General features: G+C 43.5%; 5 protein-coding genes across 9 annotated transcripts in view; 3 read left to right on the top strand and 2 right to left on the bottom strand.

The window, feature by feature from the left end:
* Pak2 (p21 (RAC1) activated kinase 2) overlaps window positions 1-2,597 on the top strand; it is a 66,683-nt gene extending 64,086 nt beyond the window's left edge. For both annotated transcript variants that reach the window (XM_090344327.1, XM_090344335.1), the window contains exon 15: window positions 66-2,597. In XM_090344327.1, the coding sequence (XP_090200453.1) occupies window positions 66-152 (87 nt within the window). In that variant the 3' untranslated portion in view covers window positions 153-2,597. The remainder of the gene's footprint in view (window positions 1-65) is intronic.
* A 15,371-nt stretch (window positions 2,598-17,968) lies between these two features.
* On the top strand, window positions 17,969-46,610 carry Senp5 (SUMO specific peptidase 5). The gene is made up of 10 exons (XM_090344314.1): window positions 17,969-18,138; window positions 23,815-25,337; window positions 31,154-31,259; window positions 31,597-31,735; window positions 32,290-32,337; window positions 36,132-36,209; window positions 38,245-38,382; window positions 40,345-40,428; window positions 41,806-41,856; window positions 43,062-46,610. The coding sequence occupies exons 2-10, from the start codon at window positions 23,843-23,845 to the stop codon at window positions 43,170-43,172; spliced, it is 2,250 nt and encodes a 749-aa protein (XP_090200440.1). The 5' UTR covers window positions 17,969-18,138; window positions 23,815-23,842; the 3' UTR covers window positions 43,173-46,610.
* Window positions 46,611-48,124: 1,514 nt separating this feature from the next.
* Window positions 48,125-57,373, bottom strand: Ncbp2 (nuclear cap binding protein subunit 2). The gene is made up of 4 exons (XM_090344274.1): window positions 57,219-57,373; window positions 53,206-53,387; window positions 51,798-51,936; window positions 48,125-50,031 (listed from the first exon to the last, which is right to left on the bottom strand). Exons 1-4 carry the CDS (start codon window positions 57,294-57,296, stop codon window positions 49,960-49,962), a joined length of 471 nt encoding a protein of 156 aa, XP_090200400.1. The 5' UTR covers window positions 57,297-57,373; the 3' UTR covers window positions 48,125-49,959.
* A 93-nt stretch (window positions 57,374-57,466) lies between these two features.
* On the top strand, window positions 57,467-67,500 carry Ncbp2as2 (NCBP2 antisense 2 (head to head)). Of its 4 annotated transcripts, XR_016537558.1 has the most exons (3): window positions 57,467-58,148; window positions 66,819-66,882; window positions 67,414-67,461. XR_016537558.1 is itself a non-coding variant. In XM_090344289.1 (1 exon), exon 1 carries the CDS (start codon window positions 57,526-57,528, stop codon window positions 57,823-57,825), a length of 300 nt encoding a protein of 99 aa, XP_090200415.1. In that variant the 5' UTR covers window positions 57,467-57,525; the 3' UTR covers window positions 57,826-58,205. The 4 variants fall into 4 exon arrangements, 1 of the variants encoding a protein (XP_090200415.1); XR_016537557.1 differs by lacking the exon at window positions 66,819-66,882 and having other exon boundaries at window positions 67,414-67,500; XR_016537560.1 differs by lacking the exon at window positions 66,819-66,882 and having other exon boundaries at window positions 67,418-67,492.
* Window positions 60,205-67,573, bottom strand: Pigz (phosphatidylinositol glycan anchor biosynthesis class Z (Gwada blood group)). The gene is made up of 2 exons (XM_090344262.1): window positions 67,456-67,573; window positions 60,205-61,985 (listed from the first exon to the last, which is right to left on the bottom strand). The coding sequence occupies exons 1-2, from the start codon at window positions 67,571-67,573 to the stop codon at window positions 60,427-60,429; spliced, it is 1,677 nt and encodes a 558-aa protein (XP_090200388.1). The 3' UTR covers window positions 60,205-60,426.
* Window positions 67,574-69,654: the final 2,081 nt, after the last annotated feature.

Here is a 69,654-nt window from a genome sequence, read left to right as displayed (position 1 = left end):
AGCTTAGTTGAAATAAATTGTTTTATTTCTAAACTGACATACACATTTCCCCTTCCTCCTGACAGCATCCCTTCCTGAAACTGGCCAAACCATTATCCAGCTTGACACCGCTGATCATGGCAGCTAAAGAAGCAATGAAGAGCAACCGTTAACATCATTGCTGTGGCCTCTTATTTTTTCCATTTTCTAAGAGAAGTCTTTTAATATATGAAAACTACTATTTTTTTGAGGGGAGGGGTTAAGGAGATCACCTGTATAACATGGAGGAAAGAAAAAACAAAAACTACTATTCCCTGAAGACAACCAAGAAAAGAGAAAAATGCATAAGATATTTATAACTTTCAAATGAGCCCCTTTTTTAGGGTCCAAAAGGAATTGTGGACTAAATCACTAGCCTTACATCTTTCAGCAGACAGCCTATTAAGGCCATTTCTTAGGTGTGAGATTTGTGTCTCATTTTGCTGACTATTACAGATCGTGTTCATTTCTCTTGGGATATTTCAGTACTTGAATGTCAAATTCAAGTGTTTCACAGGTATTTGTTTAATTGAGTCTTCTTTTCTTTCCTCTGTAGTTTTCCTTTTCTTTGACTTGCTCCTTTTGAATTGCTTTGAGAAATTTTTCTCATGCCTAAATTCAAGGCAAGTATGATCGAAATGATGTAGCTCTTTAAATTGGCAAAGGAGTTTAATATGGTTTAACTTTTTATAGAAGTTAGGACCAGCTGTTGTTCAGTTCAGGACTTGAACTGAAAAAAAGAGGAAGAAAAGTATGTGATTTTTACCTTTTTTAAAACAAATGTGAAAGTCAGTTTTAGAAATTTCATGGTAGTTTGACATTTGTTATGTGTATAGAAAGAGGACTAATAATCTATATTTATAACTAAATCATTGAGAGAGAAAAAGAATCCCACTGACTGTTAATCCTTACAGTTTCATCTTCCTTTCTACCTGTTTCTCCTTCAGATTTGGCTTTAGGTACCAGAATGCTTTATTGTTCCCACTTGGGCTTTTTGATATTGGTTGTTGCCACTGCCATCTCCTTATGGCTTCATTCCCCTTCATTTTAGAAATAAGTTTCTGTATATTTTAGGTTTAACTGTTTTTCACAAACGCCTCCACGCACCCAATGGAACAAGTAATATAATAACCATTGAATTTTCAGAATTTAAAAGCTAACTTTTGTTTATTTAAAAGGAAGAATATTTGAGGCTTAACAAAAATTTGAGTGAGAAACTTGAACTTTGGTGGGTTCTAAAATAAAATCATGAACAAGAAATGTCACTATTATAATAGAGATGCAGCTTATGACCAGTAAACTGTAAAGATTTGTCGTGAGTTACCAGGTTCTCAGCCCATTACCTTACTATGATAATTTAAATAACAAAGTACTTGTTGGTGGAAGTATTTGACTTTATTTTTTTTTTTCAAATAAGTAGAATATTCGTGTAAAAACTGGAGAAAGGAAGAAAAGTGAAATGTTCTTATTGATAGTGATGCTTTTTTTTTATTTCAAAGATTTAATAAAAAAAAAAGAAGAAAAGAAAAGGGTCTGTGACCTGTAGCATTAATTACTAGAGTGCCCTCGCTTTTTCCATTGTCTGTATTTCCTATCCTGTGTTTCTGCTGTTGTTCTGCTCTTTGCTTTTAGATGAGGTATTGTCAATTCTGACATGCCTGGGAAAGGATCTATGGTTAGTTTTGGCATTTTGCTCACATCATCTCTTCCCAAGGAACTTCATACCCATTTGCCATCCTGCAATAATACAGATCTTGAGTAAAGATAATTTTGCTGTTTTGGAATATTTTGGGAAAATTAGTGGAGTTTTATTTCCTATTGGCCCATCATATCTGCTAAGATGCAGGTATAAGGAGAAAGGATTTTTTTTTGTATTGATGACAGGAAAGTTTTGGGGTGAAAATGAGGAAAACAATATAATGAAACTTGGAGCTGGAGCACTTAATAGCCTCTGTTTTTATTGAGATTCTTGATTTCATTTTTTTAAAACTGTTATTTGGCCTTCTACAGTTATCACTAAATTACTTTACCAACTCAAGCTGGTTATTTCTAGTGGAAAGCTGCAGTGCCTCTTGAGATCCAGATTTGAACATTGTGAATAGTTGTCTGGATGAATTATGATAAAGAAGATGCTACAAATGAAATAGAAAACCCACTAGGTGAGACGACTGAGCCTCATGACCACTTTGCAGAAGGCACTTTGATTCTGAGACAGAGACCACATTCATGGGGTATGTCCCAGGACCTTGGTTTTATGCTGTGACTCAACAAAGGGCTTTTCCATTGATAGAAGCAATTTGGAATTTATATTTGCATATTTGATGGTTATCTGCATGTCCATTGCTGGCAACGGACTTTGTCATTGCAACCTGACTCCTAGGTTAAGGGAGCTGCACTGTGGTATATTCTTTACTTACTTGGGTAAACTAATCTGTATTAGAGATATGCTTTGGTTAATCCTGAAATGTGTCCCTTTTAAACAAAATAATCTTAGAAGGAATACAGAATTGTGATTTTATTAGTTAATTTAAAATTAAAGTTTTCACATCTTGCTGAAAGAACAATTATATATAAATCAAGACTCATGTTGTGTTATAATTGTCTTTTGTATTCACTCGTTTTTAGTGTCTCCCTAGAACTGGAATTCCCATTTAAATCTAAAAGTTATTAGTCTTTTGTTTTTGTTTTTGTTTTGGTGGGTCGGGGCTTGAACTTGGCTTGGGTGTTGTCCCTGCACTCTTCAGCTTAAGCTAACACCCTGGAGCCAAGCCCCACTTCTCCTTTTCTAGAGGTTAATTGGAGATAAGAGTCTCATGTCCTTCTGTGTCAGGATAGGCTTTGAACCTTGATCATCAGATCTCAGTCTCCTGAGTAGCTAGGATGAGCCACTGTGCCTGGCTCTTAGTCCTCTTATGTTATTAGAAGAATATTACTGTAAGTATGTGTTATACTGTAGGGTTTCTGGTGGTCCTAATGTTATCTTTTACTGCTTTTAGAGACAAGTAAAACTGCAAAACCACAAAAATAATGGGACATTTTATCCTATTAAGTTTCTTAGAATTCATCTAATAACCACCAGTCCTAAAAAAGCCTGTGCCATTAACAAGTGTTTTTTGTTGTTGTTGTTTGTTTTTGCCAGTCCTGGGCTTGAGCTCAGGGTCTGAGCACTGTCCTTGGACTTTCTCAAGGCTAGAGCTCTACCACTTGAGCCTCAGCACCACTTCCGGCTTTTTTTTTCTATATATGTGGTACCGAGGAATTGAACCCAGGTCTTCGTACATGCTAGGCAAGCACTCTACCACTAGGCCGAACTTCTGGCCCCAACAAGTGTTTTTGAACTACCTATTAGTAGTTCTCTCTATAGGTCTCACTTAAATACACATTTCTTTTTTTGTTGTTTTTTTTTTGCCAGTCCTGGGCTTGGGCTCAGGGCCTGAGCACTGTCCTTGGACTTTCTCAAGGCTAGAGCTCTACCACTTGAGCCTCAGCACCACTTCCGGCTTTTTTCTATGTATGTGGTACCGAGGAATCGAACCTGGGTCTTCATGCATGCTAGACAAGCACTTTAACCACTAGGCCAAACTCCCGGCCCTTACATACACATTTCTATACACAGTATTCTTTCCCGGATAATTTTAGATTTCTTCAAACAGTTGCTATAGTTAGAACAAAATAAATTATTAAAGAATTTTTATCTGGGGCCAGGAGTTTGGCCTATTGGTAGATTGCTTGCCTAGCATGCACAAAGCCCTGAGCTCAATTCCTTGGTACCACATACATAGAGAAAGCTGGAAGTGATGCTGTGACTCAAGTGGTAGAACTCTAGCCTTGAGAAAGCCCAAGGACAGTGCTCAGGCCCTGAGTGCAAGGCCTAGGACTGGCAAAATAAAAAAAGCAATTTTTATCTAGCTTAAGCCTTGCCTGGGGAAAAGCTTGTGATGACTCTGTCTCAAAAAAAATAGACTTAAGTTTGCCAGGCCGGTGGCTTACGCATGTAATTCTAGCTACTCAGGAAGATGAGATCTGAGGATCAAGGTTCAAAGCCAGCCTGTGCACAAAAGGACCTGAGACTCTTATCTCCAATTAACCTCTAGAAAATGGGAAGTGGAGCTTGGTTCAAAGGTAGGGCGGTAGCCTTGAGCTGAAGATCTCAGGGACAGCACTCAGGCCCAGTTCAAGACCCATGACCTACAAAAAAAAAAATGGACTAAGTGTGGTGGTACACATCTATTATTTCAGCTATTCTGGAGGCAGAGATAGTAGAGTCACCATCTGAGGCTGACACAAAGTAAAACAACAGACTGAAAATCAAAGAGTTGAGATATAGCTCAAGTGGTAGACTTTATCAAGTACGAGTCCCTAAGTTTAAATCCCAGTTATCAATCATCACTCTCTCCCTCCTTCTATCCCCTTGCCCACCCCTGGACTCCAAGAATGAATTTGCACCGTTTGAAACTCAAGTTTCTTAAATATACTAATTTCTACATCTGGTGAAATATGAAAATGTTGTTATAAATAATAGCTTAATTCTGGCTAAATACTCATTTTGTGTTTATTGTATAGTAAATATAAAAGGCAAATCTCATTACTTCCCCTCCCAGAAAAAAAGTAGATTGATAGGCAAGGAGTGTGGACTATTGGTAGAGTGTCTGCCTATTACGTATGAAGCCCTGGGTTCAATTCCTCGGTACCACATACACAGAAAAGGCCAGAAGTGGTGCTGTGGCTCAAGTGGTAGAGCGCTAGCCATGAGTAAGCCCAGGGACAGTGCCCAGGTCCTGATTTGAAGCCAAAATAAAGAATGTAGATTGTCTTGTCATTACTTTTCCCACAGTAGATATTTAAACAGTTAAAATCAGTTTTCCTACAGTATGTATACATATGGATGTGAGAAAAATATGCACACCTTTTGTTTTTATACATTTTATACTTATTTTTTTGTGGGTCATGGGACTTGAATTCTTTAGCTCAAGGCTATGCCCTAATCTTAAGAATGGGGTACACCTCAGTGTAGAGTGCTTTTCTAGCACATGCTGGGTCCTGAGTCTGGTCTATTATCCATTTTTCTGCCTTTTTAGAAATTTTGTTCTGGAGGCAACAGTGCTCAGACCCTGAGCTCAAGCCCAGGATTAGCAAAAAAAAAAAAATAATTTTATTCTGAACTTTTTCTGGGAAGTACTTTGGCAAAGAGTAGTTGTATTTTCATTGATGTGGGACAGATTGTCAGAATCTCCTGGACTTTTCTAGTGTCTGACTCATTTCTTTCAGTTCTAGCAAATTATTTGCATTTCTTTGAAAATTACTTTTTTTCTACCTGTTAATTTGTGAGTTCTAACATTATTGTTCTGTTTTTCTTTTTCCTTTCTTCCTTTCATTCTTTTTTGTGCCAATACTGGGGCTTGAACTCAGGGCCTGAGCCCTGTTCTTTAGCAATTTTTTTATTTAAAGAATTTATTAACATTGATTTTTACATCATATTTGAAATGTGTTTAACAAACAAGTATTCAAGAAGGGAATCCCTATATCTTTAGCATTATTTGTTAAATACTAGTACTCTATCACTTGATCCACATCTCCAGTCCTGGATTTTTGCTGATTAATTAGAGGTAAGATTTCCATGGATTGTGTGATCTGATCCCAGCATTCTGAATAGCTTCTGTTAGAGATGTGAGCTACTACGGCCTGGCTTAATATTTATTTTTCTTGCTTTCTATCTCTTTGCCTTTTTTTATTTTTCTGAGTGAATTTCCAGAAACTTTAATCTGATCCTTTGTGAACATATTTTGAATATCTTTTTTTTTTAAATCTGGGACTTGAATTCTGGACCTGAGTGCTGTCCCTGAGTTCTTCAGCTTAAGGCTGTTTCTTATCCACAGCACCACCACCAGTTTTCTGGTGGTTAATTGGATATAAGAGTCTCAAGTGCCTGGGCTGGCTTTGAACTTTGATCCTCAAATCTCACCTTCTGAGTAGCTAGGATCACAGGTGTGAGCCACCGTGCCCAGCTAAATGTCTTATTTTTAATTGCCCCAGAACTCCTTAGTTATCCTTTTTATAAATTTGTTTTTATTTCATAAATTCAACATTTTCTGGGATATTAATTATAAGGTATTGTCTTAGTTCAGGTTGCTATAACAAAATGTTATGGACTGATTTAAACAACCTATTTCACCTCATGTTAGAGAAACAAGCTTGACCACTCTGCTGTCATCATGTTCTCCCTGACCACAGAGTCAGCCATGAAGAAGATAGAAGATAATGCACTTGCGTTCATTGTGGATGTCAAGGCCAAACATTAGAGCAGTCTGTGAAGAAGCTGTATTACATTGATATGGCTAAGGTCAATACCCTGACCAGACTGATGGAGAGAAGAAGGCATGTGTTCAACTGCCTCCTGATTATGATGCTTTAGATGTTGCACAAAATTGGAATCATCTAAACTGTGTTCAGCTGGTTAATCATAAATGTACATTTTTCCCACTAAAAAATGTACAGGTTATGGGGCTGGAAGTTTGGCCTATTGGTAGAGTGCTTGCCTAGCATGCACAAAGACCCAGGTTCGATTCCTCAGTACCACATACATAGAAAAAAGCTGGAAGTGGTGCTGAGGCTCAAGTGGTAGAGCTCTAGCCTTGAGAAAGTCCAAGGACAGAGCTCAGGCCCTGACCTCAAGCCCTGGACTGGCAAAAAGTAAAAAATTTAAAAATGTACTGGTTGTGCTTTTCATCAGTCTTGCTCAATCTCTGGGTCTTACATCATTTCTTATTTTGCTGGAGTTTTTTGTTTTTTTAATTTTTATTTTTACTGAAGAATGAATCAAAACTGCACATATGCTGGGGAGTAACTGCACCATTGAGATGTATTCCCAGCCCATTTGTGTTTTTCTTTCTTGGGTTGGTCATAGGGCTTGGACTTGGGACCTGGGCTCTGTCCTTGAGTTACCACCCTACCCCTTGAGCCACAACACCACTTCCATTTTCTAGTGGTTAACTGGAGCTAAGAGTCTCACGGTCTTTAGTGCGCTGGCTGGTGCCATGATCCTCATATCCAGCCTCCTGAGTAGCTAGGATCACAGGTGTGAGCCACCACACCCGGCTTTTTTTTTTTTTTTTAAGCTCCAAAACAGGCACTCAAACTTGCTACTTAAGTGTGTGTGTGTGTGTGTGTGTGTGTGTGTGTGGCTTTAATGGGGCTTGACCTCAAGGCTTCATACTTCTGCCTTCATAGGTAACACTTAGGACCTGAGCACTGCCCTTGAGCTTCTTTGTACTCAAGGCTATCACTATACTACTTTTTCTGAGTGGTTTACTAGACAGAGATCTCACAGACTTTTCTGCCTGTGCTAGCTTTAAATCATGATCCTCACAGCTTCCTGAGTAGTTAGGATTATAGACATGTGCCACCAGTGCCCAGCTGCTCTACCTTCTTGAAATAAGCCCTCTATCTCTCCACCATCCTTGTTGCTCTTACCTCCTGTCCCTCTGGCTACTCCTCAGCCACTTTGGGTATTCCCTTATTGGCTGTCCCCAGGTAAATTTCACAGGCATCAGCTTTATTCTCTTAGCACACTTCAGTCTCTCCACACTTCTATTGTAATACAGACCTTTCTAAAGTTAAAAATCAGGCCACTCCTGCCAAGAACTCTGAGCATAGCTGAAAAATCCTCTATCTGGGTTTTCTTTGATCCTGGTTGGTTGGTTGGTCTTTTTTTTTTTTTTGGTCAGGGTAATGTATAGTGGGGTTACAGTTAGGTTCACCAGGTAGTAGGTGCATTACTTCTCATATATTGATACTCCCTTGCATGTTTTTGTTTCTGTTTTCCTCTTCCTGCCCCTTGTTGGTTATTCTTTTTAAAAAAAAAAGCTGGGCTAGGTGGCTCACTGTAATACTGGCTATTCAAGACGCTGAGATCTGAGGATCATGCTTCAAAGCTAGTCCAGGCACTAAAGAACTTGAGATTCTCAACTCCAATTAATCACTAGGAAATGGTAAGTGGGGCTGTGGCTCAGGGGTAGGGTGGCAGCCTTGAGCTGAAGAGCTCATGGACAATGTCCAAGCACTGACACATTAATAAAAAGAAAGAAAGCAAGCAAAAAAAAAAAATAGCTTGCTACCATTGGCTCATGCCAGAAGATGGTGTCAGTGTAAGTTTGATAGATTTAGGCAGTTCTGTGCTCACCTTTGAATACATAACACACAGCTCTTGGTGAAGTCAGCAGGAAGCAATGCAAGGGTAAAAGCAAATTCTTGTCAGGCACTGGTGGCTCACACCTGCAATTCTAGCTACTCAGAAGGCAGATCTGAGGATCATGGTTCAAAGCCAGTCCATGAGACTTTTTTTTTGGGGGGGGGGCAGTTCTGGGTCTTGAGCTCAGGACCTGAGCACTGTCCTTGTACTTTCTCAAGGCTAGAACTCAGTGTCACTTCCAGCTTTTTGCTATGTATGAGGTACCAAGGAATCGAGCCTGGGTCTTCATGCATGCTAGGCAGATACTCTACCACTAGGCCAAACTTCCAGCCTGCCATGAGACTCATCTCAACCACCAGAAAACCGGAAGTGGCACTATGGCTTAAAGTGGTAGAGCACTAGCTTTGAGTTGAAGAGCTCAGGGACACCGCCCAGAGTTTAAGCCCAATGGCCTACCAAACAACAAAAAAAGGCAAATTTTCTTTCTTTCCTTCTTTCTTTTCTTCTAGTTTTAGGGCTTGAACTCAGGACCCCACTTCTGTTCCTGAGCCTCTCTGTGCTCAAGACTGTGTCTCTACCACTTGAGACACAGTACCACTTTCAAAAAAAGGCAAATTCTTAAAAATTCACAATTTTAGCTGGGCGTGATAGATCACACCTGTAATCCTAGCTTCTCAGGAGACTGAGCTCTGAGGATTGTAGTTCAAAGCCAGTTTGGGTACTAAAGACTGAGATTCCTTGTTGGTAGTGGTGGTAGTGGTTGTTGTGGGGCTAGAACTCTAGGCCTGGGCATTGTCCCTGAGCTCTTCAGCTCAAGGCTCCCACTCTACCCTTGAGCCACAGCCCCATTTCCCATTTTCTATTGATTATTTGGAGATAAGACTCTCATGGACTTTAGTTCCCAGGTTGGCTTTGAACCGAGATCCTCAGATCTTGGCCTCCTGAGTAGCTAGGATTATGTTGGGGACATTCTCCCCCTCCCTGAATTCTTAGTGTAAGAACGTGCCAGCATCTTGTAATTAGGTCTCTAAGCAACACATGCCTGCTTGCACTGATATACAAACATCCTACCACCTGGCCTCTACCCCTAGCAAGCATCCTACTACCGGACCCCCTACCCCCTCCTGCCTCTCCTGAAGAGGCATATAAACCCCTATGTGAAAAATAAAATTTGCAGCTTGATCAGAACACTTGTCTTGCTGCCTTCTTCGTGTCTCCTGTCCCTTTCATTCCTCCCTCTAGGTTCTTGGCCCTAGTTGACGTCCTGCTGGACGGTCCCTTTCAGTCTTCCCTCTAGATTCTTGGCCCTAGTTGACGTCCCGCTAGACGGGACAGAATTACAGGCATGAGCTACCACGCCAGGCTGACCCAAAGATTCTTATCTCCAAGTAATCAACAGAAAACTGGAAGTGGCGCTGTAGCTCAAGAGGTAGGGAGGTAGCTTTGAGCTGAAGAGCTCAGAGACAAATTCCAGTCCAGAGTTCAAATCCTATGAGCGACAAAAAATGAAAATATATATTACTTGAGTAACAGGTTCGTCTTCCATATAATTTTGTTTTTGTGTGTGGAGTCGGGGGCTGCTAGTCCTCAGGCTCAAACTCAGGGCCAGAGCACTTGGGCTTTCCTCAAGGTTATTGCTCTGCCACTTGAGCCACAGCACCACTTTCAGCTTTTTTATGTATGTGATACTGTAATGCCCAGAAATTGAAGCCCCCCCGGAAGGATCACCAGAGACTGAAGATCAATGCAAATTGCAATGAGTCGTTTATTGACGAGCTCGAGCACGGGTCTCTGTGCACTGATAGTCCAGGGCAGACCAGAGACCCCGAGCACAAAACCACATTCTTTGGTAGGGGGCAGGTCCCAGCAAGCATTGGCAGCAAATCAATACGCCACAAGGGAAATTCATACCATGATTCCATTAAATGATTGGCACAATACAAAGCGGGAAGAGGGTCGTGACTAATCATTGGTCGGTTTAGCGAGGTCGGTCTTTGAACTGATTGGCTAATGGGTGAAGGGAAAGACCCAATATGGGGTCAGTGGAGAAAGACCCGACAAGGGGCCAGACGTGGACAGGCTAACAGGCTTGTGCCTAGTTCGCTGGCCCTTGCAAGTCCGGCCTTGCAACTCATGCTCCAGATCTGGGAGTGTCCTGGGGCGAGTGTGTGGTTGTAGATTAGCCACGAGAACAGCAGTTACATTCCTCCGGGTTCTAGCAAGCAGGTATACAGAAGCAGAAAGGCAAGTTAAGAAAATACAAGTATAAAAATACAAATGAAGAGCTGGGAGTTTGGCCTAGTGGAAGAGTGCTTGCCTAGCATGCACGAAGACCCGGGTTCGATTCCTTGGTACCACATACTTAAAAAAAGCCAGAAGTGGTGCTGAGACTCAAGTGGTAGAGCTCTAGCCTTGAGAAAAAGCCAAGGACAGTGCTCAGGCCCTGAGCTTAAGCCCAGGACTGGCAAAAAAAAAAAAAAAAAAGAAAAGAAAAATACAAATGAATACAAGTATAAAAATACAAATGGCTAGGGGCCGGCAGTTTGGCCTAGTGGTAGAGTGCTTGCCTAGCATGCACGAAGACCCAAGTTCGATTCCTTGGTACCACGTACTTAGAAAAAGCCAGAAGTGGTGCTGAGGCTCAAGTGGTAGAGCTCTAGCCTTGAGAAAAATCCAAGGACAGTGCTCAGGCCCTGAGCTCAAGCCCAGGACAGCAAAAAAAAAAAAAAAAAAAAAATACAAATGGCTAACCTAGGTTTATTGAAAATACATAGATATTTTCTACGCTCCTCAATACCAGGGAATCGCACCCTGGTCCTCCTGCATGCTTGGCAAACATTCTGCTGTTTCCCTTGTTTCTCCCCATTTTGTGAAGCTCATTCCGCAGAGGCAATTTAAAACAAATCTTAGGTAATTTTATCAGCTAGTTGTAAAATATGCGAAGTAATTCCAGCCCTCCACAAACTATTCCAGAATTGAGAATTCACTTCCCAAATGCTATCCAAATGGTATTATGAAGAAAGCATAATCATAAACCTGAATCAATATGCACAAAAGAGAATTTAGAGATCTTACAAATAAAGATATTATGGTACATGGGACAGGAATTTGGCCTAGTGGTAGAGTGTTTGCCTAGCATGCATGAAGACCCAGGCTCAACTCCTTGGTACCACAAACATAGAAAAAAGCCAGAACTGGTCCTGTGGTTCAAGTGGTAGCACTCTAGCCTTGAGAAAGTCCAAAGACATTGCTCAGGCCCTAGCCCCAGGACTGGCAAAAAAAGAAAATCACTTTAAGTAACAGCATCTTGACAAATAAAAATGTTTAATAAACATGACTTCATAATTTTTTTTTTTGCCAGTCCTGGGCTTGGGCTCAGGGCCTGAGCACTGTCCTTGGACTTTCTCAAGGCTTAGCACTCTACTACTTGAGCCTCAGCACCACTTCCAGCTTTTTTTTTTCTATGTATGTGGTGCCGAGGAATCAAACCCAGGTCTTCGTGCATGCTAGGCAAGCACTCTACCACTAGGCCAAACTCCTGGCCTGAACAGGAAATTTAGAAATGATTTGGGGCATAGAATGTAGCTGAAAGGCAGAACACTTGTTTAACATGTGTAAGACCTGTCTTTGATCTTAGGCACCACAAGGATAGACGGGTAGACAGAATCGGAAACAAGATTTGCACCCCTGTGCTTTGAGAGAGAAGGAGGTGCATTTTCTTACCACTATCCTATTATACTAAAATTCTTGCTTAAAAAAAAAACAAAACAGGATGAACAATTTGATTCCTTTTAACATACATTTATGAAGCACTTTTTTGAAGCCAGAAATTATAGGCCTTTGAAACCCTGGAGTTGCCAAGAAGCTCTCTAGTAGTAGTCTGCGAACTAGTATGTTCCTCCCCTTTTTGTCACTCATGGAACTTCAACTCAGGGCCTGGGAGCTGCCCCTGAGCTTTTGTTTTACCTGCTTTTCAAGTTAGCTTAAGTAGGACCTTGGCATCAGTAGTATCCAAAAATCAAAATATGTTGAAGGAATGTAAAATCAGCTAGCCTAATTATGACTTATAGTGTTTCTTGGAGGAAAAGAAAAACAAAAAGGTATCAAGAGGAGAGGACAATATGTACCCTTCTTGATCTTGTTCATGACATGCCGTGCCAACTTTAGTGTTTTCATGAGGTGTTGAGGGTTGTAAGAATGAATCTAATAGATAGGAAAGGCAAAAATGGTTTTGAAGACTAGTTGGTTCAGAATTGCAGAGTAATGTAACGAACATTCGAACATTCATAAAGCAGAAAGAAATAGAAAGGAAAAAGGTGGAACCTGTCCCCCACAACATAGAGCAGGAGCATGTGGCTCCAAGTAATGACCCCATTCACAGGGTGTATGCGTATTCCAGCCTGAAGGGGGAATCCAGCATAAATTTTTCCTAGACAACTGCTTGTGTCACCAGGGAAACCTTCCAGAATTTGGCTAAGTGAATAGAATGAAGTATATATGTGTGTGTGTGTGTGTGTGTGTATGAGTGTGAATAAGAAAGTGAGGCTAAGATCTGAGGATTACAGTTTGAAGCCATCTGGAGGTAGGAAATTCTTATCTCTAATAAAGTACTCAAAAAAGCTGGAAGTGACACTAGCTCAGGTGGTAGAGCATAGAAGCTCCAAATTAAGCAAAAAGAAGCTCAGGGTGGGGCCAGGAGTGTGGCCTAGTGGTAGAGTGCTTGCCCAGCATGCACAAAGACCTGGCATTGATTCCTCAGTACCACATACATAGAAAAAAAAAAAAAAGCTGGAAGTGGTGCTATGGCTCAGATGGCAGACCACTAGCCTCAAGAAAAAAAAAAAAAAAGACATCACCCAGGCCCAGAGTTCAAGCCCCAAGACTAACCCTCCTTTCCCTCCCCCCAAATGAATTTACCTGGTAAACCTTCTGTGCTGGATACAAACACTTTCTTAAAAAGATTAAACTTGGGGGCCAGGAGTTTGGCCTAGTGGTAGAGTGCTTGCCTAGCAAGCACAAAGACCCAGGTTCAATTCCTCAGTACCACATATATAGAAAAAGCCAGAAGTATGGGCCGGGAGTTTGGTGTAGTGGTTGAAGTGCTTGCCTAGCATGCATGAAGACCCGGGTTCGATTCCTTGGGACCACATACATAGAAAAAAGCCGGAAGTGGTGCTGGGGCTCAAGTGGTAGAGCTCTAGCCTTGAGAAAGTCCAAGAACAGTGCTCAGGCCCTGAGCTCAAGCCCAGGACTGGCAAAAAAAAAAAAAAAAGAAAAAGCCAGAAGTGGTGCTGTGGCTCAAGTGATAGAGTGGTAGCCTTGAGAAAACCCAAGGACAGTGCTCAGGCCCTGAGTATAAGCCCCAGGACTGCCCCCTTCCCCCCCCAAAAATAGATTCAATTTGCTGCAATAAAAGATTCTTTAGCCATCAATATCTTTTTTTCTCTATTATTGTAAAGGTGATGTACAATGGGATTATAGTTTTGTAAGTCAGGTTAAAAAGTAGATTTCTTCAACATAGGGTCCAGTGAATACCATTGCTACATCTATTCATTCTTTGTCCCCTCCATTTCTGTGCCTCCTCTTATACTCCCAAAGACATAAACAGACCAAAAGGAAAGAAAACAGTAAAATAACAACAACCAAAAGAGCCATCAATATCTTAATCACTTGGATGTAACGTCTCTAGCATTCCCAGCAAAAGGAGGAGAAACAAAATTCATTTTGTAATTGGTGATGATGGCTCCAGGCTTCAAATCTTAGCTACCCCGAGGCTGGGATTTGAGTGGATTGAAGCTAGCCTGGACAGACAATCTGTATCTTCAATTAAAATCAGGGCAGGGGACCAGGAGTTTGGCCTAGTGGTAGAGTGCTTGCCTAGCATGCATGAAGACCCAGGTTTGAGTCCACATATATAGAAAAAAGCTGGAAGTGGTGCTGAGGCTCAAGTGGTAGGGCTCTAGCCTTGAGAAAGTCCAAGGACAGTGCTCAGACCCTGAGCTCAAGCCCAGGACTGACAAAAAAAAAAAAATTCAGGGCAGGGCCAGGAATTTGGCCTAGTGGTAGAGTACTAGCTTAGCATGCACGTAGGCCCAGGTTTGATTCCTCGGTACCACATACATAGAAAAAAGCCAGTGTGGTGCTATGGCTCAAGTGGTAGAGCACTGACCTCAAGAAAAGCCCAAGGACAGTGGTTAGGCCTTGAGTCCAAGCCCCAGGACTGGTTAAAAAAAAGAGAGAGAGAGAGAGAGAAAAAAAAAAAAAAAACGAAGGTCAAAAGTGGAGCCATGATCCAAGTGTTAGCCTTGAGTATAAAAAACTCAAAGACATCACTCAGGCCCCAATTTCCAAAAAAGAAAAAAAAAAACCTCCCAATGGCATTGTCACTGGTATAGTGAGATAGTGTAGTCTTATTTAAAATATTGCAGTGATTTCCTTCAGTCTTAGTTTATGGCTTTGACTTTTTTTCAAATGCTTTCTGATGTCTCCATATCTAGTCTCATTTGCTGCTCAAATAACTTTGGTCCTCCCCCCACCACATCTGTTTTGTTTTGGTGCTAGTGGGGACTGAACTCAAGATCTTGTGCTTGTTAGCTAGGTGCCCTACTTAGCCTAGTCTTCAACCATTTTTAGCAATAGTTATCTTTGAAATAAGGTCTTGCTTCCTGCCCAAGTATGTGCCTGGACAGGGATTCTATTTCTTTCTGCTTTCCTACAATGTCTAGGATGGCAAGCAGGCACCATCATACATAGCTTCTTCTATTGAATTTGGAGTCTCTCAGACTTGTTTTTTACCCTGACTGACCTTGAGGCAGAAAAGCTTTGGGACAGCACCAATACTCTAAGTTCAAGCCCCAGGACTGGCACAAAAAGAAAGACAGAAACCCATCTATGGTTGTTTCTGTTGAAAATGGCTGTTGACCCTTACTAGTATAAAAAAACTGAAAGCTATTTATTTATTTTAGCCAAGAGGTAACATAGGAAAATCAGTTGACAAGCTATCAGGACCAGACGACATCAGGAAGATTACTGATTACGTTAAAAAAATAATCAAATGAATTTTTAAACTCATCTTTTAAGAGTAATATACAAAGGGAGGAGGGAGATGACTCAAGAGAGGGAGGCAAGTGTAGTCATAGTATTCAATGTACATTATGTGATAAATAGATTCCTAGCTAATCAGGAGGCTGAAATCTGAGGATCTCACTTCAAAGTTAGCCAGGCAGGAAAGTCCATGGTCAACCACTAAAAAGCTGGCAGTATTCCTGTGGCTCAAGTGGTAGAGCATTAATTAGCCTTGAGCAAAATTAGCTCAAGGACAGTACCCAGGCTCTGAATTCAAGCTCCAGTTTAGCACACACATTCACAGAACAAACACTATATAGTTAATGATCAAGGCATGATGAAACAGATTTGAACTACTACCTGCTGCATATTAACAGCAGAGAAACTACTTGGAGGAGAGGAGACATGGGGTTAAATGGTCCTAAAGTGGGCCGGGAGTTTGGCCTAGTGGTTAAAGTGCTTGCCTAGCATGCATGAAGACCCGGGTTCGATTCCTCGGTACCACATACATAGAAAAAGCCGGAAGTGGTGCTGAGGCTCAAGTGGTAGAGCTCTAGCCTTGAGAAAGTCCAAGGACAGTGCTCAGGCCCTGAGCTCAAGCCCAGGACTGGCAAAAAAAAAAAAAAAGGTCCTAAAGTGTTTTTTTAAACCACTATTCTAAAGACAATTTGGGCTACTCAAGTAATAATGGCTGAAAGAGCCAATTATTTAAGTCTAAAAGTAGACATACTACAGGGGCTGGAGAGTGTGACCTAGTGGTACAGTGCTTGCCTAGCATACACAAGCCCTGGGCTTGATTCCTTAGTATTTCACAGAAAAGCCAGAATTGGTGGTGTGGCTCAAGTAGTAGAGCTCTAGCCTTGAGAAAGCTCAAGTACTGTCTAGTCCCTGAGTTCAGGCCCCAGAACTGGCAAAAAATAAAAAGTAGACATACTATCATAAAGCAAAATACAATATATAAAGTTAGAAAATATTAAAATAAGCTGGGTATAGTGGCTCAGGCCTGTAATCCTAGCTACTCAGGAGGCTGAGATCTGAGGATTGCGGTTCAAAGCCATCTTGGCTACTAAAGAACTGTCATCTCCAATTAATCTCTAGAAAATGGGAAATGGGGCTGTAGCTCATGGGTAGTCTTGAGGGACTGAGCTGAGGGACAACACCCAGGCCAAGGGGTAGGGCAATAGCCTTGAGCTGAAGAGCTCAGGGAAGGTGCCCAGGCCCAGAGTTCAAGTCCACCAAAAAAAAAAAAAAAAGAAAAGAAAATATTCAAATAAACCATATAGGGATCTTTTTACCTTTTAAAATAGCCCCATAAGTATAGCTACTAAAGTATATATGATATTCTAACTAATGTGTGTGGGGGAGTGTGTAAAAACGTTTGTAGGCTGAGTCTGGTGGCATAAGCTGTAACCATAGCTAGAGTATGAGGTTAATCAGTAAAAAAAAAGTTGAAAGCCCATCTCAATCAATAAATTAGCAGTTCTGGTATACATCTATAAATGCAGTGATTAGATATGATACGATGATCAGCCTGTGCAAAAATGTGAGACTCGGCCAGGAGTTTGGCCTAGTGGTAGAGTGCTTGCCTAGCATGCACGAAGACCCAGGTTCAATTCCTCGGTATCATATACATAGAAAAAAAAGCCAGAAGTGGTGCTGAGGCTCAAGCGGTAGAGCTCTAGCCTTGAGAAAACCCAAGGATAGTGCTCAGGCCCGGAGTCCAAGCCCCAACTGGCAAAAAATAAAATAAAATGTGAGACTCAATGTGAAAAATAATGCAAAAATGGATAAATGGCAACATGGATAAAGAGGTAGAACATTTCCATACCAAGTGCAAGGCCTTGAGTTCAAACTCAGTACTGACCCATATCGCATATGTGTATGTATATATACATATATGTATGAATACAGATGCATATGCACTGTGTATATAAATACACACTGTGGCTGGACACCAGTAGTTCATTCCTGTAATCTTAGCTACTCAGGAGGCTGAGATCTGAGGATTTTGAGGATTGTGACTCGGAGCCAGCCTGGGCAGGAAAGTTATCTCCACTAAACAACCAAAAGGCTGGAAAAGGAGCTCAAGTGGTAGCGTGCTAGCACACACACACACACACACACACGCACACACACGCACACACACTGGGTTTTGAACAAACCTTGTTTCATGAAAAGTCTAGGTCATACTCTCCTCTGTCGGAAACAGAATAGCAAATTTACTGCCCAGATTTAAGCATTAGCAGGTCCTTGTTTGGAGCTCTTCCCTCCTTGAGAAGTTCACCGGTGGGCAGGGCAGGGCAGGGTACAGATGAAGAGGCAAATCACCACACTTAACGGATATGATCAACATGTGGACATTGGCCCGGTTGGGCCTCAAAGTGCAGGAACGTAGCTGCTTGCTGTTGGCCCAAGAGTAGAGCTCGGTAGAGGACGGTGGCTTATGAGCTGCAGGGTGATAATATGGGAAGAGGCTGCGCAGCAACCTCACACGCTCTCTGCAGGGCTTCTGCAACTCCGCCCTCACGGGCCTCCCGGGTCTCGCGCGGCGGCCGGGGCACCCCCGCACGATCCCAGGCGGCCGGCAGACGGCGGCGTGAGTGGGCCTCTGAGCCCCGCCCCTTGCACGGTGCGGGCGGGCGGGGCTGCGGGCGGAAGGGCTCTGGAGGTGGTGACGTAGTAAGCGGGCGCCGGCATCGCTCAGAGGCTCGGAAGGAAGCTCGGCATCCGTGGCGGTCGCGGAGAGGCCGGACACCTCCTTGCTGGCGGAGCTTCTTCTCCGAGTGCTGGTGAGGGCGAGGCCGCAGTCCAGGCTGCCTCGGCGTGGCTGAGGCGATCGGCCAGGGGCAGGGAACGGAAGGATGTAGGTAAGCGAGAGCACCGGCCGAATGACTGACCGACGGATCGCAGGACTGGCCAATTCCTCGCGCCACTGGGCGCCAGCTCAGCGTCCGGGCCTGGAGGCCTCGAGTCCGAGGCTACAGCTGCTCCTGTAGCGGGTGTTTTCTGGGGTCCGGGAAGAAGCTTGTCCCGAGGGGCCGCTGCCCTCCCCTGTTGTTTCTCCGCGACTCAGGCGGTTGCTCCTGAAGCCGGGAAGCTTTGGGAGCAGAGTGCAGTTAGAGGCCCCACCGCTGCCCGCTTGCAAGTCAAGGGGGCTGCTGTTTACGATCATCTCTGCGTCCTTTCCGTTTTTGTTCTTTTCCCCCTACCGTCGTGGAACGCTTTTCAAAGAAAGCGGCTGGTACAGTTTGGACATTGAGATGGTGGAAAAGCTGTTCTTCTGTTCGGTGTTAGTAGTATTCGTCTCTTTTCCACTCTGTTAGGGTAGTAAGGGATGGGGAGACCATGTTGGCGTTTTGGACTGAGGAAAGTTGAAATCCTCTCCGACTACTTATTTGGTAGTAGGTTTTTAAATTTCTTTCTATGGGGGCTGTTTGGGGGTTTTGAACCAGGCAGAGGGTCTACAGCTTGATTCTCACATGCCTCCCCCTCCCTAGTCCTCTTTGCTTTGGCTGGTTTACACATTCTGGGGTAGCAAGGTTGATAATGTATCCCAGCACACCTGGCTATTGGTTGCGATGGAATCTCGTGAATTTAGTCTGTGCGTAATCCCCCCTTTCTCTTGCTTCCTGAATAATCAGGATTACAGGCGTGAGCCACTCTACTAGGTGTGGTCTAAATTCAATGTACAGTGGGATTTTCTTATACCTATGTAAATTAATTGGGAGAATTTTGAATAGCTGTTTCAAAATCTTGGTCCACTGTAGAAGGAATCCACTACACCTACTACTCTGGACCCTTCTTACCAAACATTTGCAAGCAAATTTCCTTTTGAGGGCATGGATGGCAACAATTCTATGTTAACCAAAGGAGTTGCCTTTACATCAGAATGTTAACCATCTTACTGAGTAATAGGTCAGTTAGAGAAGCTTTAGGGGATAAAGGAGGGAAATACAATGACCTAGTGGGCAGCCTGCTTTTTCAAGCAAATTAAAGATACTTTCCTTGCTAGTAATGGCTGTGTTGCAAGTAGCTAAGTACACTCTTCACTGGGTTGACATGGAATTGTCAATTTGAAACTTAGAGTTGTAAGGAAATGGGTGCATTATTTCCAAAACCTAGTTGAGCATTAACTTTAGAGAACTAAAACAGCCAGGTATATACCTGTAATCACAGGTTGTGGCATGGGGAACCTTGTTTCAAAAGAAAACAACAATGGAAGTTACTGTGTCTCAGAGTGGTAGAATGTTAGCACAAGTGCTCAGGTACAGCGCCCAGACGATGAGTTCAAGCCCCACAACTAGCAAAAATGACAACGGGTTGGGGGGGGGGACACACACAGTAAGATTCTTTGGCTCTACATCTGTTGGTCTAAAAGTGAGACCTGATTACTTGTGTTTGTTTGTTTGTTTGTTTTTGTCAGTTATGGGGCTTGAACGCAGGGCCTAGGCACTGCCCCTGAGCTTCTTTTGCTCAAGGCTAGCGCTCCACCACTTCTGGCTTTTTCTGTTCATGTAGTACTGAGGAATTGAACCCAGGGCTTCATACATGCTAGGTAAGCATTCTACTACTAAGCCACATTGCCAACACTCCCTAATACTTTTTTTTGGGGGGGGGGCAGTCCCAGGGCATGAACTCAGAGATTGGGGCTTCCTCAAGGCTAAAGTTGTACCACTTGAGCCAGAGCATCACTTCTGGCTTTTTCTGTGTATGTGGTACCAAGGAATTGAACCCACATCTACCACTAGGCCAAAAATTCTGGCCCTCCCTAACACTTTTAATAATAGTAGATTGTTCCATTGAATATTCTTACTAAAGGTTACTTAGGTTAGTTGGTTGTCCTAATTACATAACGATTTTATCCCTCTATAAATCTGGTTTTTGTTAGGCTCCTGTATGAAGACTTCAAAAATAATGGGAGAGTTCTGCTATTTCCCTCCACCTATGGTTTGAACTCAGGACCTGGCATTTATCAACCTGCTTGATCAGCTGGCACTCTACCACTTGAGCCACACTTTCAGCCTGGGCTGACTTCTTTCTTACAGGTCTCAGTATCCTGAGTAGCAAGAAGTAGAAGAGTGAGACACTGGCATTCAACTTGGTTTTGTTGTTTTATATTAGTATACATTGATTGTACAAAAGGGAATGCATTGTGACATTTCACACAAGTATATAATCTCTCCCTTCCTAAAGCAATTTCAACAGGTTCTATTGTTCTGTTTTGACCATAATAAGTTACCTTTTATGTTACTTTTTCCACTTTTTGAGACAAAGTTTCATTATATAGTTCAGTCTGACCTCAGCTTTCTGAATGCTATGATTATAAGCATATGTTACTTTTTTTGGGGGGGGTGTCATGGAGCTTAACTATGCCTAGTCTTTTGCTCAAGGTTTGTGCTCTACCACTTGAGCCCACTTGAGCCACAGTGCCAGTTCTGATTTTTGAGTAGTTAATTGAAGATCAGAGTCTCATGGAGACGTTTTTGCTTGGATTAGCTTCAGATTATGATCCTCAGATCTAGGCCTCCTGAATAGCAAGGATTACAGATGTGAGCCACCTGTGCCCAGGAATAATGTTACTTTTGGTCATCTCATTTTAAGCTTTATTGACTGGAAGATGAAAATGCCCCCTTTCACTTCTGCTCCCTACTTTTGTATGCATACACACTTGTTATCATGTCCACCATCCTTCCAGACAGTGCTACTGTTAGGGGCTAGAATCAAGCTTCCTGAATGGGAGCAGTAAGGTCTTTTACGTAAGATAGTTCATCATTATCCTGTCCATTGCATGATGATATTTACTATCCTTGAACTTTGGCACTGTAAATACAAGTCCGAATTAATCACAACAGTCAGAAATTATCCACGTATTTCTAAAAGTTCAGGTATGGTATATGGAATAAGTAGTTTTGAACTGTTGGATTTCCCAGCAGCTAGGAGGCTGAGGCAGGAAGATACGTGTTTTAAGCCAGCCAGAGCTCCTTGCGGAGAGGAGATTCGGGGATTCGTTCTCCCTCTAGCCTGCCCTCTCTTTCCCTTTCCTTTTTCTTTTCCCTTTCCCTTTCTTCCATCCTTCCTCTCCTTTTCCTTCCCTGCCCTTATTTCTTTCCCTCCTCCCCTCCTTCCCTTCCCTTCTCTCCCTTCTTCCCTCTCCTCTCTCACTTCCCTGTGTTGTGTTTTTTTCCTTCCTTTCTTCTTTTCTTTCTTTCCTTCCTTTTCTTTTGGGGGCCAGTCTTGGGGCATGAACTTGGCCTGAACACTGTCTTTGGGCTTTCCTCAAAGCTAACGCTCTACCACTTGAGCCATAGTTCCACTTCTGACTTTTCTATGTATGTGATATCGAGGAACTGAACCAGGGTCTTCGTGCATGCTAGGTAAGACTACCACTGGGCCAAACTCCTAGCCCCCTTTTGTTGTTGGTCTTGGTGCTTGAACTCAGGGCCTGAGTGCTGTTGCTGCATTCTTTTGCTCAAAGCTAGTACTTTACCACTTTAAGCTAAGCTGCTGTGCTACTTCTGGTTTTCTGGTGGTTAATTGGAGGTAAGAGTCTCATGGACTTAACCTGCTGGGGTTGGCTTTGATCTGCCATACTTAGATCTCAGCCTCCTACTAGCTAGGATTACAGGCATGAGCCACTGGGAAATTATTATTATTATTGTTATTGTTATTTTGCCAGTCCTGTTCTTGAACTTAGGGCCTGAGCACCGTCCTTGGGCTTTCTCAAGGCTAGAACTCCACCACTTGAGCCACAGTACCACTTCTGGCTTTTTCTATGTATGTGGTACCAAGGAATCGAACCCAGATCTTCTTGCATGCTAGGCAAGCACGCTACCACTAGGTCAAACTCCCAGTCGGGAAATTATTTTCGAAGCTTGTTTATATCCAAAGTAGGTAACATATATAATAAATAAAGTCTTTTTTTTTTTTTTGATCGTTGGTCGTGGGACTTGAACTCTGGGCCTGGGCATTGTCCCTGAACTCTTCAGCTCAAGGCTACTACCCAGCTCCTTTTGCCACAGCATCACTTCTAGTTTTCTGGTGGTTAATTGGAAATAAGAGTCTCACAGACTTGAGTGTCAGGGCTGACTTTGAACTGCGATTCTCAGATCCCAGTCTCCTGAGTAGCTAGGATTATAGGCATGAGCCACTTCGCCTAGCTGGTCTCTTTTTTCTTTTTTATAGTTAAAAAAAACAAAAAAACAAAAAAACCCAAAACTATTGAAAAGTGATGTCCCTGGGCTTTATGGTTACATAAGTCAGGTAATGAATACATTTCTTTTTGAACAGTGTCACCTCTTCCTTCCTTTCCTCCTATCTTTTTCCTCTTGACAACCCCCCCTCCCCGTCCCTCACAAGTTGTATAGTTCATTTTTAACATGGTATCTAGTGAGTATCACTGTTGCATTGTTCACCCTTTGTCGGACCATTTCTGTGCTCAATCTTACCCTAGCCAATTCAGATAAACTTACATATAAGACAAAAAAGGTTCAGAAATCAACAACAATGATAAAAGAGAAAAAGAATAACAACAAAAAGAAGCAAAATAGCATAAAACATCTTGTGTCCCCATTTCTTGAGAGTTTATTTTGATAAACATCATTTTCTTTGATCATATGCCCCTAGCTATTGAGCCTTTGTGAACCGTTCCTCAGAATATCCTCCTTTGGTCTCACTGTTTGAATGTCTAGAGTCCTGTATAATATATCATGTCCAAATGTTTTTTGTTTACTTATTGTTTATTTATTTTTGTCATGAGGCTTAAATTCTGTGCCTGGGTGCTGTCCCTGAGCTCTTTAGCTCAAGGCTAGTGCTTTACCATTTGAGCCACAGCACCACTTCTAGGTTTCTGGAGGTTAATTGGAGATAATAGTCTCAAGACTTTCATATTCAGGCTGGCTTTGAACCTCAATTCTAAGATCTCAGCCTCTCTAGTAGCTATGATTACAGGCCTGAGCCACCAACCCAACTCTTTTTTTTTTTTTTTTGTCTTTTGCCATCCAGTGTGTTTACTTGTAAACTTATAGGTACTTTGTAGTTACAGCAAATGAGAGTAACGATGCAACCTATTTATATTTCTTTGGGTTTAGTTTATTCCATTTGATACCATTTTTTCCAAGTCTTATAAATAAGGTCTTGTTTGAATGGTTATGTCTTCCTTTATCTTCAGTTTTACTTGCAATGGAAACAGTCAGGCAGGATTTCATCATTGCTGACAGCTGGATTTGAACTGCATATACTTTTTTTTTTTTTTTTTTATGCCAGTCCTGGGCTTGCGCTCAGAGCCTGAGCACTGTCCTTGGGTTTTCTCAAGGCTAGAGCTCTACCACTTGAGCCACAGTACCACTTCCAGCTCTTTTCTGTGTATGTGGTACCAAGGAATCGAACCCTAGTCTTCTGGCATGCTAGGCAAGCATTCTACCACTAGGCCAAACTCCCGGCCCTGAACTGCATATACTCTTACTTTTTAGTTTTCTGTCTTAATTGCTAAGAGTGTCTTCCTGATGTTAGTACATTTGTAACTTTCCTTTACATTTCCTTTGTAGCTGCAAGTTCTCACTATGCATCAGAAAAATGAAAAAACACAAGAAAGTTCAATGGAGGAAAGGAATCCACTTAGCCTTTTCTGAGAAATGGAGTGCAGGGTTTGGAAGCTTTAAGAAATTCTATTTTCACCAACACTTGTGCATTCTGAAAGCTAAATTGGGAAGACCAGTTACTTGTAATAGACAATTGAGACATTTCCACTGTAGCAAGGAGGCCCTTCACATCCAGAAAACGTGGATCCAGGATGAACCACTTTGTGTTAAGACCAAGTCCAGAGTGCCTATTCAAAATGTCAGTGCTTTGTCCTCTAAAGTGAAAAGAAAGGAAAGTAAGCATTTCATATCGCCCTCGGGGAGTCTTCTGAAACTTCAAGCAAATAAGTTGCTGTCAATAAAGAACTCAGACCATGAATACTGTGGAGAGAAAAGTCTCCTGAAGGCAGTCGCTGGCTTACCAGCAAATACTGTTTCAGGTCAGGCTAGTGGTCACAAACCCAGGACAGAGCCACAAGCTTCTGACTTTCCCATGAAGTTCAATGGAGAGAGCCAAAGACCAGATGAGAACAGCAAAGTTGTGGTCACCTTGAGCAATCATAAGAGAAAACGCTTTTATTATGGCTGTTGCCAAGGGCTGGAGCATCACAGGAATGGGGAGTCCCTGATTCCAAAGAAGCTACAACTTAACCACCATCGAAAAATAAAAGTGTCTTCTCTTATGATGTATGAGAAACTATCCATGATTAGATTTCGGTATAGGATTCTCAGATTGCAACATTTCAGAACAAAAGGCAAAGTTTGCAAGTTAAGGAAAGCCCAGCGAAGCTGGGTACAGAAAGTCACTGGGGATCAAGAGAACCTAAAGGACAACACTGAGAGTGGCAATTGCAGCCCATTCTCTGCTCCAGAACTTAAAGACCCTTCTTGTCAGCATCTACCATACTTTCCAAATATGGATGGCAGTGTTGGAGTGAAGGGAAAGAACTCACTCATGCCTGATGGCCACACTAAAGGAAGTTCTTTCTTGGACAAGGACCTTAGTTTGGATGGAGCATTCCCTGACCAACAGAATGGCAGTACCACATATACCTGGGACCAGTCACCCTGTACTCCTAAGTGGGAATGTACAGAGGTGATCCATGATATCCCCTTAGCAGAACATCATTCTAGTAACATGTTCACCTCAGAAACTGAAAGAGAAATTGTGACTCTGGGTCAGGAAAGTCGAACAAACACTGTTACTAATGACAGCCTAAAGCTGTCTGTGTCCGAAGCAGATAAATCTGTAGATAGGCCAGTGTCTGAAGAGACTGTTCAGAATGAGAACTCCTACCAAATGGAGGAGGATGGACCTCTCAAGCAGAACATTCTTAGTTCTAAGTTGCTGGACCACCCTTACTGTAAAAGTCCACTGGAAGCTCCCCTGGTATGCAATGAACTGAAACTAGAAAACCAAATGGGAAGTGGGAAGCACAGTCAGAAAACTTCTGCAGTGGATGACGAACAGCTCTCAAGCTGCCTTTCTGGTATGTACTCTTCTTTGTTCTCCAACCTCTGCCCACACTTGCTGTCCATTATTCCATTATTCTGTCTTTTTTGGGGGGGGGCGGTGTCATGAGGCTTGAACTCTGGCCTGGGCGCTATCCCTGAGCTCCTCAGCTCAAGGCTGCTTCCCTACCACTGGGCCTGGGTGCTATCTCTGAGCTCTTCAGCTCAAGGACTTACCCTTGAGCTAAGCCCCACTTCCCATTTTCAAGTAGTTAATTGGAGATAAGAGTCTCATAGACTTTAGTGCTTGGACTGGCTTTGAACCTTGATCCTCAGATCTCAGCCTCCTGAGTGGCTAAGATTACAGATGTGAGCCACTGCGCCAGACCCCAGCTCTTTCTATTTATGTGTTACTAAGGAATTGAACCTGGGTCTTTGTGCTCCTGGCCCTTCTTTATTCTTTCTAGAAGGGTTCTATTACTTTTTTCCTCCCACACATGACTTTCCCTTTAAGTGGCTAGATTTTATCATCATCATCATCATCATCATCATCACCATCACTGCATGCACGTGTGCACGCGCGCGCGTGTGTGTGTGTGTGTGTGTGTGTGTGTGTGTGTGTGTGTGTGTGTGTGCGCATGCGCACCAGTTCTGGTGTTTGAACTCAGGGTCTGGTCACTGTCCTAGTGGGCTTTTTGCCCAAGGATAGCCAGCACTCTAGTACATGAGCCGCACTTGTACTTCCAGCCTTTTTTGGTAGTTAGACTTGTGTACTTGGCTGCCAAGGCTGGCCTTGAACTTCAGTCTTCAGATCTTAGCCTCCTCTAAGCGAAATGAGCTTCAGGATATGGAAAGAGGTTTATCTTTGTGATTGTTGTTCCTAATGTACCACGTGAAGCTATTTTTTTTTTGTTTTTTTGGTGCATCATGGGACTTGAACTCTGGGCCTGGCGCTCTCCCTGGGCTCTACAGCTCAAGGCTATAGCTATACCTCTCGTGCCATAGTGCCACTTCCGGTTTTCTTGTGATTAATTGGAGATCAGAGTCTTATACTCTTTAGTGCACAGTCTGGCTTTGAACTATGATCCTCAGATCTCAGCCTTCTGAGTAGCTAGGGTTACAGGCATGAGCCACCCTACCCTGCTATGCGAAGTTATTTCTTTTCTCTTCTTTTTCCCTTAAGGTTTATCTCATGTTGTTACTGTATCTGACTTTGGTACCTGGTGCGTGCGTGTGCGTGTGTGTGTGTGCGCGCGTGCGCGCGTGTGTCTGTGTGTGTCTATGTCTGTGTCTGCATTTGTTTGTTTATTTGAAAAAGAGAAGGTAGAGCTGGTACAGTGGCTCACGCCTGAAATCCTAGCTACTCAGAAGTCTGAGATTTGAGAATCACAGTTGAAAGCCAGCCCAGGCACTGAAGTCATTGAAACTCTTATCTCCAGTTAACCAACAGAAAACCAGAAGTAGCTCTGTAGCTCAAGGGGTAGGGCAGTAGCATTGAGCTAAAGAGCTCAGGAACAATGCCCAGGCCTAGAGTTCAAGTCCCATTCCCACCAAAAAAAAAAAAAAAAGAGAGGGAAAGGTAAGGGAAAAGCAAGATGAGTGGGAGGAGATGGGTGGAAGGAAAGTGGGAGAAAAACATGAGAGGTGTGACAATGTTCAAGAAGTAATATACCAGGGCCTGGAGTTTTGCCAATTGGTAGAGTGCTTGCCTGTCAAGTACAAAGACCCAGCATCAATTCCTCAGTACTACATATGTGGAAAAGTCAGAAATCATGCTGTGGCTCTTGTGGAAAGCCCAAGCACAGTGCTCAGGCTCTGATTTCAAGCCTCAGGACTGGCAGAGAGAGAGAGAGGTTATGTACCCACTACCTGATGAATGTAACTGTAACCCCTCTGTACAGCACCCCAACAATTACATAAAAATACTGAGAAATTTTTGAAACAAACAGAAAACAGATATTAGCCTCCGGAGTAGCTAATATTATAGGCAAAAGCCACTAGCACCCAGCTGTTGTTAGATATTCTACATTGCTATCGTATGTAGATGTTACATAATTTTTTAAAATTTTTATTTATTTATGTATTTTGTTTGTTTGCCAGTCCTGTGCTTGAACCCAAGGGCCTGGGCACTGTCTTTGGGCTTCCTCAAGGGTAGCATTTTATCACTTGAACCACCGCACCGCTTCCAGCTTATTCTGTATATGTTGTACCCATGAGCCCAGGGCTTCATGCATGCTAGGTAATCACTCTACCACTAGGCCACACTCCCAACTCTATAAATTGGTTTTAATTGATGTATACTTGGATTGTTATTCTGTTTCTTCTATGAACTTATGTTGCAGTAAACTTTTATTCTTTTTTTTTTTTTTTTTGCCAGGCCTGAGGCTTGAACTTAGTGCTTAGGCACTGTCCTTGAGCTTTCTCAAGGCTAGTACTCTTGAGTCATAGGCAAGCACTCTACCACTAGACCATACTCCTAGCCTCTTTATTCTTTTTTTTTTTGCTTGGTCATAGGGCTTGAACTCGGCCTGGGTTCTGTCCCTGAGCTCTTCAGCTCAAGGCTACTGCCCTATCCCTGGAGCCACAGTGCCAGTTCTGGTTTTATAGGCATTAATTGGAGATAAGAGTCTCCTGGTCTTTAGTGCACAGGCTGGCTTTGAGCCATGATCCTCAGATCTCAGCCTCTTGAGTAGCTAGAATTGCAGGCATGAGCCTGTAATCCTGTTCTTACGTAGTAAAAATGTGGGGGGTGATGCTGGCAGTGTGGCCTAGTTGGTAGAGTGCTTGCTTAGCATGCATGAATCCCTAGGTTCGATTCCTTGGTACTGCATACACAGAAAAGGCTAGAAGTGGTCCTGTGGCTCAAATGGTGGAGCTCTACCCTTGAGAAGGCTCAAGGACAGTGCCCAGGGCCTGAGTTCAAGCCCCAGAACTGGCCAAAGGGGGAAAAAAATTGTATGTTTGTTTGTTTGTATGTATGTATGTATGTATGTATGTATGTGTGTGTTTAAGTAAATGACTTCCAGTTTTTACTGAAAAAAAATTACAACACGAAGTAAATTGGTATAAGGATTTTGGAGGATAAACTAGCATTATTAATCTTTGATATATTCCCTGGCTTCAAATTTATCCTAGATGTAAAACAGTAAAAGTATGTTTGCATGGGGATATTCAAAGCTTTGATTTGTATTTTGATACTGAAAGGTGTTTATATACATAAAATCAAAACAACAAGTTGCAGATGTAAAGATTAATACATAAAAGCTGGCCATCAGTGGCTTATCCCTAGCTACTCAGGAGACTGAGATTTGAGGATTGAACCTTGGTCTTTCTGGTCAGGCAAAGCTAAGGAATGCCACAGAGTGGCATTTCTGATCTTTCTTTTGATAGGGTTTTGCTAGGTTACCCACATTGGCCTTTAACATGTGATCAACCTCCTGAGTAGCTAGAATCATGAAGTGTTCAATACCACAGTGCTACTGGATTGTCATTTTGTTTTGTTCTTAATGGGATTGGGGATTGACTGTGTTAAAGATAAACTCCAGAATGCTACATGAGGATGTGCTCATGTAGCAATCAGGGTACATCCCCAGCCACTCTTTCCTGTGCCTATTTCCTGCTTTCTTTTCTTTGTAGGTCAGGATCTCCTTATGAAGCTCAGGCTTCTCTCTAACTATAATTACTGTGCATGTAATAATGCACCTAGCTTGAACTAAAAGGGTCAGTTTTGTACTATATGAATTATATTTTATATTTCGTAAAACTGTGAAAAGATACAGCAGCCCTTTTTTTTTTCAGTCCTGGGGCTTGAACTCAGGGCCTGAGTATGTCCTTGGGCTTTTTCCTCTAGTCTAGCACTCTACCACTTGAGCCACAGCACCACTTCCGGCTTTTCTATGTTTGTGGTTCCAAGGAGTTGAACCCGGGTCTTAGTGCATGCTAGGCAAGCACTCTGCCACTAGGCCAAACTCCCGGCCCCAGGAGACTTTTTTTTGGGGGGGAAGGGGGAGTCATAGGGCTTGAACTTTGGGCCTGGGCGTTGTCCCTGAACTCTGGGCGTTGTCCCTGAACTCTTCACTTCAAGACTACAGCTCTATCAGTGTAGCCACAGCCCCACTTCCTGTTTTCTAGTGATTAATTGGAGATAAGAGTCTCACAGTCTTTAGTCCCCCAGCTGGCTTTGAACTGGCTTTGAACAGGGATCCCCAGATCTCAGCCTCCTGAGTAGGGAGGATTACAGATGTGAGCCATCACGCCTTTTTTTTTTAAAGAAGTTTAAATTGACAAAAACTATGTTTAATGAAGTTCAATGTAATATTTAAATGCAAGATCATATCTCTAATACAACCATCACTCACAACTTGTTGGAACACTTGAGAACTATTTTCTTCCTAATTTTCAAGTGTGCAGTACACTTCTAGCTACAGTTACCATCCCCCTTGTTTCCCCAGAACTTGTTCCTCCTGATGAAACCTTTAACCAGCCCCCTAGCCCCTGCTAATCTTGTTTCTATTCCCTACTTAAGGCTGGGCCTTGCAATTGCACATTAATGTGAGATCACAGATGTCCGTCCGTCCTTCCTTCCTTCCTTCCTTTTTTTTTTTTTTTGCCAGTCCTGGGCTTGAGCTCAGGGCCTGAGCACTGCCCTTGGATTTTCTCAAGGCTAGAGCTCTACCACTTGAGCCTCAGCACCATTTCTGGCTTTTTTCTATGTATGTGGTACTGAGGAATCGAACCCGGGTCTTCATGCATGCTAGGCAAGCACTTTAACCACTAGGCCAAACTCCTGGCCCCCTTCCTTTCTTTTTTTTGCCAGTCCTGGGCCTTGTACTTAGGGCCTGAGCACTGTCCTTGGGCTTTCTCAAGGCTAGAGTTCTACTGCTTGAGACACAGCATCACTTCCAGCTTTCTCTATGTATGTGGTACCAAGGAATTGAACCCAGGGCTTTGTGCATGCTACTAGGCAAGCACTCTACCACTAGGCCAAACTCCCGGCCCACAGATTTTCTTTCCATATGTGGTTTGTTCATCTAGCACAATGTTCTCCCAGTATGTCCATATCACCAATTCACCAATAACGGGTTTTCCTTTTTTTTTTTTTTAATTAATGTCAGTCGTGGGGCTTGGACTCTGGACCTGGGCACTGTCCCTGAACTCTTCAGCTCTTAAGTCTCAGTGCCACTTCCAGTTTTCTAGTGGTTAATTTGAGATAAGAGTCTCAAGGTCTTTAGTGCCTGGGCTGGCTTTGAACCACGATCCTCAGATCTCAGCCTCCTGAATAGCTAGGATTATAGACGTGAGCCACCAAGCCACCTTAATGCTTCTTGATCAATGCTTCTATCCTCTCCCATTTCCCCCTCCTGTCCCTATCTTTAAGTTTACACAGTTCCATTTTTACATAATGTATATTGAATATAATGACTGCTTTTCCCACCCTTCCTGCATTCCTGTGTCCCCTTCATTTTTTCTCAAAGGCTAGAGCTCTACCACTTGAGCCACAGCACCACATCCGGCTTTTTTCTATGTATGTGGTACCAAGGAGTCAAACCTGGGTCTTCGTGTATGCTAGTTAAGCACTCTACCACTAGGCCAAACTCCTGGCCCTAGAGCACTAAACTTGAACAATAAAGCTTTGGGACAGCACCTAGGCATATGGTTTCAAACCAAGATCTTCAGATCTCAACTTTCAGAGTAACTAAAATTAGATGTGAGCCACTCGCACCTAGATGAAATACTTCTTTTTACTGAGTGTAATACTATATTGTATGTGTTAAGTGTTTTATATGGGATAAATATTGAGAACAATGGTGCTGAAAATGATTTTTATTGAGTCTTTTTTTCTTTCCTTATGTAGGATTCCTAGATGAGACTATGAAAAAGTATGGTAGTTTGGTCCCACTCAGTGAAAAGGACATCCTTGGAAGATTAAAAGATGTCTTTAATGAAGACTTTTCTAATAGGTATGCCAATTATGGTGAATCTAAGTTTTTTTTTTTTTTTTTTTTTTTTTTTGCCATTTCTGGGCCTTGAACTCAGGGCCTGAGCACTGTCCTTGGGCTTTCTCAAGGGTAGAGCTCTACCACTTGAGCCACAAACTACTTTCAGCTTTTTTCTATGTATGTGGCACCGAAGAATCAAACCCAGGTCTTTGTGCATGCTAGGCAAGCACTCTACCACTAGGCCAAACTCCTGGTTCCAGAATCTAAGTCTTTAAAGTAAAATTATGGTTACATATGACTTTTCTATTGATTTAGAGGGAAAATAAACCTTTTTTTTCTTTCAAAACCTCCATTTCAGAAAAACATTTATCAATAAGGAAATAACAAACTATCGTGCTAGACATCAAAAATGTAACTTCCGAATCTTCTACAACAAGCACATGCTGGACATGGATGATCTGACTACGCTGGATGGTCAGAATTGGCTGAATGACCAGGCAAGTTCCTTTTAGGTTCCCAGGAAAGAAAATTGCATAGGATGTTGCTCTAAAAAATAATTCTTGGTTGGCTTCACACTTGCCTTTTAGAACATAGGTTTTTTTTTGTTGTTTTGTTTTGTTTTTTTGCCAGTCCTGGGCTTTAGCTCAGGGCCTGAGCACTGTCCTTGGACTTTCTCAAGGTTAGAGCTCTACCACTTGAGCCTCAGCAACACTTCCAGCTTTTTTCTATGCATGTGGTACGAAGGAATCGAACCCAGGTCTTCGTGCGTGCTAGGCAAGCACTCTACCACTAGGCCAAACTCCCAACCCCTAGAACATAGTTTTTGTTGTTTTGTTTTTTGGAGGTATTGGAATTTGTACTCAGAGCTTTGTACTTGCCTCACAGACAGCCTCCAACCTAAAACAGTTTTTTAAGTGGCTCTTTACACTAACCCCAGGAACAGGCGGTTTTATAACTACCATTAGTGTCAGTGTTACTTATTCTGCTTATGGTCTGAATTGTACAAGGTCAGTAAGCTTAAGCTAGTTGTACTTTTTTCTTTTTTAAACAGGTCATTAATATGTATGGTGAGCTAATAATGGATGCAGTTCCAGACAAAGTAAGTGAAAATGCCAGCTTAGTAGAGGATCCTTCTTTAAAAATTAATTATTTTGTGGGTAATGGGGCTTGAACTTGGGCTGGGCGCTGTCCATGTGCTCTTCAGTTCAAGGCTACCATCCTACCCCTGGGCCTGGGCATTGTCCCTGAGCTTTTCAGCTCAAAACTACCACCCTACCCTCGAGCCAAGTCCCACTTGCATTTTCTAAAGTTAATTGGAGATAAGAATCTCAGGGGGCCAGGAGTATGGCCTAATGGTAGCATGTACAGAGACCCGGGTTTAATTCCTCGGTACCATACACATAGAAAAAAGCTGGAAGGGGTGCTGTGATTCAAGTGGTAGAGCTCTAGTCTTGAGAAAGCCCAAGGACAGTACTCAGGCCCTGAGCCCAAGCCCAGGACTGGCAAAAAAAAAAAAAAAAAATGGTCCTTCAGACTCATTATCTCCTATTATCAACCAAAAAACAGAAAAGTAGAGGTGTGGCTCAAGTGGTCATACTCTAGCCTTGAATGAAAAAGCTAAGGGACAGCAACTAGGCCCCAAGCTCAAGCCCCAGTAATCAGGCATACATACACATCTGGAGGACAATACTTTGATACTCTGTGGAACTTTTGTGGAAGTGTTTGTTTGTTTTTCAGTTTTGGGGCTTGAACTCTGGGCCTGGGTGTTGTCCCTAAGTTCTTCAACTCAAGGCTAGCATTCTACCACTTTAAGCTACAGCACCAATTCTGGTGTTCTAGTGGTTAATTAGAGATAAGAGTCTCATGGACTTTCCTGCCCAGGCTGGCTTTGAATCTCCATCCTCAGATCTCAACCTCTTGAGTATATAGTTGAGTATATAGGATTGCAGGCATGAACCACTGGTGCCTGGCAGAACTTTTTTTTGGCGGGGGGGGGGAGGGGTGGCGTCGGTTGTGGGGCTTGAACTATGAGCCTAGGTGCTGTCCCTGAGCTCTTCAGTTCAAGGCTATTGCCCTACCCCTTGAGCCACAGTGCCACTTCCAGTTTTCTGGTGTCTTACAGACGTTAGTGCTCTGGCTGGCTTTGAACCAGATTCTCCTTAAAATATAACAATTTACCCAAGTACCTGAGATGGGAGGATCAGATTACATGCCCACGCAGGCAGAGAAAAGTCCATCTAAAAGCTGGGTTTCTTGGGCGGGAATGTGACCTAGCAAAAGAGTACTTGCCTAGCAACATGAAGCCCTGGGTTCGATTCTTTGGTACCACGTAACCAATGTGATGCTGTGGATCAAGTGGTAGAACACTAACCTAGAGTAAAAAAAAAAAAAAAAAAATGGGGCTGGGAGTTTGGCCTAGTGGTAGAGTGCTTGCCTAGCATGCATGAAGACCCGGGTTCGATTCCTCGGTACCACATACATAGAAAAAAGCCAGAAGTGGTGCTGAGGCTCAAGTGGTAGAGCTCTAGCCTTGAGAAAGTCCAAGGACAGTGCTCAGGCCCTGAGCTCAAGGCCAGGACTGGCAAAAAAAAAAAAAAAAAAAATGGAAGGACAGTGCCCAGGACCTAAGTTCAAGCCCCAGGACTGGCAACAAAGGTGGGCTGGTGGCATGGTTCAAATAATAGTGTCAGTCATGAACAGCAAAGCTAAATAAGTGGGTGGGATTTGAGGTTAAGCCTGGGTATAAGTTATATAAATTACATGAAGCAATTTAAGCATAGAAGTGGTACAGTGGCTCAAGTGGTAGAGTGTCAGCCTTAAGCTAAAGAGTTCTGGGACAGCACACCCAGGACCATGACCGACCAAAAAAGAAAAAAAAAGAAAAGTAATTTAAGCAGATAAGTATCAGTCTTCAGTGCTGTTTATGAGTATAGAAGCAACGTTTAACTTTTTGCTTAAAGCCATAAACCTAAAACCAGAGGCAAAGCTCAAGTGGGAGAGTGCCAGCTGTGACTGAAAAATACTAGCAAGAGAACAAGGCTCTCAAAAAAAATATTCAACCACAAACTTGTGATGCATTATAAGTTGAAATCATGAGGGAAGTGTCAGGACTTTTTTTTTGTTGAATGCTCTTAATCACCAGAGTTTACCTTTAAACCTTTAATTTATGGTTTTATCTTCATTAACTGTATATTCCAATGTACTGAATCTTTTTCTTTTTTTTGACAGTCCTGGTGTTTGAACTCAGGGTCTGGGCACTGTCCTTGAGCTTTCTAAAGGCTAATACCCTACTATTTGAGCCACAGCACCACTTCAGGCCTTTTCTGTGTATGTGGTACTGTGGAATCAAACCCAGGGCCTCACACATGCTAGGCAAGCACTCTACCATGAGGCCACACTCCTACACCTTCAATGTACTGAATCATCATGGAGTTATAACAATTCTTTCTTAAGGCAGTGGTTATTTAGCAAGCCTTGAAGATTCAGATGCACACCAGATTTCATCGTTGCTGCCCTAGAGACAGCTACTGCATCCTCTTCTTATTCATGTTTAGCTAATTTTTTCTTGAAATAGTATGCTAGAAGGTTTACAGAAACGGATTACTGAGCCCTACTTTTCAAGATTCTGCTTTAGCAGGTCTGAGAGGATGCCAGCTTTCTGATGAAAGCTCATGACTGATTCTTTCTTTTAGTTTGGTGACCACATCTTGAGAGCCATAAGCACTAAGGGAACAATTTTAATTTAGATGGGTCAAAGAATGAACATTTTAAGAAAACTGTATGGAGCTGAGCGTGGGTGGCTCACGCCTGTAATCCTAGCTACTCAGGGGCTGAGATATGAGGACTGAGGTTCAAAGCCAGCCCGGGCACTAAAGATCCTGAGACTCTTACCTTTAACCACTAGAAAACCAGAAGTGGGGCTGTGGCTCAAGGGTAGGGTGGTAGCCTTGAGCTGAAGAGCTCAGGGACAACACCCAGGCACAGGGTTAGGGTAGTAGTGTTGAGCAGAAGAGTTCAGGGACAGCGCCCAGGCCCAGAGTTCAAGCCCCACAACTGACAAAAAAAAAAAAAAAAGAAAAAAAGAAGGAAAGAAAACTGTATGGAGCTGGGGTGGAGCTTAGTAGTCTCAGAGTACTTGTTTAGTGTGTATGAAATACTAGCTCCATTCCTAGCACTGGAAAGGCAAAGCAGAATCTGTATACCATCCATCTCAGAAGAGCTGAAACATATTGTAAATGTGCTCAGGCCTTTGGGTAGTTACTATTCAGTAGTCTCCAAAACTGCATTCTTCAGGTATGTTAGATTTATAGTCTGTATCACTTGAGTTCTAGGTAATCACTACCTCATTTTTTCATAGCCTCTTACAACTTTATCATCTGATTTGGAGAGATTTGTCAGGTTGCCTTTCTACTTGATTGGATTCAGGTACTCTACTTAAGGTCCTGTTGCACTTCTGACTAGACCCAGCTATAAGGTCATTCTAATGAACAGTTGGAGAGAATCTTCTGTAAAGCATGTAAAGTATTTTCTATATTTTGATCTTTTTTTTTTCTTTTTTTTTTTTGCCAGTCCTGGGCTTGAGCTCAGGGCCTGAGCACTGTCCTTGGACTTTCTCAAGGCTAGAGCTCTACCACTTGAGCCTCAGCACCACTTCCGGCTTTTTTCTATGTATGTGGTACCGAGGAATCGAACCCGGGTCTTCATGCATGCTAGGCAAGCACTTTAACCACTAGGCCAAACTCCCGGCCCTATTTTGATCATTTTTTAAAAAGAAGTGTCTTTCCCCCTTTGTCTGTGTTATTTTCAGGCATCTTTAAATTTTCATTTGCCTTTGAAATTCTATTTCAGTATAGCCTGATATAACCTGTTTGCTGTTTATCTGCTCTGTTTTAGGTTCATTTCTTCAACAGCTTTTTTCATAGACAGCTGGTGACCAAAGGATATAATGGAGTTAAGAGATGGACTAAAAAGGTATTCTTCCTTGGGGAGTAATGATAAGAACTTAGATGCCAAAATGCTAGTTAGACTTAAAATCTTTTTTCCCTTGAACTTCAAAAAGTTGTACAGCTGAGTGCTGGTGACTTAAGCCTGTAGTCCTAGCTATTCAGGAGGCTGAGATCTGAGAATTGTGGTTTGAAGCCAGCCCGGGCAGGAAGCTCTGTGAGACTCTTATCTCCAGTTAATGCTCAGAAAGCCAGAAGTAGAGCTGTGGCTCAAGTGGTAGATCACTAATCTTGAGCTGAAAAGCTTACTGACAGTGCCCAGGCCCTGTGTTCAAGCCTTAAGACTGGCACATTAAAAAAAGAAAAAAGAGGGGGCCCGGGAGTTTGGCCTAGTGGTTAAAGTGCTTGCCTAGCATGCATGAAGACCCGGGTTCGATTCCTTGGTACCACATACATAGAAAAAAGCCGGAAGTGGTGAGGCTCAAGTGGTAGAGCTCTAGCCTTGAGAAAGTCCAAGGACAGTGCTCAGGCCCTGAGCTCAAGCCCAGGACTGGCAAAAAAAAATAAAAAAAATAAAATAAAAAAAGAAAAAAGAAAAAGAAGCTAGGTCTGGTGGCTCACACTTGTAATCCTAGCTACTCAGGAGGCTGAGATCTGAGGATCAAGGTTCAAAGCCAGCCCAGGCACTAAAGACTGGGTATCTCCAATTAACCACCACCAAAAACCCAGAGGAGGTGCCATGGTTCCAGTGGTAGGGTGGTAGCATAGAGTTGAAGAGCTCAGGGACAGTACCTAGGCCCAGAGTTCAAGCCTCATGACTGACAAAAAAACAGTCTTGCTCCTGATGCTTGTAAGATTCTCCTTCATTTCCCCCCCCAACCTTTTTTTTTTTTTTTTCAAAGTCTTGCTACGTAGCTTATGCTGGCCTCAGTTCTCAATCTTCTTGCTTCATCCTGTAGTTATTTATGTGCCTCCAAGTCCCATTCCTCTCATCTTTCTTCATTTTCCTTCCTAGTACCTTCTATACCTGATTGATAAAAAATTTGCTGTCCCAAGGGGGGAAAACAAGATGAGGGGAGGGGGAGGGGAAGGGAAATGAGGACAAAAACATGAGAAGGGGTATCAATGTGTGTGAAGTAATGCACCTTCTATCTGGTGAATATAACTGTAACCCTTCTATTAATTACAATAAAAATATATGAAAAAAAAAGAAAGAAAATTTGCTGTCCCTCTCCTCTACTGGAATGAACTTTGCTTGAGAAATTTTTTTTTAAATGTAGCAACATCAGAGTAGTATTGAATAAATGATCTAAAGAATATAAAGATAGCTGGGCCAGGAACATAGCCTAATGGTAGAGTGCTCACCTAGCATGCATGAAGTCCTGAGTTCGAGTCCTTGGTACTACATACTTACAAAAGGCCAGAAGTGGTGCTGTGGTTCAAGTGGTAGAACACTAGCCTTGAGCAAAAAGTGTGCAAGGACATTGCCCAGGCTCTGAGTTCAGGCCCCAGAACTGGCAAAAAAAATAAAAAAAATAAAATTAAAATAAAAATTAAAAAAGGTAACTAAAAATATGTGCTATATGTAACCAAATGTGGTGACCAAGCCTCAGAGACTGGAGGATCCAGAATTTGGGGTCAGAGCCACAGTGAGACCATGTCTTAAAAAGCAAACCCTAGGCCTGGGAGTTTGGCCTAGTGGTTAAAGTGCTTGCCTAGCATGCATGAAGACCCGGGTTCGATTCCTCGGTACCACATACATGGATAAAAGCCAGAAGTAGTGCTGAGGCTCGCGTGGTAGAGCTCTGGCCTTGAGAAAGTCCAAGGACAGTGCTCAGGCCCTGAGCTCCAGCCCAGATCTGGCCAAAAAAAATTAATACTTTATATTTATTGTTTTCTTTGTTTATATGTTGCAAGCATGGACTTTAAAGACTTGTGTTCTAATTTTCATTCACAACTTCCTAGTTTATGACCTTCAACAGGTCAAAGGTAAATGAAAACTGCTATCTTTCATTGTCGATTCTGTAATGATGGCTGCATTTCTTTTCTATTTTCTTGTTCAGGTGGATTTGTTTAAAAAAAGTCTTCTGTTGATTCCAATTCACTTGGAAGTTCACTGGTCTCTCATTACTGTGACACTCTCGAATCGAATTATTTCATTTTATGATTCCCAAGGCATTCATTTTAAGTTTTGTGTAGAGGTAAGTTAGCATTGTGCCTAATTTCTCATGTATCTTATGGTTGGCAAAATTATAGCTTAGCTCTAGATATAGTAACAGAAGACTGTGACATATCAGAACAGTTTCTGCCAGCAAAGTGCTAGACCATTAGCAGAGAAAAGGACAGCAAAAAGACTCCCATGGCAGGAAGAAGAAGCTGTCAAATCCAAACTTCCCTCTTGGATACCTATCCTGTTTGGGTTTTTTGTTTTTTTTATCAGCTTTTCCTTTAGATGTTCTTTTTTGGGGGGAGGGGGGAGTACTGTGATGTGAACTCAAAGCCTCCAGCATGCTAGACAGGTGCTCTGGTCGAGCCATTGTCCTACACCTTTTTTTTTGTTTTTCCAATAGGATCTTTTTGTCCTGGTCAGACCAGGACCATGATCCTCCTTTTTTATCTTTCCCATGTAGCTGTAATAACAGGTGTGTGCCATCACTCTCAGATGTTTTGTGTTTGAGATAGGTGTCTCATAAACTTAGTGCTCTGGCTGGCTTCTAACTGCAGTCCTCCTATCTCAGCCTCCACATTGCAAGGGTTACAGGCCTGAACCACCACTCTCGACTTAAAACTGCATCTTAAATGTAAATAGGAATTATTTTCTTTGGTTTCTTAGAGTTGATACGATTTGTGTCTTACAGCTAACTTCTATAGAATAAATTATAACGTAAGAAAATTAACTGGCACAATATTAGATTTCAGCTAATACTAATTCAACAAGAAGTTAGGATACAACTTCCAGAAAAACCCGTAGATCTCTTGATATCCTGCATCGCCAAGATCTAGTGAAAGCTGTGTGTGGTTACACGTTTCTTTAATCCCAGCTGCTGGGAAGTAGAGTTAGGAGGATTGCAATTTTAGGTCAACCCAGGCAAATAAGTTAATGAGGGACTAGGAGTTTGCCCTAGTAGTAGAGTGCTTGCCTAATGTGCACAAAGTTGGGTTCAATTGCTTGGTTCCACATACATAGAAAAAGCCAGAAGTGGTGCTGTGGCTCAAGAGGTAGATCTCTAGACTTGAGAAAAGTCCAAGGATAGTACTTAGGCCCTGTGTTCAGGTGCCAGGACTGGTCAAAAAAAAAAAGTAGAAGTGGCACTGTGGCTCAAGGGTAGGGTGGTAGCCTTGAACTGAAGAGCTCAGGGACAACACCAAGACCCAGAGTTCAAGTCCCACAGTGACCCCCCCCCCAAAAAAAAGAAAAGAAAAAGGTAATGAAATCCTATTTGCAAACTAGCTAAAACAAAATGAGCTATGGTAGTGGCTCAAATGGTACCACCTGCCTAGTAAGTATGAGGCCCTAAGTTCAAATTTTAGAGCCACCAAAAATAGTAATGATTCTCTCTATAGCTGGAATGTTGTTCATTTACTTTTAGCTTATTTCTACCATGCTTTCTTTCCCTCTTGAGTACTGACAACGATTAAAACCTTACTTTTGGATAAGCACTAGTGGCTCATGCCTGTAATCTTCTTAGGAGGCTGAGATCTAGAGATTACAGGTCAATATCAGCATGAGCAAGAAAGTTTCTAAGACTCTAATTAATCAGCAAAGAACCAGGAGTGGAGGTGTGGCTTGGGGAAGAGCGCCAGCCTTGAGTGGAAAAGCTAGGAAATAGTGCCCAGAAGCTGAGTTCAAGCCCCAGGACAGACTCATGGAAAAAATGCCTTTTTGTCTTTCTAGTATAGAATTTCCAAGTACAGCAAGTTGACTTACTGTTGGAAACAAATTCCAGTATCCACACTCTGAATACATAGTACAGTACTGAATCTGCCATAACAATACAGAGTGAAAGTTCTGAACTATTGTTCAGCTCTAAACTTATAATACATGGTCTACTCTGTTATATGAGGCCACAGTTCTTCCCTTTGCTTCCGTCTGCTGTGGGCAGGTTCCACTTTTCACAGACTGATGGAACACAGCATCTGTGTTGTGGTTTCTTTTTAACCAGAATATAAGAAAGTATTTGCTGACTGAAGCCAGAGAAAAGAACAGACCTGAATTTCTTCAGGGTTGGCAGACTGCTGTTACCAAGGTATGTATGATACAAATGACTTTCAGAGTTGTGCTGTGGTGGCTCACACCTGTAATCTTAGCTGCTCAGGAGACTAGAATCTGAGGATTATGGTAAAAGTCTGTGAGACTCTTTCCAGTTCACCAGCAAAAAGTTGGAAGTGGAGGTGTACTCCCTTGCAAGAGTTACAGGACCCTGAGTTCAAGCCCCAATACTGCAGTAAAAACAAAGCAACAATAAAAACCACAAAAAGACATTCAGGCAAGTCCACAGGAGATGGTGAAAACTGGTTACAGGGAGAGTCTGGAGGAGGCTTTAAGAGACAGCTTAGAACAAACTTACTCATTGCTGTTTCCCTGTGCTTGCCCGCACAAAATTTTGGTTGGGGTTAGAAGTCGCACTTTCTTTGTGGTGCCTACTTCCATGTAGACTCAGAATAGTGCTAACATGACTTTGAGTCTTAGGAAAAAAAGATCATGAGAAGACCCCATCATGGTTGGCCCTTCAACACCAAAGCTATCTGTAGAACAGAATGACCAGGCATACCCCCCAAATCCTGTCATGAAAACCAGTGTCTTGGAGTTTTCCTGTAATCTCATTTCATCCTTTTATAGCCTGTGAAATAAGGAAATCATTTAGGAATAAACAGCACCTTTGTTTTATAGATGAAAGAATTGAAGCTTGAGTTTAACATTCCCCAAAAGACAAGAGAACTTCTGATACAGGCAGGTGTTTGCACTCAGGTCTGTATAGATTGTTGATCCAGTGCTCTAGGCAGGGTCTTGACATAGACCTTGAGCCCAAATTCACCAAGACAAGATGAATTCATCCAGGGGCTGAACCAGTATTGTGCTTCTAACCAGTCCTGGACTTTGAAATGCTCTGACCCTCTCTACCTGACATCTGTGTTCTCCCTTAGTCATCACCTTTCCTGAACAGGGAGAACCCCTTGGTCCTACAGGAGTCAGTCAGTGCTTTGGGAAGCACAGTCCACCTTCACTTGATTTTTTTCCAAGTAAAGGTTGCTAGCAAAGTTACTATTATCTGAGTCTAGGCCTGTGCCCTCTGATCCACTGTTCTACGTTTGTTTTTGTTGTCTTTGAATTGATAGCACAACTAATTATTCAGGTGGGTGTTTAAAAAAAATAGCCTTTATCTGATTTCCCTATTTCTCATATTTGGGTAAATGTTGTTCTTGAAGTTGTGGTTGCTGCTTGCACTTTTCTTGTGGCCACATGCCTCCACTGTGTTAATGTGCTAGATGTGCTTATATACTTAATGTATTAACAGTGTATGCTGGGGAGACCCAGCTTTTCTGTTGCTTGCTTGTTTGCACATAAAAGCTTTTTCTTCTGTGAAAGTACTTATTTTAATGACCATTTTCTTTTTTCTTCTCAGTGTATTCCACAACAGAAAAATGACAGTGACTGTGGAGTCTTTGTGCTCCAGGTAAAGAAATATTGGTTTTCCCCCCGCCCCTTCAGAATATATGAGTTAAATTTGTTGTATTTAGAGAAGAGGGCTGGGAGTATACAAGGTATAGGCCTTAGTTTTCCTTCTCTTTCTGAAAGTTGTGATATGGTGGTTTTGTACTTGCAAGTTATCCTTAAGAAGAACCGCCTTCCAGGGCCCAAAATGAACAATGATTTGTAGTTAGCACACCAGAGACCAACTTGAGTTGGTCCTACCACAGACCTTTGGCATTTGCAGAATTGACTTTTTTTTTGCCAGTCCTGGGGCTTGAACTCAGGGCCTGAGCACTGTCCTTGGGCTTTTTCCTCAAGGCTAGAACTCTACCACTTGAGCCACAACACCACTTCCAGCTTTTCTATGTGTATTGTACCAAGGAATCGAATCTGGGTCTTTGCTCATGGTAGGCAAGCACACTACCACTAGGCCAAACTCCCGGCCCCCAAATTGACTTTTTAAAACAATCACTGGCAGACAACCTGAGGTCTTTGAAACAAACACATTTTTATAAAGACAGATAGTCAAAAGCACATGCTGGCTCACACATGTAATCCTCCCTGTTCCCGAGGCTAAGATCTGAGGATTATGGTTCTAAGCCAGCGTGGGCAGGAAAGTCTTTGAGAGACTTATCTCTAATAAACAATTCAGAAACAGCCGCAAGTGGGGCTCAAGTAGTAGAGCACTAGCCTTGAGCACAGAGAGGCTCAGGGACAGCAGCCAGGCCCAGGGTTCCAGTTTCAGGACCAGCAGCAAAACAAACAACAAAAACCCATGTGGAAGGCCTCCTCTACTGTCTAAAAGGGTAATGGAAAAAAATTGAACGCATATATTTATATTTGTGATATATCACAAAATTCATGAATTCTCAAACATCTTGGAAGGTTCTTCATTCCTGTATCTAATATACACTTGGGGTGTGAGCCTAGCTGCACATAGGATACATATATCCTTTGCTGCTTATCTCAATGTTGGGTCAACTGGAAAGGGAGGGGAGATTCCCTAATGCACATTTGCCTAGAACAGTGATTCTAACTTGGAAGTAAATGTAAAGTGGTGTCTTTTATAAACTGGTTCCTACAAACTTGACTTTGCAACCATAGAGTATTAGATGGCCCTCTGATAGTACACGGTACTGGTACACAGTCCCATGTGCCACTTAAGTGTTGGTTTCCCAACCTTTGCAGTACTGCAAGTGCCTCGCCTTAGAGCAGCCTTTTCAGTTCTCTCAAGAAGACATGCCACGGGTGCGGAAGAGGATTTACAAGGAGCTGTGTGAGTGCCGGCTCCTGGACTGAGACTCAGAAGGGACTCTGCAAGTCTGACCAAGTTGGAGCAGATGGTTTGTTACTTGAATCTCCAAACATTTTTTTTAATTTTTTTCAGATACTTCAGATTAGTGGTATTTGGCCACTATTATTACCTCAAATTTATTTTTGCCCTTTTCATTTCGCCAGCTACCATGTACTTTTTTAAATGTTCAGTTTGGTTTCATTTTTAACGTATGGATCCCATGTGCCCCTCCCATATTTAATATTTATTATCCAAACGCATGCACATAGACAGAGCATGCAGTGAAGAGTATTAAAAAAAAAGCCTAGTAGATTTGGTGCAGCTTTTGAAACTTAGACACGAACTGAGTACAGGTTTGAACATTATCCTCAGAACCTAAAAATGCAAGATGATTGATCCTGTTACAGTGGAACTCATATTTGTTCCCTAGGGCATAAAGGTGGCTGGGAGTAGCCAGTCCTTTACTTTTACCAGCAGCACTTTTCAGTGACTTCCCTCAGAGCATAAGATGCATTCCTTGTGAAGGGTTGAGGTGGAAGTGACTGTAACTGATGTGGCTCTTGTGTCTGGAGGTACACTTACTGTCAAGCCCAGCTCCTACTTTGGGAAGAGGTGACTGAGGTATGAGAAAATGACAGCCTTAGGGGGCTGTTATCTTAAATGCCATCTCCATCAGGAAATATAGCACATAGCAAGATTTCATAAATGCTTTCATTATGATGTTGAATTCCTTGGATTTTTCTGTTCTTGACCTGTGAACAAACTTAGCATCTATCAAACTAGTGGTCAGACCAGTGATTCATTCTTTTTTACAAGCAATTTGCAAATTGTCACTTATTGTGTTACCTCCTTTATGGAAGACATTAAGATTTACCAAATTCTATTTCCAGAGTATTTGAAATACAAACTTCAGAATGAAAGACTGACTTTAGGTCTTAAGAGTGGTAAGTTCAAAGAGTGCAGCACGTGTATTAGCAAGTGTTTCCCTGATGTCTTCTCTTCCCCAGTATCTCAGCAACACCCCAGGCTTGTTGGCTTCTGTAATACCATTCCTCACACTCCAGCACAGGAGTTGCTTTTCCCCATTATCAGTTTCAACTTCTGGAAACAGGCTGTAAATGTGGCTCTCTGCTCTTATACTTAGCCGTGTTAAAATATGGACTGAGCTCCAGTGGCTTACACATGTTAGCCTAGCTACTCAGGAGACTGAGGTCTTCATTCAAAGCCAGGTTGTGGAGAAAAGTCAGTCTCCAAAATAACTAGCAAAAAAGCAGGGCCAGAGGTATGATTCAAGTGGCAAAACACCAGCTGAGCAAGTTTGCAGTTCAAACTCAATACTGGTACCCCAGAAATGAAAGCAGAGAACCTAGCATCTTTAGCTTTTGCAACATATTTAAAAGGAATATGTTAAACATAATTATCTTTTCGCAGCTGAGAAAGGAAAATGTGTATTCAGAAACTTGTACTGAAAATTATGAAGTGAATGACAAAATATACTTGAATTTATGCCTGGTTAGGTGTGAGTTGTGAAAGATTTCACTTGGCTGAGCAAGGTAGACTGCCTACAGTTGAGCACTGAGACTATGTTGACACATAGGGTTCCCAACACCAGCATTTCCTTGTTCTGGGTCCTCCACACTTAGTTTAAAACCAGGTATTTCTTACTGTGCTTCAGGTCATTAAAAAGACTGGGAAACTGGGTACCGGTGGCTCATGTTTGTAATCCTAGTTGCTCAGGAGGCTGAGATCTGAGGACCTTAGTTTAAGGCCAGCCTGTCTTCACTGGAGACCCATAACCAGTTAACCAGCCAAGCCAAGCCAAGAGGGGGATGGCCCTGAGTTCAGTCCCCAGTGGGTAGAGGCACTCCATACGGTTGCAGGTAAGGATTATCATCACTAGGGAAGAAGAGTATTTAGGAGTGGGGAACATGCCTTCTTTAGGCTTTCAGACATAATCATGCAAACACAAGATTCTTCCAGATTTGTATACATGGCATCTTGTTCCCCTTTGGTGGCTGTACCAAAGTGGCTAGTAACCAGGCAACTCACTCAAAATATTGTGTAGTAAGAACAATTCTACATCAGAGTGAGGAAATAGCTCTTCTCCCAGCGACAGACTCGTGCAGGAGAGTTATTTTCTTGTGATAATCTTTTGTTGAAACAGAGTTTCACTGTGTCACTCAGGCCTCAGCTTGGGGTCCTCATCCTCTTGCTCCAGCCTCTGAATATTGAAGCGTAGGCATGCAGCAACATGCCTAGAGTTTGAGTTGTCATATCCTCCACTGAGAATCTGTCACCATGTCAGCACTAAGGCCTGCAGGCGCAAGAGTAGAGACCTGCGCTGTCCATGTCTAGTTACTCTTTCACTTCCAGCATGATAGACACTCTAAGGTGTGCCTCCCAGCATGGCTTAGCCTAAATGTTGAGTATTTTCGGTCTGTTTCAAATACATTTCTGTTATTCATGAAACTTGGTTCTAGCATATCTTTGCTTTTCGCTATAATCTGTGCTTAGATATAAACTTCTATTTCTAAATGCTCCAGTCCTAGAATGGAAAGTCTTTTATCTTGTTTGCAGTAATTGCTTTCTTGCCAAGGATACTTCTGAAATATACTCTGGGCTGTTGGTGAGACAGCTTTACTGTCCCTAGGTTGGCACTGAACTCTTGGAGTCAGACACAGAGTAGACAGCCTGTGCAACTGGGATTAAGAGGCCTTGCAAGCTGCCTTGTCCTCTTTGTAGACTATCAGGATCTAGTTGCTTCTTTCCTGTGATCTTTCTTTTTGTTAAATCTATAGCAGTGTACTTAGATTAATTCAGCTATTAGTATTTTCAGGGATCATAGAGAATCAGATTTCAGTTAGTCTCTTTAAGGGAAAAGAAGCTGCTGTTGCCAGTAATCCTGCATCTTGCCTTTATTTTCTGCTTAGCACTGAACGTAACGCTCATCTTCAACTTATACTTTAAATAAAATAGTAACAGACCTAATGAACACAGCACTCACCCAATCTGAGTTACCCTTTTACTCTGCAGTTGTTCTTTACTGACTGCTCCCCTGGGTTACATAAAATTGTGGATCTGAGTAGGTCAGGCCCTTCAGGTGAACTAACAGTATGATTGGATCTACCATCTGTTCTGCTTCATTAAGAAACCAAGTTAATCAGCAGTTTTAAATAAAGTACCTAATTTGTTATGTGCTAGGCTCTGCCTCCTGGCCTGTAAATAATTAAGACCTAGAGAATACCATCAGAGAAGTGCTAACTGTATATGGTTGTTCGAAAAGCAGACTGTGACACGTTGTTTACTTAAATGGTACCTGTTGGTCAGACAAAGAATTTATTAAAAGATTATGATCATGTAAAATTGCAGTACTCAACCCTTCTAGCAAAATATTTTTTTGAAAAATAAACTAAATACCTTTATAAATGTGTGTTTTATGTTGAATAATGTGCACTATTTGATAATTAGTGTGTTTTCTTAGTGACATTCATGAGTAAGGCTACATTAAGAACGTTGACCAGGGGCCGGGAGTTTGGCCTAGTGGTAAAGTGCCTGCCTCGCATGCACAAAGACCCAGGTTCGATTCCTTGGTACCACATACATAGAAAAGGCCAGAAGTGGTACGGTGGCTCAGGGTAGAACACTAGCCTTGAGGGAAGTCCAAGGACAGTGCTCAGGCCCTGAACTCAAGCCCAGGACTGGCAAAAAAAGAAAAAGAAAAAGAAAAAAAAAGAACGTTGACCAGGCTGGGGGCGGTGACTCACACCTGCAATCCTAGCTACTCAGGAGGCTGAGATCTGAGGATCACAGTTCAAAGCCAGCCTAGGCACTAAAGTCTGAGAGACTCTTCGCTCCAATTAACCACTAGAAAACTAGAAGTAGCTTTGTGGCTCAAGTGGTAGCAGATAGCCTTGAGCTAAAGAACTCAGGAATAGCACCCAGACCCAGAGTTCAAGCCTCATGACTGACAGAAGGAAAAAAAAAAAGAGGGAAAAAGTGAACAGTGTAGGTCCTAACCACCCTACCTTGGATTCATTAATACAATATTTTGGCCAGAGTGCTTGCCTAGCAAGTGCAAGGCCTTGGGTTCAATCTTATCGCTAAAAAAAGAACTCACTAGTCATGTGTGGCTACTGAGCATTTAAAATGTGGGTAGTGTAAGAAATTTCATACTTTTATTTGTTACATAGTCACAGATGGTTAAGTGGCTACTGTACATGGAACTTGATCTCTAAAGGGAGTCTTAAGTTTCGCATGTCTGCTAACAATGTAGAAGGATCCAATAATCTTGCAAGCCCCATTCTGACTACATCTGACCCTTTGCCATAGATCACAGTCTCTACTATGTGACTCCATGGCTGAGTTCTTTCTCTAAAGTGAGAAATGGGTCATGTGTTGTCCCTAAAAGTGTCATGTCGGTTAGCATCCTCAAGTCCAAGAAACTTCAGGCCCTCAACCTTTCCATCATCTGCAGCACATTTCCTGGAAATTCAACCTACTGTCAATAGTTGCTGCGTACATCTTCCTTTTCACAAGAACATCCATGCCTTCAATTTTGAATTTAAAATAATCAGGCCCCATGAAAATCATGAACCTTCTTAGACTCAAGCATGGTAAAAGAAGTTTTTGCCATTTCTATACTACCAAAAAAAGACATGTGTTTTTGGCTGACAGGTTAATCAAAGTTACAGATCAAATCTGTTGATAAGGAACACAATTTCTGAGCTGGTAACAAAACCATTCTGATGACCTACACATGGCCAGAATTCTAAGACTGGAATTAAAAGCAGTCAGGAATTCTGTCCTTTTAGTGTTTCAGAGGAAACCATGAAGAGGCTTCTAGCTTGGTAAACACTGATCAGACGTTGGCTAATGTCCTTCGCAAATTCAACAGATAAAGCCATAACCACCTGCACACTTGAAGTTTAAATACATATGTTTTTATAGATTCCAAACTCAGGTGTACAGTCCAGCACAAAAACAGTTCAGAACATATTTCTGTATAGTAAGAGAGTAATTGGTCCAACTTTATTGAAACCTGTTACAGAAGATACAAGGCCTGTACAAATCTGAGTTACATTTTACTACAAAATATAAAATACATGAATCCAAATTACAGTGCAAAAATAAAATTTAAAACAAAGTGTATCTTCATTGAATGACTGTAAATGGTTTCTTTAAGCATTACAATTGTTACAGCTCTTTAGAAAATCAGCAGTTTTAAATTTGAAAAAATTTACTTACTATAAAGGTGAAAGATGTTCACACTGAGACCAAACTTTTTACAAACTAGTTAGAAGATAACTCATTGCTGGATGAAAAAAAAAAAAAACAAAACTCACTTTTTTTCGTATTAGAGACAAATTTGCCTTACAAACCAAAATAAGGGAGTGGGAGGAGGGAAAAGGGGCCAAAAACATGAGAAGGGGTATCAATGTATGAGAAGTAATGCACTTACTACCTGGTGAATGTAACTATAACCTCTCTATACATTACCACAACAACAGAAAATAAAATTAAAAAAAAAAAAACATGCAAAATAAATTCACTAGAATCAACCAGCAGCTCACTATTAAGGCTTGGACCTCAGTAACACTAATTAGGAAAAAATATGAAAACAGACTTTAATGTGAGAAGTGACTAAAACAGACATTTCCTGCAGGAAATATCTCCAGTTGCTTTTGTTAAGCAATCTTAAATCCACAAACATTAAAAACACATTCTAGGGCTAAAGTAAAGTACTACAGCATTTGTCTGCCATACACAGGGCCCTGAGTTCCATCCCAAGTATTTCAAAACAATGAAAAAAATACAATTGAATGATGTTTCTAAGATCATTCTGGAAATGGAAAGAGTAAACTTGATGGCCCTAACAGCAATGTCAAGTATCAAGGCAATGTTTTAATTCTTCTCTGGTGATCTATTTTACTCCATTTCCTTTGGGAATGCACTCTTTCCTTTATTTTAGGGTACTTTGAGGTTCCCTGCATTACAATAAACACTTGGACTTTTTTTTTTTTTTGCTTTAGATAAAGCATTTACATCTTTTGAAAAATATGTATAATAGTTACTCTTCAAGTCTTGCACCTAATTTTTGACAGGTAAAGCACAGAAGTAAAGCAAGTAGTATCCTCTCAAGACCTTAAGAAAAAAAAAAAAGCCAACTATTTTGTAAAGGTCTTTGACCTTTAGAGCTTAGAATTCAACCTATAAAAGCCAGCTGTCAAGCACCTGGTCCTAAATTAGAGCAGAGCTATACAACATGACCCTATTTAGTAAACTTTCTGGGGATAGGTGAGCACAGTTGACTTCACGGGGAGCTGACCTCATGCTTCCTAGGCAAAGCCATTTGAGCCACTCTTTCAACTCCTATTACATGTATCTCTTTTAATTTATCTACTTTAAAAATTATTTTGAATTTAAAATAATCAGGCCCCATGAAAATCATGAACCTTCTTAGACTCAAGCATGGTAAAAGAAGTTTTTGCCATTTCTACACTACCAAAAAAAGACATGTGTTTTTGGCTAACAGGTTAATCAAAGTTACAGATCAAATCTGTTGATAAGGAACACAATTTCTGAGCTGGTAACAAAACCATTCTGATGACCTACTCATGGCCAGAATTCTAAGACTGGAATTAAAAGCAGTCAGGAATTCTGTCCTTTTAGTGTTTCAGAGGAAACCATGAAGAGGCTTCTAGCTTGGTAAACACTGATCAGACGTTGGCTAATGTTCTTCGCAAATTCAACAGGTGGAAGGATCGAGTTGTGCACAGGTGAGGCTCTCACCACTCACTGGTTTTGTGCCAATTTTCCATAGCCACCTCTTCCAGCATCATAGTCCTTCCGATACTCATCTCGAACCTTATTAGAAAAGAACATAAAGCTGCAGTAAATTGGCTTAATACACCTCCTCCCCCACAACCATGACATATTAGGATGGCATACAAGTATTAGGCTAATTTAAAACTCATTTTAATGCATTTTGCCTGTTTTCAAATCACAGGTGGGAAATACGGTGGGCCACAGAATCATTTGGCACATAAGGCACATGTGTTTATCATGTGCTCTTCATCTTCCAATATGTATTCATAGTTTTATGGCTCCTGTCAAAGCTCTTGCTGAGGAAAATAGCTCCATAGAAGTTTAGTAACAGTTGCAATTGCTTATAGAAATATACATATTTGGAGACAGGTGCGGTGGCTCACTTCTGTAATCCTAACTACTCAGGAGGCTGAGATCTGAGGATCAAGGTTCAAAGCCAGCCCTCTAGAAAACGGCAAGTGGGGCTCGGCTCAAGGGTAGGGCCATAGCCTTGAGCTGAAGAGCTCAGGGACAGCCCCCAGGCTAAGTTCAAGCTCCATGAACCACAAAAAAAAAAAAAAAAATAGATATTTGGAAAGGGAGAGTGCTTCCCTATCATGTAGATTCGATAGCTTGGTACCACATACCCAGAAAAAGCTGGAAGTGATGCTGTGGCTCAAGTGGGGAGCACTATGCCTCTGAATTCAAGCCCTAGGACTGGCAAAATATATATACACATTTTGTACATTTTGCAGAGAGGCACTGGGATTTGAATTCAAGACCAACTTGAGCCACACTCCTGACCTTTTTGCTTTGTTTTTGAGGGTAGCGTCTTGCATTTTTATCCATGACAGTTATCCTTCTATTTTTGCCTCCCTTGTATCTGGGGTCATAGGCATCAGGCATGAACCACCAAGCCTGACTTACTGAGGTTAGGTCTTTCCCCCATTTTTTTTTTAAATTTTTGTCAGTTGTGAGGCTTGAACTCAGGGCCTTGGCGTTGTTTCTGAGCTCTTTTGCTCAAGGCTAGCACTCTACCACCTGGAGCCACAGTACCACTTCTGTTTTTTGAACTGTTAATTGGAGATAAGGGTCTCCAGGGGACTTTTCTGTCTAGGCTGACTTGACCCTCAGATCTCAGCCTCTTGAGTAGCTAGGATCACAGGCTCACACTGGTGCCATCACCCTAACCTTTTGTCTCAAGTGGCCTCAAAGGATGAACTTCCTGTAGCTAGAATTACAGGCATGAGACATAACATCTGACCTTTTTTTCTAAGGCTTAAAACAGAAAATTAAGAGGCATGGTGCCACATGTTTGTAATCCCAACCTTCAGCACTTGAAAAGCAAAGATAGAGAGATCTTAAGTTCTGAGACTACCTAGGGCTCTTGCAACAACTTCCAGGCCATAATGGGCTACAAGGAGAGAACCTGTCCCCCATCCCCACCAATATAAACATAACTATATAGACATAAAAACCTATGACTCCATAGACATAATGTCATAATGTTTCTATGACATAAAAACCCTTAGCCTAATTTTCATTAAGTTCTAAATACTAAGTCCCACTGATTGTAAATAGATTCCCTCCTTGAACACTTGTTTGTTAAACTTGTCATTTAAAATACGATGAAAAAAAATCAACGTTAATAAATTCTTTAATAAAAAAATAAAAATAAAGATCAAAATCAGTTGGTAGTTTGCTTTTTTTTTTTGCCTAGACAAAAGAATAGACATAAGTTGAAAAAAATCCCAGAAACAGAACACACACACACAGAAACCACTGCATCCCAGGCAAAACTCAGAGCAAAGACACTTCCTACATACCTGGCCCCCAGATCGCCCACGTCCATATTGCCTTCCCTCTTTAAAGCCTGCATCCCAGTCCGTGCGAATTATCCGGTCATCCAGACGAGTTCCATTTATGTACCGCATGGCATTTTCTGCATCTGCTCTTGAGTAGTATCTTAAGTGTAAATGTTAAGGAAGAATCATCTAAATGAAGATGAGTTATTCCAAAGACAATTCAGCCAGCACAGCATGTTGAGTGGGTTAGTTCAGAGGACTTAAGAAAGGCAAAGACAATTACCCAGAGCTACAGCAATCATGATTTACTGTATATTCCTGTTAATTATCTAGTTTCATTGTGTCCATTCTTTTTTTGTGGGGCTTGAGCTCTTTTTTTTTTTGGTGGGTCATAGGGCTTGAACTGGGCCTGGGCACTGTCCCTGAGTTCTTCAGTTCAAGGCTACTGCCCTACCTCTGGGCCTGGGTGTTGTCCCTGAGCTTTTCAGCTCAAGGTTACCACCCTACTCTTGAGCCAAGCCCCATTTCCCTTTTCTAGAGGTTAATTGGAGATAAGAGTCTCAGGTTCTTTTGTACTTAGGCTGGCCTTGAACCTTGGTCCTCAGATCTCCTGAGTAGTTAGGATTACAAGTGTGAGCCACCATGTGCCATCTAGTGAGACTTATCTCCAATTAAGTACCAGAAAACTGGAAGTGGTGCTATGGCTCAAGTGGTAAGAGCTGTAGCCTTAAGCTGAAGAGCTCAGGAAGAGTGTGCCCAGGCCCAGAGTTCAAGCCTCACGACCAACCCAAAAAAGTTGGGGGGGGGCAAATAAATTTTCTCTTTCTGCATACTCATAAATTTAGTCCTGAAGCCATTAGGTGGAACAGAGAACTTCCCTGCATTTCAGAGAACTTTAGTAGTGGACTGATTCCTGTCAGGAAAATGTAAACAGTGTTACACTAGATCATTTATATATGCAAATTTCTCAATGAGTGTATATTTTACATCAGTGTTGTCCATGATTTTCACTGACAGAGATGAGTTACAAATATAAAAATGAAGAATACTAAATATAAATCCTGTAATTTGGGGCCAGGAGTTTGGCCTAGTGGTAGAGTGCTAGCCTAGCATGCACAAAGACCTGGGTTCAATTCCTCGGTACCATATGCATAGAAAAAAGCTGGAAGTAGTGCTGAGGCTCAAGTGTTAGAGTGCTAGCCTTGAGAAAGTCCAAGGACAGTGCTCAGGCCCTGAGCTCAAGCCCAAGACTGGCCCCCCCCCCCCCAAAAAAAAGAATGTGAGCTCAGTATGATCACTCACATACACCTACACACCTACACACACACCTACACACACACACACACACACACACACACACACACACACACACACAAATACAACTCAGCTTTATAGTGCAGCAGCTTCAGCAGACACCTAGGAAGGATACTCTACAAAACAAAATCCACATGCTGTTTTTTTCACTTTGTCCAGACCCATAATGATCTTCTTTATATCACCACTTTTGCTGAAGAGCTCATAAATTTGTTCTTCAGTTGTGTAAAAGGAAAGATTCCCAACATATAATGTGCAACTTTTCTTCAGTAGTTTTTCTTGTTCTTCATTGTCTCCCTAGAAGTTCAAAGAGATAAGCATTACTACAAAAAAAAAAAAAAGACAGCTGCTTAAGCTTGGTACCGGTGACTCATGCCTATAATCCTAGCTACTCAGAAAGGTAAGATCTAGCTGGGTGCGGTGGCTCATGAGCTGAAGAGCTCAGGGACAGCGTCCAGGCCCAGAGTTCAAGCCTCACAACCAACAAAAAAAAGGGGGGGATGGGGAGAAGATCTAACCTCAAACCCTTGCCTGGTCTAGCTTTGAAGTATGATCCTCAGATCTCAGCCTCTGAAGTAGCTAGACTTGTAGGTGTGAGCCAATAGCTCCTAGCTGATCCCTTTTAAAATTAATTTACATTACTTATACACAGATGGGTTTACCATTACATTTCCATGTTTATCTGATCGTTCTCTAATGGCAAGTTTCCAAACCCTGACATATATGTGTGTGTGTGTGTGTGTGTGTGTGTGTGTTTGTTTTGCCAGTCCTGGGGCTTAAACTCACTTAAAAACACTTTTGCTAAAGGCTAGCACTCTGTCACTTGAGCTACAGCACTACTTCTGGCTTTTTCTGTGTATGTGGTACTGAGGAATTGAACCCAGGACATGCATGCTAGCACTCTACCACTAGAGGTCACACTACTGGCCCCTGACCCAATATCTTTTTTTTGGTCTGTCTTGGGGCTTGAACTCTGGGGCTGAGCGCTGTCCCTGAGCTCTTCAGCTCAAGGCTACCACCCTACCCCTTGAGCCAAGTGCCACTTCTGGTTTTCTAGTGGTTAACTGGAGATAAAACTCTCAGGGTCTTTAGTGCCCTGAGCTGGCTTTGTACTGCAATTCTTAGATTTCAGCCTCTTGTAGCTAGGATTACAGGTGTAAGCCACTGCACCTGGCTACCTGAACCTATATCTTAAGAAGGAAAAACAGATTTTCAGCGAAAGCATTTCCCTTGTAATACTCTCATAGAGACTGTGTCAGTCCAACAACTGGTAGATTATCTGCACAAACATTATTTTTCTCTGCATGTAGAAGAAAGTTTAGTAATTACTAAGAACAAAAGCTCTGACAAATTGAGAGTGAGGGGCAAGTTGGGTAGGCAAGCACAAAGCCCTAAATTCAATCCCCAGTCAGCAGGGGCACCAGTGGCTTAAGCCTGTATTGATCCATTCAAACATCAGAGATGGAGCAATGGCTCAAAGTGGCAGAGTACTAGTCTTGCTTGACCAAAAGAGCTCAGGGACACCATGTAGGCCCTGATTTTGAGCTCTACAACCCTGAAAGGCAGGGAGGGGGACTTTTGTGTTGCCCAGGCTAGCCTTAAACTTGTGATCCTCTTGCTCCAGTAAGTACTGTCAAACAGCCTATGACTTATGACAACAGTGATATTAGTGTAGATTTAATTCAATATACTAGGAATTCCATACGACAAAAGCCGTTACAGTCTAAAGAAAGCTATTGGCTTTAGATGAAAGTGATGAATCCGGGGCCGGGAGTTTGGCTTAGTGGTAGAGTGCTTGCCTAGCATGCACGAAGACCCGGGTTCAATTCCTCAGTACCACATGCATAGAGAAAAGCTGGAAGTGGTGCTGAAACTCAAGTGGTAAAGCTCTAGCCTTGAGAAAGTCCAAGGACAGGGCTCAGACCCTGAGCTCAAGCCCAGGACTGGCAGAAGAAAAAAAAGTGAAAGAGAAATACCCAATTTCAGACCTAATAAACTTTATATATAAAAAAAAGAAAGTGATGAACCCACATTTTTAATCTTGCAACATGCTTTAAATTCAAAATGGCTATATGGTCTAGGAGATAAGAACTATAAAAATCATAGAATTAGCAGGGTGATGTGTCTCACATCTGTAATCCTAGCTACTCAGGAGGCTATGGTCTTCATTCAGATCACGGTTGTAAGCCAGCCCGGGCAGTCTGTGAGACTCTTTATCTCCAATTAATTACTAGAAAATAGAAAGTGGACCTGTAGCTCAAGGGGTAGGACGGTATAGCCTTGAGCTGAAGAGATCAGAGACAACATCCAGGCCAAGTTCAAGTCCCACGACAACCCCCTCCCCCCCGCCAAAAAAAAGTAGAACTGAAAATTGTGCCTGGTCCATAATAAACACTTTAAAATGAGTTAGGAAGCTGAGTGCATGGCTGTGCCTGTAATCTTGGCTACTCAGGAGGCTGAGATCTGAGGATAAAAGTTCAAAGCAAGCCCAAGCATAAAAGGACCCGAGACTCTTACTTCTAATTAACTTCTAGAAAATGAGAAGTGGGGCTTGGCTCAAGGGTAGGGTAGTAGCCTTGAGCTGAAGAGCTCAGGGACAGAGCCCAGGTCAAGTAGAAGCCCCAAGACTCACAAAACCAAAACAAAAACTCGAGTTAGGGCTGGGAATGTGGCAGTATTAATGTGCTTGCCTAGCACATATGAAGCCCTGGTTTGATTCCTCAGTACCAGATACACAGAAAAAGCCAAAAGTGATGCCGGGGCTCCAGTGGTAGAGTGCTAACCCTAAGCAAAAGAAGTTCAGGGATGATGCCCAGGCCCTGAGTTCAAGCCGCAGGATTGGCACAAAAAAAAAAAAAAAAAAAAAAAAAAGCCTTTGTGGAGTTCACCTGTAAGCTATTGAGGAGGCTGAGCTCCGAGGCCAGCCAGACCAGGTAGGAAACTGCAGTTGACCACCCAGAAGTGGAGCTGTGGTTCAAAGGATAGGGTAGAATAGCCTTGAGAAAAAAGCTGAGTGACAGTGCTCAGGCCCTGAGTTCAAGCCCAGGACTGGTACAACACAACAAAAACAAAACAAGAACCTATGGAGTGGATTTAAGTCTTTTCAATTTGGCCTCTAAGTAAATTTCCCTATCCCTCCCCCCCCCCCCCCCACTAACACATTTCCCAAGTCTCCAGGCCACCTTCTATGTTCACTTCCTTTCCAACTCACAAGGGGATTCTTCCTTTTCAGAATCCTCACAAGTTGCTCCACATTCCATCTATCCTTCATGCTTTGGATTTTGTTTCTGTTTACATGTCGTCAATCAGGATTGAGTTCTTTAGAGTACAGAACTTTCCCCCTGAAGTCTTAGAAGGCTTCTACTAGTTTTTACTTACGTACATCAGCTACTTACAAAGCAGCCATAAATGGGATTAGAATGGGGCAGTGCCCCTGGCCCCTGGGAAGTCTTCAGAACAGCATTTAAGTTTACTTAACTTTGAGTGCTGTTCCTTTCTGTCCCATTCCTGCCCTTACTGCTACAAAAAAAAAAAAAGCTCACCTGTAGTCATTTTCCACAAAATACACTGTGGCACAGACTAAACTTACATTTTTTTCTCTGATCTGAGATCTGATTCTCAGCACTTACAAACATTGCCTCTTCTGATCCGGACATCCGGACACTCTCAAAGTGCCTACCAAGGCTTGTATCTTCCTCAAGTGAGAGATACAACTCAATTGCAGAGTCTCCTAACGACGAGCAGTTATTTCTTATTTTTTTTAAATCACGATCCTACAGGATAAACGACGAGGTCTCCAGTGCCTGGGTCACCTCCACAGACCCTGGGAGTGATCGTCTCACCGCACGCTTTCGCCCATGGAGGCAGAGCCACCAGTATTCCATTACTCCGGCCTCTTGCACTGGCCTAGTGGAAGCCAGAGAATGAACACACGAGTCCCCAGCTCCCCATGACAGAGTGTGCCTTATTCTAATACCCTTCCGCCCCCGCGGCGGCCTCCCCGTGGGCAGCGGGACCCACATCGCCTTTCCCGACGCCTGCAAAGCGGGGACGACACGATGAGACAAGTGTACACCGTTTCTCAGCGCTGCAAAGCAGCTGCCCCGCTCCGCGGCCCGCTGTCCTCACCCGGAAGTGCTGGTCGCGGTACTGGCTGAGCTCCACGTAGGAGTCGCTGCTCAATGCCTTCAGAAGTCCGCTAGACATAGCGGCGAGAGTCCGTCTCGAACGCTGCAGTCCGGAAAAGGCGCCGGCCGCCCAGTCGACAGCGGAAAATTAAGGCGAAGACGGAGGGAGGTGGGAGCCGTCGCGTCCAATCAGAGCGCGGTCGTGACGTCATCTCGCCGCGCGGGCGCAGTTGCGCCCATCATCCCACGCGGCCGGGCGGGAGGCAGGCGGGAGCATCTGCGGTTCCGGCGCGCCAGGACGAGAGAGGATGGTTCTCAGACAGCTGCTGGCAGCTCTGCTGCACAGCCCGCAGCTGGTGGAGCGGCTGTCCGAATCGCGGCCTATCCGGCGCGCGGCGCAGCTCACAGCTTTCGCCCTGCTTCACGCTCAGCTGCGGGGTCAGGACGCGGCCCGCCGCCTTCGCTCTCTCGCGGCCGGCCCCGCCGGCTTCCTGGGCCGCCGCGCCCTGCGCTTCCGCGACGCCTTCGTCCAGGAACTCCGCCACGGCCTCCGGGACCGTCCCCGACCGCCGCCCGGTAGCCAGAAGGGCCCTAGCACACGCTCTTAAGATCTGTGGGTGGGCCTGGCCGAGGTCACGACTTGCCCTTCACTGCTCCACCCTGACCTTGGCGCGAAGGCGTTCTCCTGGGCATGTCTTCGAAATGTGAGGTCGTCGGCCTTCAGACGTCTCGCCAAGAACTCTGGCTAAACCTATTTCCAAGTTGAGGCCCTGAGATTGGAGAAAGATTCTTAACCTGGCAGGTAAAGATAGACCGAACCCGGACATCTCACGTACGACAGCCATGGACCCACATCCAGACAGCCTGCCTGCCCTCTACAAATAGGACTGCGCTGGTGTAGCAGGGTGCTGGCTCCAGGGAAGATAAGATGGTGGGTAGAAAGACAGACCTGAAGATGCCAAATTCTCTCATTAAACGTGTCAGCTTACTCCTAAGCATAAGCGTGGTACTTATCAGACAAGATGGTTTGGGAAGCTGTAGGTTCATGTTAATATTTATCAACACGGGGGCAGGGGATGTGGCTTAGTGGTAGAGTGCTTGCCTAATATGCATGAAGGCTTGGGTTTGATTCCTCAGTACCACCTAAACAGAAAAGCTGTAAGTGGCGCTGTGGCACAGGTTGTAGAGTTCTATCCTTGAGCAAAAAGAAGCTCAGGAACAGTGCCCAGGCCCTGAGTTCAAGCCCTAGGATTGGAAAAAAACAACATGTTGGGTGTCTGTTCTGTGCTGGCATTTGCTAATCGCATTCTCTTTTCTTACAACCACAGACATGGGAGAAAATGGTCACTTCTGAAGTTTCCCAAAGCTTTGCAGAGTAAAGTGAAAGCATTCATTTTAGAATCATCCTACAGGAGGTCTCATGTCTTTATGACAGTACTGTGCAGCATTTACCCTGCTCCTTGCGGGCTGTCTTTTGTATCACCAGGCAGTGAAATGATTACTACCTATCATGAAAAAAGCTAGCAGAACTCCCATTCCCCAGTTTTGAAGATCTAGGATGCAAACTGTGGTCAGCTTCCAATATCTGGGAAGTTGATTGTTCATATAATGATCTGTCATTTTGAGACTCCTAGCACAATTTCTGAGTTAATCATGAAATCTTATTGTCTTGTTGGTATTTTTTGTTGTTGTTGCTAGGCAAGTCCTCTTCCACGGAGCTAAGTCCCCAGCCCTTAGTCATGAAATGGAGAAACCTTGAAACCATAGAAAAAACTTGGGCTCTTATGAGCTATTCAGCATTATGTGGTCTTAGTTCCCATAGGGTCAGGTTGACAGGATCTAAGACAAGCAGCGTTTGTAGTCAGAAGGGGAAACAACTGGGCTTCTCTTACTCTGCTGTGTATGGGTTGGGGATTGAACCCAGAGCCTAGAGCATACTAGCCAAGTATTCTACCATTAAGCCACATTCCCAGCCCCTCTCCAGCCATTTCTGTTTCTTGTCTTTAAATATTATTCTCCTAGGGCTGGGAGGCATGAAGCCCTGAGTTTAACTCCTCAGTACCATATAAATAGAAAAGGCTGAAAGTGGCTTTGTGGCTTAAGTGGTACAGTGCTAGCCTTGAGTTTAAAAGCTCAGGAACAATGCCCAGGCCCTGAGTTCAAGCCCCAGAACTAGCACAAAAAAGCAGGAGTGTGGGGGGAGGCACAGTGGTGGTGTGGAGTTTCCTGCCACATATGGATAGAAAAATAGAAGAATAGGAGGCAGGGCACCTGTGGCTCATGCTGTGATCCTACTCAGTGAGATCTGAGGATCACCGTTCAAATCCAGCTCGGGCACGAAAGTCTGAGACTCTTATCTTCAATTAACCACCAGAAAACCAGAAGTGGTAGTGTGGCTCAAGTGGTAAAGCACTAGTCTTCAGCTGAAAAGCTCAGGGACAGCGCCCAGGCCCAGAGTTTAAGCCCTACAACTGACAGAGGGCTGGGGGTAGGGGGGGGAGGAGAAAAGAAAAATTCCAAAGGGCTTGTTTTAGGAATTACTAAGTACTGTGACAGCAGGGACCAAAATGTCCTTATAACACAACTCCCACTTACATGGTTTAAGAGCTTGTGAGAGACATGCTTTTTGAGCCTAACTGAGGACACATTGCAACTCCAAGAATGACAGTATTTGCTGTGGATAGCTCAGAGTTCCTGTGATTGGCTGTGTAGACTAAGCAATGCATTGGGGCTTTCTCAAGATCACAGGTAGCATGTGGCACTAGTTTTTGTATCCTGTGAATCCCAGCAACCTGTTTACCACAATGTCTCCCAATTGTCTGGAAGGCTCATAGGCCTTGATTGTCATGATAGCAAGCAGTAAGGCATTGTGAAAAGTTTAGGAGAGGTCATTTAGGAATGTCATTAGCAGTTCATTGTGTTTCACAGCCTGGTGCTATTAGACATTTAAAGCATTACAGTGGTCAAAGGAATAGGACAACAGACAATGGGTGTCATTGGTTATATTGGAATTCTTTGGGAAGCTTGGCGTAGGGAGTGTGGCTAGTTAGATCTTTGGTGTCTGAGGAAGAGGAGTGTGGGCTCACTCAGAAAGCAAAACCACCAATCGCTGTGCCCAGACAGGAGACAATGGGACTCCTGAAGGAGAATCAGGGCCTTGTTGCACTGTTCCAGCCCAGACACCGGTGGAGGAGGTGAAGCGACACCTTCTATGGCTGGATCTTGGGCAGCAGCTGCTCTGTGATGTTTTCAGATGTCTTCTCCAGTTCCATGATGTGAAGGCTAAGGTCATCCCTCCAAGCCCCACTCAGCAGAGAGGATAGGGCTGGTGGGTCCTCCAGGGTCAAGTGGGGAAACATACGAGTTTCACTTTTGAGGGGGAAACTACACTTCTCCACTGCATGCCTTGTGGTCCCAGGGGTCACCACAAAGAGGCGGCAGAGCCATGGCCCACCAGCTACCTGGCAGGATGGTTGTGTGGTGAGGTTGTTGAGCATTTGACACAGGACCCAGTCCTCAGTCCCACCCATATCCACCACCTCCACAGGTGAATGGAGACCAGGGAGGTGTAGAAGGTGCTGAGGGGGCATGTAGGTGTGAGAGAAGAGGAGTGTGTAGTGGGTAGGCATGCTTGGGAGCCCAGGTGTGTGGACCACCTGCTCCAAGTATTTTAGGCCAGGTACCAGGCCCCCCTGATGCAGGCAGCCAAAGAAGAAGGCACCCAGGGCATTGGAGAGGACCAGGGTGCCCTTCCAGGGCATGGGTCGGATTCGTGGACTACAGAGCAGGACTAGGGGCACAATGAGGGGGATTAGGAACCGAGCCTCCTGGTGGCTAAAGACAGACAGCAGGGCCAGGGGCATGAAGTAGAGAAGAAGAAGGTAAGACCTGGGGCTCCATAGAAGACTTGGGGTACCTGGCGCCCTCTGGAGGCCCACTTGTGCAAAGGCCTGGAGGCCTACTTGCCATGCAGCCTGCAGTGCCTCAGCATGTAACACACCAAAGAGCAGAAAGCCATTGACTGCCAAGTGAGTGAGCCGCGCGTGTGTGCCGTGTTTTGCAAGGTTTTGGGGGTCCAGGTTGTAGTGCAAGAAGTTGATGGGTGTAAGGACAAGGTTACTAGATCTAGAGAGGCTGGAGAAGTACCAACTGTCTGAGGCCACAAACACCACTGCAGTGAGGACTACCCCAGGGAGCAGTGCCAGGGCCTCCCTGGCCAATGATTTGAAGCCAGGGTCCATGGTTCCACGAATGCCCCAGAGGAAGAGGGGCACCAAAGCAAAGGCCAGAAAGGTGGGCCGGTTGAAGAAGCCAGCAGCTATGATGGCCCCAAGAAGCCAGTTGTGCCACTGTGGCCCTGGGGTAGGCTTGTTGGACGTGGGGTTCCATGCCACATGAGGGGAAACCAAGACCAGAAGCCACGTGAAGAGTAGTCCCTCGATGGCATTGGAGAAGGTCCTTGTGTAGAAAACCAGAGTGACGTAGGAGCCAGACAGCAGGGCCAGGGCTTTCCAGCGATCTGCCTCCCACAGGGGAGCAAGATGGTACACAGCTCCATCCAGAGCAAAGGAGAGGACAGTGAGGAGGAGCCGGGGCCCCACCAGCAACACATAGCCACTCACCGGGCCAGGCCATGGCCCCAGCTTTTCCCAGAGCCTGAGCAACCAGAAGGCAGAGCCTGAGGTCAGCAGTGGGAAGACCACCGTGCGGCAGGAGCTGCTGGGGTAAAACTCCCAGGGCCGTGTGGCCTGAACTCCCAGGATGTCCTCTGCAGAGAGAGAGGCAGAGGTGAGCCAGTTCTAAGCTCAGGGCTATGCACCCCAGCTTGCCTGCCTGCTAGTAGACACTCCTGCACAACCTCTGCAACTACCAAGTGGACTTTTCTCTTTTGGAGAGGTGTGTTTTATGGGAGAAACTGACTGAAACTGAGTTGCCCACGTGGGCTTGACCTGACTAAGCCAGCTCTGTAACAGCAGTTTTCTCCACCTGATACAGAGGAGGCAAGTGAAGATGCCAAGCGTGGAAATGATTCAGTGATTCTTTTAGCCCACTAAAGGATGGAAGAGGCTATTAGCAAGGAATGCAGGTGGCTTCCAGGCATGGATGGCAAGGAAATCAGCACCACAGTTCCATAGTTGTGAAAATGGGATTCTGCCAATAACAAGAATGAGCTTAGAAGCCCATTGTTCTGGCACTGCCAAGCAAGAACTCAGCTCAGGCCTATACATTCATTTCAACTCCTTATACCTTGACAAGCACAGTGTCCATGCCAGAACCAGAGCCGGACTGCAAACTATCAAATGGGTCAAGCTGTAACCTGCTAGGTGTGTGATGGTTTATTGTACAGGAAGGAAACTCAAGGTGGATGAGACCTCACCTTGTGAAGAAAGAACCAAACTTGGAAAATGAGGTGACTGTACCCTGGAAAAGGAGTGGGGAGGACCAGGAAATGGCTTTATTCCTCTTCTCAGGATCTTAGAGCCAAACAACCATCTTTATGATGGCGTTTGTGTCTCAGAAGAGAGAGGGGTATGAGAGTGATGACCAGAAACAAGCAAAGTAATGGCCAAATGTGACTTTGTAATCAAGCCAGGTATGATGGATGATACATGCCTCTAATCCCAGGACTCAGGAGGCTGAGATAGGAGAACCACAAATTCAAGGCTAGCCTGAAATGCACAGCACGACTCAAAAATCACACACACACACACACATCAAAACTTAACAACTGTGTGCATAGATCAAGTAGTAGAGGGTCTACTTAACAGCAATGCCCTGAGTTTAAACCTAATACTGCCAATAACTATTATTATTGTATTATTATTATTATTATTATTATTATTATTATTATTATTATTGCTGGTCCTGGAGCTTGAACTCAGGGCCTGGGCACTGTTTTGAGTTTTTTCGGGTTTTTTTTTTTGTGGGTTATGGGGCTTGAACTTGGTTTGGGTGTTGTCCCTGAGCTCTTCAACTCAAGGCTACCACCCTGCCCCTGGGCCTGGGTGTTGTCCTGAGCTCTTCAGCTCAAGGGTACCACCCTACCCCTGGGCCTGGGTGTTGTCCCTGAGCTCTTAAGCTCAAGGCTACCACACTGCCCCTGGGCCTGGGTGTTATCCCTGAGCTCTTCAGCTCAAGGCTACACCCTGCCCTTGGGCCTGGGTGGTGTCCCTGAGCTCTTCAGCTCAAGGCTACCACCCTGCCCCTGGACCTGGGTGGTGTCCCTGAGCTCTTCAGCTCAAGGCTACCACCCTACCCCTGGGCCTGGGTGGTGTCTACCTTATCCTGAGCCACTGTGCCACTTCCCATTTTCTAGTGGTTAATTAGAGATAAAAGTCTCTCAGCTTTTTGGGGGGGGGTGAGTCTTAGGGCTTGAATTAGGCTTGGGTGTTGTCCTTGAGTTCTTCCTCTCAAGGCTACCGCCTACCCTTGAGCCAAGCCCCACTTCCTGTTTCCTAGAGGTTAACTGGAGATAAGAGTCTCAGATCCTTTTGTGCCTGGGCTGGCTTTGAACCTTGATCCTCAGATCTCAGCCTCCTGAGTAGCTAGGATTATAAGAGTGAGCCACCTTTCTCGGCTGTCCCTAAACTTTTTGCTCAAGGCTAGTGCTCTATTACTTGAGCAGTAGCTCTAGTTCCTACTTTTTTGGCGATTAATTGGAGATAGAAATCTGATGCCCAGATTGCTGTTGAACCTTGATTCTCAGATCTCAGCCTCCTGTGCAGCTAGGATTACTGGTGTGAGCCACTGGTGTCCAGCAATAAGTATTGCCAGGCGCAGTGGCTCAAGCCTGTAATCCCTAGCTGCTCAGGAGGCTGAGATCTGAGAATTGAGGTTTAAAACCAGCCCATTAACTAAAGACTTAAAAACCATGAGACTCTTATCTCCAATTAACCACCAAAAAACCGGAAATGGTGCTGAGGTTCTAAAGGATAGGGTGGGCTTCTTGAGCAGAAGAACTCAGGGACAGCGTCCAAACCTCACGACCAGCCGACATAAATAAATAGAGCCACTCCAACCCATCTGAATGGGCCCTCAATATGGCAGTATTAGATACCCCAATCTGTTAAAGTTGCAGATGTCATTCCCTAGATCCCCTGTTCTTGGGTGGAGAAGGCAACAGCCCTTGAGGATCTTGACCCATGGCAGACAGCGTGGGACCCAGCCAGCCCTCTGAAACTAGTGATCTAGAAGATAGCCTAGCAGTTGTCTGTGGGATCACCAGCCCTGCTCCCACCACACCCTGGAATAGGTTTGGTCAACACAAGGTGGAAGCCTGAGGAATCATCCGTCATCCCTCTCACCCCTTCTTGCCATCCCATTTGGTTCTGCTAATCAGTCCAGTGGACACTACGGTGGCATCTTAGGGTTAGGATTGGGCCTTGTAGTAATTGCTGTGGGAAGTGTTATACCCCTCGGATACCGGGCATGGAACACCAAGATGCCTCTGGCATCTGACATTCTGCACTCCAGGCCTCCTGGCCTCTCTTGAGTCTGCACTACTATGGCTCCAGGTCTCTGTACTTGAAGAAAGCAAACAAATTCTAAAACAAGCCAGATGGAGGACCAGCGAAAGCTTAGTAACTCCAATTTGCTATTTACTCAGCTATAAAGCCAAACTTAAATTGCAGGAACCTGTCCTGGCAACCATGGTACTCTAACCAGGAAAACTGAATGTTCCCTCTGAATCCCCCTGATTGACTAGCCTGTGAACACCACGTACCCTGTCATTAACAGGAATGCATGGTATAGACAGTTGCAAACACCTAGGTCTTTCGAGCCCCAGAATCTATAATGACTATTGCAACACCATCCAGCTCACTGTTAGGAACTTTGCTGATGCAGGCTGGTTCACTGGAAGAATCTTAGGGATAAGGCTTAATGCCAGGGGCTATAGCCATGTACAAAAGTTCTTAACCCCATTGGTCAAGTCGGTGGCTTGGCCCTTACTCGTGGAAAGCCTACGGCAGGAGCTCCAAGATATCAAGGACCTCATGGTTTTCCTTAAGCCTATAGAATCAATGCCACCATGGGACTTTTAATCAAACCAACCCAGATCTGGCTCAGGACTGCTAGCTCTGCCTTTCCCCCAGGAGCCACTGGGTAATATTGAACTTAACATACAACCTTGGTGTACCCTTGAGCCCAGTTCCCTTGCCCTTCTGATCCCAGTGTGGGGAAATGCCTCTTGCAGTGGAGACCACCAGTGCCAAGGCTAACTACATCTCCTTGGGCTCAGGCTCAGCAAATTCCTTGGAGTATCTGATGGCACCTACTTTGCAGTGGAATCTTCCATTACCTCAATATGACTAGGGTAGGGACATGAGCTATATAGTAAGGCTTTTTCTAGTCCTCACTATGGTTCCAGGGGATGAAGCCCCCTACCTTCTGGGGGAGCACTGCTGAATAAAAAAGTTTGTCATAATCTCACTTTTTTTTTTTTTTTTTGAACTCTAGGCCTTGGTGCTGTCCCTGAGCTCTTCAGCTCAAGGCTACTACCCTACTCCTTGAGCCACAGTATCACTTCTGGTTTTCTGGTAGCTAATTGGAGATAATAGTCTCACAGACTTTAGTGCCTGGACTGGCTTTGAACCTTGATCTTCAGATCTCAGCCTCCTGAGTAGCTAGGAGTACAAGTGTTTGCCACCATGCCCAGCTATAATGCCACTTTTTTTTTTTTTGTGGGTCATGGGGTTTGGGTGATGTCCCTGAGCTCTTCAGCTCAAGGCTACCACCCTACCTCTGAGCCAAGCCCCATTTCCCATTTTCTTGAGGTTAACTGAAGATAAGAGTCTCACGTCCTTTTGTGTCCTGGCTGGCTTTGAACCTTGATCCTCAGATCTCAGCCTCCTGAGTAACTAGGATTACAGGCATGAGCCACGGCACCTGGCTTATAATCCCACTTATAGGCCTGAGAGCAGCCAGTGAGGCAGGGGCAGACCTAGCAGCTACCCATATCAGCCTGTCCTAAGTCCAGTACCAGCAACTCTCAACCCAGATAGGTCAAGATCTCTCAAACTTTGGTCCATCTGTAACCTCCAAGATCAAATGGACTCACTGGTGAGTGTATTTCTCCCAAACAGGAGGGGTTTAGACTTGTTTGCTGCACACCAGGGAGGCCTCTGTGCTTCCCCGGGGGAACAGTGCTGTTCTACGTCAGTAAGTCTGGCATGGTAAGGGAGTCCATGGGCCAAGGTCACAGATGTCTCCAGGTTCCAGGGAGGGAAGAATCATCATGGGGCTGGGGGAGGGTGTGGGGAGGTGTTCTACTGGCTGCCATAGTTGTGTTGTTTTCTTACTGGTCATAGTCCTTGTCCTCACCTTTGGTCCTTGTTTGCTAAACATGGTTACTAAATTTATGGGCTCAAGCCTAGAGGCTATCAAACTGAAGATGCTCCTAACTCAATATAGGCCGATAAGTCTTACAGAAGACTGACATCCATTCCTGCTAGAAAAAGGCATCAAAGGCGGGAGGAGATGTCAAGAAAGTTGGCACAAAAACATGCAATGAGATTGGACCCCTGCACAGTCTGGGAAACTGCTGGGAAACTATCACTGTTATAAACTATTAAGCATCTGCTTGTTATACTTTGCTTAAAAGGTTAACCTTAACACAATATATAATTTCTGAAGACTCCTGAAAGAATGACTTCAGAGTGTGACCGGTAATTTCTGCAGACTGCCTGGCTGCAGCCCTTCTTCACTGTTCAGCTCTGTGTCCCCTCCCAACCTAAACTTAACTGCTGTTCCCACTGCAATCCCGCCCCTCATTTAAACTCACCTATTAGCAAGCAGCCCAGCCCTAATCGTCCAGACCCTTTACCCCCAAGTAACCCTGTAAGGACCTTGTAATCTGGAGACTGGGGGCTCAGAGTTTGGAGTAGGAAGCCCTCTGGGCCTGTTGGCATAATAAACCAGTTACTCTATTTCTCTGAGTTTTTTGCTTGGTTTCTCCATGGTCTGCTCATTTTTCTGTAACAAACTCCTCTAGCATTTGTTCTGAGTGACCTGTCGGGCCAAGCAGGAAGACATCTTGGAGGGTAGTGTTTTTTGAGTATCATCCACAAGGTCAGAGTCAGCACATGGAGATACCAAGTTGCCATTTCTCAGTTCTCATTCCAGTGGGGCTGCAGTCTTGCTGTGGACTCATGACTTACCAGTACATGCATGCTCTTCCCTCCCCTCCCCACACCCAGTCAGCCTGTCAACCAGATCCTAACCACATCCAGGAGCTTTACCTGCCATGACCTCAGGTGACTGGAAGAACTCATCTGGATGCACGTAGCCTGTCTGAGGGAGGAGGCACCACAGCACTCGGAGCAGGCAGAGGCTGCCCCAGAGGAACCTGGCTGCCATGTTCAGATCTCGTCACACAGCAGGCCCAGAGCCTGAAACGCTCTGGTGCTGCTCAGGATCCACAGCTTTGCATCTGTTGATGGTAACATTTGATAGTTATTGTGATGTATCTATATAATGATAAGCTGGGTGTGATGGTAGATGCCTGTAACCCCGTCACCGAGGAGGTGGGCACTGAAGAATCATAAGAATCAGCCTGGGCTACAGTTCAATTTTGTCTTAAAAAATGATGGTGGATATAATTCAGTAATACAGACTAAGAGAAACTATGCCAGGATTAGTTGGGGTCATTAATTTTTTTAATGTTAATACCTTAAAAGACTGCAGGGAGATTACCTTTTTCATTGATACCAGGGAAAAATAAATAGGAACTACCTTTATATGAAAGGATAATTTGCCTCTTTTTTAACATGATATCTTTAAATTTTATCTGATACTGAGCAGAAATTTAGATGAAAGAGTTAAGATCCACTGAAAATAAGAAGTAACAGAAGCAGCAACAGCAGTAGTAAAAGTAATTGTGATTTTTGTTCTTAATATACTATCTTATTTTGCTTCTCTTTTTTTTGCCTTTTGGTTAATCCCATATTGTTACTGTTTCTGACTTTGTTTACCTGGTATGTTGTATATAGGTTTGCTTGTTTGAAATAGGAAAGGGAAGAGGGGAAAACAAGATGATTGGGAGGGGGTGAAGGGAGGGAAATGGGGACAAAAACATGAGAAGGGGTATCAATGTGTGAGAACTAATGCACCTACTGCCTGGCGAATGTAACTATACATTACCCCAATAATACAAAAATAAAATGAATTAAAAAAAATGATGGGGGCTGGGAGTTTGGCCTACTGGTAGAATGCTTTCCTAGCATACTCGAAGACCCAGGTTTGATTCCTCAGTACCACATACATAGAAAAAAGCCAGAAATGGTGCTGAGGCTCAAGTGGTAGGGCTCCAGCCTTGAGAAAGTCCAAGGACAGTGCTCAGGCCCTGAGCTCAAGCCCAGGACTGGCAAAAAAAAAAAAAAAAAATGATGATGGAGCTGGGAGTATGGCTTAGTGGTATGTGCTTGCCTAGTGTGCATGAAGTTTTGGGTTCCATCCTTAGTACCACATACACACAAAAAAAGCTGAAAGTGGTGCCGTGGCTCAAGTGATAGAGTGCTAGCTTTGAGTGAAAAAGCTCAGGGATAGGCCTCCCAGGCCCTGAGTTCAAGTCCTAGGTCTTGAGCCACAGGTCCCCATACATTGGTCATGGGACTTGAACTCTTGGCCTGATCTCTGTCCTTGAGATAAAAAGCTCAAGGCTGGGGCCGGGAGTTTGGCCTAGTGGTTAAAGTGCTTGCCTAGCATGCATGAAGACCCGGGTTCAATTCCTCGGTACCACATACATAGAAAAAAAGCCGGAAGTGGTGCTGAGGCTCAAGTGGTAGAGCTCTAGCCTTGAGAAAGTCCAAGGACAGTGCTCAGGCCCTGAGCTCAAGCCCAGGACTGGCAAAAAAATAAAAAATAATAAAAAATAAAAAGCTCAAGGCTATCGTCCTACCCCTTGAGCCACAATTTCACTTCCGGGTTTCTGGTGCTTAATTGGAGATAAGAGTCTCACAGACATTCTTGCCTGGGCTGGCTTTGAATCCCAGTCCTCAGATCTGAGCCTCTTGAGTAGCTAGGATTGCAAGTGTAAGCCACCAACCCTGGCTCTAGTACAGTTTTTAATCAAATGATTGGCTCTAGAGTTTTTGTTATCTTCTCGCAAAAAATAGGCATATGACTTCAGGCTGAAATGTATAGATAGCAGGCTTATGGTTTCATATTCATCATTCATTCCACTGCTTTTTTTGTATTTATAAAAACGTTAGACTGTGGGCTGGGAGTGAGGCCTAGTGGTAGAGTGCTTGCCCAGCATGCACAAAGCCCTGGATTTGATTCCTTGGTAGCGCAGACACAGAAAAATCCACAAATGGTGCTAGGGCTCAAATGATAGAGCACTAGCCCTGAGAAAGCTCAAGGATAGTGCCCAGGCCCTGAGTTCAAGAACCCAGGACTGGCAAAAAAGATTTTTTAGAAAGTTAGGCTGGGTGCCAAGT

The sequence above is a fragment of the Megascapheus bottae genome, chromosome 1 (assembly GCF_031878675.1).
Source record: "Megascapheus bottae isolate mThoBot1 chromosome 1, mThoBot2.hap1, whole genome shotgun sequence".
Classification (NCBI taxonomy): Eukaryota; Metazoa; Chordata; class Mammalia; order Rodentia; family Geomyidae; genus Megascapheus; species Megascapheus bottae.
This window is presented reverse-complemented; position numbering and strand designations above follow the sequence as displayed.

Bases quoted from the DNA above. Each gene is read 5' to 3' on its own strand.
- Senp5 (XM_090344314.1), top strand. From the start codon at position 23,843: ATGAAAAAACACAAGAAAGTTCAATGGAGGAAAGGAATCCACTTAGCC. The intron at 31,736-32,289 runs GCAAGTTCCTTT...TTTTTTAAACAG, and splicing joins AGAATTGGCTGAATGACCAG to GTCATTAATATGTATGGTGA. The intron at 36,210-38,244 runs GTATTCTTCCTT...TTTCTTGTTCAG, and splicing joins TTAAGAGATGGACTAAAAAG to GTGGATTTGTTTAAAAAAAG.
- Ncbp2 (XM_090344274.1), bottom strand. From the start codon at position 57,296: ATGTCTAGCGGACTTCTGAAGGCATTGAGCAGCGACTCCTACGTGGAG. The intron at 53,388-57,218 runs GTGAGGACAGCG...TTGAACTTCTAG, and splicing joins ACCGCGACCAGCACTTCCGG to GGAGACAATGAAGAACAAGA. The intron at 50,032-51,797 runs GTATGTAGGAAG...TTTTCTAATAAG, and splicing joins GTGGGCGATCTGGGGGCCAG to GTTCGAGATGAGTATCGGAA.
- Ncbp2as2 (XM_090344289.1), top strand. From the start codon at position 57,526: ATGGTTCTCAGACAGCTGCTGGCAGCTCTGCTGCACAGCCCGCAGCTG.
- Pigz (XM_090344262.1), bottom strand. From the start codon at position 67,573: ATGGCAGCCAGGTTCCTCTGGGGCAGCCTCTGCCTGCTCCGAGTGCTG. The intron at 61,986-67,455 runs GTAAAGCTCCTG...CTCTCTCTGCAG, and splicing joins GTCACCTGAGGTCATGGCAG to AGGACATCCTGGGAGTTCAG.